Raw genomic sequence first — 72089 nt, forward strand, 5'->3', positions numbered from 1 at the left:
ATATTTAGTAGAACCTCCTTTAGCAGAAATAACAGCCTCTAGACACTTTCTATAGCCTGTAATGAGTGTCTGGATTCTGGATGAAGGTATTTTGGACTATTCCTCCTTGCAAAACATCTCCAGTTCAGTTAGGTTTGATGCTTGCCGAGCATGGACAACCCGCTTCAAATCACCCCACAGATTTTCAATAACATTCAGGTCTGGGGACTGGGATTACCATTCCAGAACATTGTACTTATTCCTCTGCACATATGCCAGAGTAGATTTTGAGCAGTGTTTTGGGTCATTGTCTGGTTGAAATATCGAGCCCCGGCGTAACTTCAACTTTGTCTCCGATTCCTCAACAGTATCTGCTGGTATTGAGTGGAATCCATGCGACCCTCAACTTGAACAAGATTCACAGTACCGGCACTGGCCACATAGCCCCACAGCATGATGGAACATCCACCAAATTTTACTGTGGGTAGCAAGTGTTTGTCTTGGAATGCTGTGTTATTTTGCCGCAATGCATAACGCCCCTTGTTATGACCAAATATCTCAATCTTTGTTTCATCAGTCCACAGCACCTTCTTCCAAAATGAAGCTGGCTTGTCCAAATGTGCGTTTGCAAACCTCAAGCGACTCTGTTTGTGGTGTGTGTGCAGAAAAAGCTTCTTCCGCATCACTCTCCAAAACAGCTTCTTCTTGTGCAAAGTGCGCTGAATCGTTGAACGATGCACAGTGACACCATCTGCAGCAAGATGATGTTGTAGGTCTTTGGAGGTGGTCTGTGGGCTGTTTTTGACCGTTCTCACCATTCTTTGCCTCTCCGATATTTTACTTGGCCTGCCACTTCTGGCCTTAACAAGAACTGTGCCTGTGGTCTTCCATTTCCTCACTTTGTTCCTCACAGTGGACACTGACAACTTAAATCTCTGTGATAGCTTTTTGTAGCCTTCCGCTAAACCATAATGTTGAACAATCTTTGTTTTCAGGTCATTTGAGAGTTGTTTTGAGGCCCCCATGTTGCCACTCTTTAAAGGAGAGTCAAAGAGAACAACAACTTGCAATTGGCCACCTTAAATACTTTTTCTCATGATTGGATGCACCTGTCTATGAAGTTCAAGGCTTAATGGGCTCACCAAACCAATTGTGTGTTCCCTTTAATCAGTGCTAGGTAGTTACAGGTATTTAAATCAACAAAATGACATGGGTGTCCAAATTTATGCACCTGTCTAATTTCATTTTGATGCATATTGCACATTTCTTTCATGTAATTGGCAAGAGTCCATGAGCTAGTGACATATGGGATATACAATCCTACCAGGAGGGGCAAAGTTTCCCAAACCTCAAAATGCCTATACATACACCCCTCACCACACCCACAATTCAGTTTTACAAACTTTGCCTCCTATGGAGGTGGTGAAGTAAGTTTGTGCTAAGATTTCTACGTTGACATGCGCTTCTCAGCATTTTGAAGCCCGATTCCTCTCAGAGTACAGTGAATGTCAGAGGGATGTGAAGGTAGTATCTATCACCTATTGAATACAATGGTCATCCTAACGGGGTTCTATTTCATAGGTTCTCTGTTATCGGTCGTAGAGATTCATCTCCTACCTACCTTTTAAGATCGATATACTCTTATATACCATTACCTCTACTGATTCTCGTTTCAGTACTGGTTTGGCTATCTGCTATTTGTGGATGAGTGTCTTTTGGTAAGTATGTTTCATTTATTTAAGACACTCTCAGCTATGGTTTGGCACTTTGTATATAAAGTTTTAAATATATGTTTATACTTATATTTGCCATGATTCAGGTTTATCAGTATATTTCCTTTTTTGCAGACTGTCAGTTTCATATTTGGGAAATGCATAAAAAAAAAAAAAATACCTGAGGTTTTCAAATTGATTCTTTTTTTTAAATTGCGAGCTGTATTAGATTCGCGTGAGCGCAAAATGCTATAATTTATTGTGTCATTCTTGGCGCGAGACTTTTTTGGCACGAGAATTACGTTTACGCAAATTCGTCATTTGCAGTGTCTTAGTTGACGTCGAGTCTTTTCACGAAGTTGTGTCATCTATGATGCTCATGTTTGTTGCGGACGTTTATGGCGCCAAAAAATATTTTCAGTTGTGGGCGTCATACTTGGTGCCAAACTGTTTGTTATTATTTAAGACTTCATTTCTTTTTGCCTCTGGTCCTTTTTTTCTTTGTCAGAGGCCTATTCTGTTTGCATTTTTTTCCCATTCCTGAAACGGTCATATAAGGAAATAGATAATTTTGCTTTATATGTTGTTTTTTCTCTTACATATTGCAAGATGTCTCAATCTGATCCTGTTTCAGAATCTACTACTGGAATCCTGCTGCCTGATATCGGTTCTACCAAAGCTTAATTGCATTTGTTGTAAACTTGTAGTAACTGTTCCTCCGGCTGTAGTTTGTAATAGTTGTCATGATAAACTTTTACATGCAGAGAATATTTCCATCAGTAGTGTTGCATTACCTGTTGCTGGTCCATCAACATCTAATGTTCAGGATATTCCTGTCAATTTGAGAGAATTTATTTCTGATTCCATTCAGAAGGCTTTGTCTGCCATTCCGCCTTCTAATAAACTTAAAAGGTTTTAAAACTTCTCATACAGTTGATGAATTTTCAAATGACCGACAACATACTGATTTATCTATCTCTGATGAGGATCCGTCTGATTCAGAGGATCCTGCCTCAGATATTGACACTGACAAATCTTCATATTTATTTAAAATGGAGTATATTCATTCTTTATTGAAGGAAGTGTTGATTGCATTAGATATAGAGGAGTCTAGTCCTCTTGATACTAAAACTAGTAAACGTTTAAATTCGGTTTATAAACCTCATGTTGTTATACCAGAGGTTTTTACAGTTCCTGATGCTATTTCAGATATGATTTCAAAGGAATGGAATAGACTGGGTACTTCTTTTACTCCTTCTTCAAGGTTTAAAAAATTGTATCCGTTGCTTCCTGATAGATTGGAGTTTTGGGAAAAGATCCCCGAAGTTGATGGGGCCATCTCTACTCTTGCTAAGCGTACTACTATTCCTACGGAAGACAGTACTTCTTTTAAAGATCCTTTAGATAGGAAACTTGAATCCTATCTAAGGAAGGCTTATTTATGTTCAGATCATCTTCTTAGGCCTGCTATTTCTTTGGCTGATGTTGCAGCTGCTTCAACTTTTTGGTTGGAAACTTTAGCGCAACAAGTATCAGACCATAATATGTATAGCATTGTTAAGTTAATTCAACATGCTAATAATTTTGTTTGTGATGCCATTTTTGATATCATCAGAATTGATGTTAGATATATATCTTTACCTATTTTAGCTAGAAGAGCTTTATGGCTTAAATCTTGGAATGCTGATATGACTTCTAAATCGATGTTGCTATCTCTTTCTTTCCAAGGTAATAAATTATTTGGTTCTCAGTTGGATTCTATAATTTCAACTGTTACTGGGGGGAAGGGTTTTTTTTTTACCTCAGGATAAAAAAATCTAAGGGCAAATTTAAAGCTTCTAACCGTTTTCGTTCCTTTCTACAGAATAAGGAACAGAAACCTAATCCTTCCCCTAAGGAATCTGTTTCCAAATGGAAGCCTTCCTCAGTCTGGAATAAATCCAAGCCATTTAAGAGATCTAAACCAGCCCCCAAGTCTGCATGAAGGTGCGGCCCTCATTCCAGCTCAGCTGGTAGGGGGCAGACTTAAATTTTACAAGGATGTTTGGATAAATAAAGTCCAAAATCATTGGATTCAGAACATTGTCTCTCATGGGTACAGAATAGGTTTCAGAGTAAGACCGCCCGTGAGACGTTTCTTTCTCTCACGCAGTGCAGTGAACCCAGAGAAAGCACAGGCTTTCCTGAAGTGTGTTTCAGACCTGGAGTCTTCTGGGGTAATCATGCCGGTTCCTTTTCAGGAACAGGGTCTGGGGTTTCATTCAAATCTGTTCATTGTCCCAAAGAAAGAAAATTCATTCAGACCAGTTCTGGATCTAAAAATCTTGAATCGTTATATAAGGACTACTCTGCCTTTTGTTCAGCAAGGGCATTATATATCCACAATAGACTTACAGGATGCATATCTTCATATTCCGATTCATCCAGATTACTATCAGTTCCTGAGATTCTCTTTTCTAGACAAGCATTACCAATTTGTTGCTCTTCCTTTTGGCCTAGCAACAGCTCCAAGGATCTTTTAAAAGGTTCTCGGTGCCCTTCTCTCTGTAATCAGAGAGCGGGGTATTGTGGTGTTTCCTTATTTGGACGATATCTTGGTACTTGCTCAGTCTTTACGTTCTGCAGAATCTCACACGAATCAACTAGTGTTGTTTCTTCAAAGACATGGTTGGGGGATCAATTTACCAAAAAGTTCTTTGATTCCTCAGACAAGGGTAACCTTTTTAGGTTTCCAGATAGATTCAGTATCCATGACGTTGTCTCTAACAGACAAGAGACGTTTGAAGTTGGTTGCAGTCTGTCGGAACCTTCAGTCTCAGTCATTCCCTTCAGTAGCTATGTGCATGAAGGTTTTAGGTCTCATGACTGCAGCATCGGACGCGATCCCCTTTGCTCGTTTTCACATGAGACCTCTTCAGCTTTGTATGCTGAACCAATGGTGCAGGGATTATACAAGGATATCACAATTAATATCCTTAAATCCCAATGTTCGACTATCTCTGACTTGGTGGTTAGATCACCATCGTATAGTTCAAGGGGCCTCTTTTGTTCGTCCAACCTGGACCGTGATCACAACAGATGCAAGTCTTTCAGGTTGGAGAGCTGTCTGGGGATCTCTGACAGTACAAGGGGTTTGGAAATCTCAAGAGGCGAGATTACCAATCAATATTTTGGAACTCCGTGTGATTTTCAGGGCTCTTCAGATTTGGCCTCTCTTGAAGAGAGAACCGTTCATTTGTTTTCAGACAGACAATATCACAACTGTGGCATATGTCAATCATCAGGGTAGGACTCACAGTCCCCAAGCTATGAAAGAAGTATCACGGATACTTGCCTGGGCGGAATCCAGCTCCTGTCTAATTTCTGCGGGCCATATCCCAGGTATAGACAATTGGGAAGCGGATTATCTCAGTCGTCAGACTTTACATCCGGGAGAGTGGTCTCTTCACCCAGATGTGTTTTTTTCAAATTGTTCAGATGTGGGGGCTTCCAGAAATAGATCTGATGGCATCTCATCTAAACAAGAAACTTCCCAGGTACCTGTCCAGGTCCAGGGATCCTCAGGCGGAGGCAGTGGATGCATTGACACTTCCTTGGAGTTATCAACCTGCCTATATTTTTCCGCCTCTAGTTCTCCCAAGAGTGATTTCCAAAATCATCATGGAGCAATCGTTTGTGCTGCTGGTGGCTCCAGCATGGCCACACAGGTTTTGGTATGAGGATCTTGTTCGGATGTCCAGTTGCCAACCTTGGCCACTTCCGTTAAGACCAGACCTTCTATCTCAAGGTCTGTTTTTCCATCAGGATCTCAAATCATTAAATTTGAAGGTATGGAAATTGAACGCTTAGTGCTTAGTCATAGAGGTTTCTCTGATTCAGTAATTAAAACTATGTTGCAGTCTCGTAAATCTGTTTCTAGAAAGATTTATTATCGAGTTTGGAAGACCTACATTTCATGGTGTTCTTCTCATAACTTCAATTGGCATTCTTTTAGAATTCCTAGAATTGTACAGTTTCTTCAGGATGGTTTGTCTGCAAGTTCTTTGAAAGGACAAATTTCTGCTCTTTCTGTCTTATTCCACAGAAAAATTGCTAAACTTCCTGATATTCATTGTTTTGTACAGGCGTTGGTTCGTATCAAGCCTGTCATTAAATCAATCTCTCCTCCCTGGAGTCTTAATTTGGTTTTAAAGGCTTTACAGGCTCCTCCGTTTGAGCCTATGGGGCATATGTATCAAGCTCCGAATGGATCTTGATGCCCCGTGTTTCTGGCGAGCCTGCAGCAGTCACAAAGACCGCTGCTCCATAACCTGTCCGCCTGCTCTGAGCAGGCGGACAGACATCGCCGGAAAATCAACCCGATTGAGTACGATCGGGTTGATTGAGACCCCCTGCTGGCGGCCTATTGGCCGCAAGTCTGCAGGGGGCGGCGTTGCACCAGCAGCTCTTGTGAGCTGCTGGTGCAATGCTAAATACGGCGAGCGTATTGCTTGCCGTATTCAGCGAGGTCTGGCGAATCTGTTCTGCAGTGTCGGATCAGGTCCACCAGACCTTGATAAATATGCCCCTATGCATTAGTTGGACATTAAATTGCTTTCTTGGAAAGTGTTGTTTCTTTTGGCCATCTCTTCTTCTAGAAGAGTTTCTGAATTATCGGCTTTTTCTTGTGAGTCTCCTTTTCTGATTTTTCATCAGGATAAGGAGGTTTTGCGGACTTCATTTAAATTCCTACCTAAAGTTGTGAATTCCAACAATATTAGTAGAGAAATTGTTGTCCCTTCCTTGTGTCCTAATCCTAAGAATTCTTTGGAAAAATCCTTACATTCTTTGGATGTGGTGAGAGCTTTGAAATATTATGTTGAAGCTACTAAAGATTTCAGGAAGACTTCTAGTCTATTTGTTATCTTTTCTGGTTCTAGGAAAGGTCAGAAGGCTTCTGCTGTTTCCTTGGCTTCGTGGTTAAAGTTTTTGATTCATAACGCTTATTTGGAGTAGGGTAAATCCCCGCCTCAGAGGATTACGGCTCATTCTACTAGGTCTGTTTCCACTTCCTGGGCTTTTAAGAATGAAGCTTCAGTTGATCAGATTTGCAAAGCAGCAACTTGGCTTCTTTGCATACATTTACTAAATTCTACCATTTTGATGTTTATTCTTCTTCAGAAGCAGTTTTTGGTAGAAAAGTTCTTCAGGCAGCTGTTTCAGTTTGATTCTTCTGCTTATAATTTCAGTTTTTTTCTTTTTCTTTATAAGATTAAAAATTATGATTTGGGTTGTGGATTAATTTTTTTCAGCGGAATTGGCTGTCTTTATTTTTATCCCTCCCTCTCTAGTGACTCTTGAGTGGAGTTCCACATCTTGGGTATTTGCTATCCCATATGTCACTAGCTCATGGACTCTTGACAATTACATGAAAGAAAACATAATTTATGTAAGAATTTACCTGATAAATTCATTTCTTTCATATTGGCAAGAGTCCATGAGGCCCACCCTTTTAAGGGTGGTTATCATTTTTTTTGTATAAAGCACAATTATTCCAATTCCTTTGTTGATGCTTTTTTACTCCTTTCTTTATCACCCCACTACTTGGCTATTCGTTAAACTGAATTGTGGATGTGGTGATGGGTGTATTTATAGGCATTTTGAGGTTTGGGAAACTTTGCCCCTCCTGGTAGGATTGTATATCCCATACGTCACTAGCTCATGGACTCTTGCCAATATGAAAGAAATGAATTTATCAGGTACATTTTTACATAAATTATGTTTTTCTGTTAATCCAATAAACCTCATTTCACTACTGAAATATTACTGTGTCCTTCAGTTATTTGATAGATCAAAATGAAATTACTGATCCAAAAACCCAATTATTTATAAATGAAAATCATGGAAATCATCAGGGGTGCCTAAACTTTTGCATACAACTGTATGTGTATATATATATATATATATATATATGGAAAAGTATAGAAGGAGACAGGCGCACAGGGGCACACTTCGTGTAATACGTTCACAAACAGTACATAAATAACAGTGGGGAAATTATCCGCGCTCACCTGATGTACCCTCAAGTAGTGAGGTACTAAAAATGCACTTCTATGGTTATACTCTGTTCCTTTGCTCCCTTCTCGTTTGTCCACGATCCTCCAGTGTTTGGTGTATCTCCAGTGGGTCACCGTTGTCCGTTCACCTATTTCCCATATCTGCCAAAAAAGGAAAGGCAAACAATAGTGCAGATGGCTTCTTAATGTGATCACTATTAAAATACTCCGGTTTTGGTCTCCACTGACCTTTCTCAAGACTATATATATATATATATATATATATATATATATATATATATATATATATATATATATATATATATATATATATATATATATATATAGAGAGAGAGAGAGAGAGAGAGAGAGAGAGAGAGAGAGAGAGAGAGAGAGAGAGAGAGAGAGAGAGAGAGAGAGAGAGAGAGAGAGAGAGAGAGAGAGAGAGAGAGAGAGAGAGAGAGAGAGAGAGAGAGAGAGAGAGAGAGAGAGAGAGAGAGAGAGTGAGAGTATGAGTATGTGTGGAGTGTATACACATAGAACGTGCAGGAAAAAGCAGATGTTTTAATTGTTATAATTGTGCCAGATAACTGCCATGTTCGTGGCAGACAGTCTTCCTACAAGTGTTGGCAAGAGGAAGCCAATGAAGGGATTGGCAGAGAGGTGCAGCAGATGAAGAGTGACGTGTAAGGAAGATGAGCCTGGCAGAGGCATTTATTATGGATTTTAAAGGAGCTAGGTGGCAGCTAAGGAGACCAGAGGAGGATGGAGTTGCAGTAGTCAAAGCGGAAAAGGATGAGAGAGTGGATTCAAATCTTACTTGTCTTGTGTAAGGAAATGTCTAATTTTAGAGATGTTTTTTTTATGGTGGAAGCAGCAGGCTTTAGCCAAGAACTGAATGTGAGGAGTGAAAGAAAGATCTGAGTCAAGTGTGACCCCAAGACATCGGGCATGTGGGGTAGGAGTAATTATGTAGTTATCGACAGTTATAGAGAAATGGGGGGGTGGAGATTTTGAAAGAAGGGGGGAAAATAAGGAGCTCAGTTTTGGAGAGATTTAGCTTGAGGTAGTGAGAGGGCATCCAAGATGAGATATTAGAAAGACAGTGACATGGGTTGGCAAGGAAAGATAGAGGTCTGGTGCAGATAGGCATACAAATGATATTGAAACCCGTGGGACTTTATTAAGGAACCAAATGATGACGTGTAGATTGAGAAGAGAAGGGGACCAAGGACAGAGCCTTGTGGTACCCCAACAGAGAGTGGTAACGAAACAGAGGATGCCCCAGAGAAGGCTACACTAAAGGTACAATTAGACTAATAGGCAGAGAACCACGACAGGGATGTGTGGCAAATGCCAATGAATTAGAGGGTTTGGAGCAAAAGAGAGTGATCAACAGTATCAAAGGCTGCAGACAGATCAAGGAGGATAAGCAGAGAGAAGTGGCCTTTAGATTTTGCTGTAAGTAGGTTGTTGGTAACCTTAACAATTGCTGTCTCTGTGGAGTGATGGGGGCAAAATCCAGATTGCAGTGGGTCATGGAGGGAGTTTAATGTAAGGAAATGGGATAGATGTGCATATACTAGCTTTTCAAGAAGCTTTGAGGCAAGAGGGAGAGGGGAAAAGAGCGGTAGTTGGATGGGGAGGTTGGATCAAGAAAAGGTTTTTTTTGAGGATAGGTGTGACCATTGTATGTTTAAGAGATGAGGGAACCATACCAGTGCTTAGGGAGAGGTTGAAGAGGTGTATGTGTATAGGGGTAAGGGTAGAAGAGAGGGAGAGGAGTAACTGTGAGGGGATAGGTTCGAGGGGACAGGTAGTGAGGTAAGAGGACAGTATAAGGGCAAAAACTTCTCTGTAACAGGGGCAAAAGAGCTACATTTATGGCTATGTGGGTTTTGGATGATTGTGAACTTTTAAGGGGGTGAGAGACCGGTAGTATGTTGAGGGCTGATTTAATTTCTGATGGAGTTCGATTTTGTTACTCAAGTAGCTGGCAAATTCTTGAGCTGAGAGAGAAGTTGTAGTTGGAGGTGGGGGTGGGTGTAGAAGAGCATTGAACGTGGAGAACAGATGTTTTGAGTTTGAAGAAAGAGTAGAGATAAGAGTATATGAGTAACGTTGCTTATATAGATTAAAGGCATTTCAGTAAGAGTTCAAGATGAACTTGTAGTGGAGAAAGTCAGCTGAACTCCTACATTTTCTCAAGTGTTGCTCAGCAGTACGGGAACATCTGCATAGATACCGTGTCAGAGGAGTATGCCAGGGCTGAGGATGAGTGTATGATTTCCGTGCTGTGGTAGGTGGGGCAAGATTGTCAAGGACCGATGTAAGGGTGGATTTATAGTGGCAGATAGATTCATCAGGTCAGGAAAAGGAGGGGATGGAAGAGAGGAGAGATTTGAGAGAGCTAGCAAGTTGTTGCTGGACTAATTACTTGATGCTTCTGTGAAGTTTGGTGTGAGGGGTAGAAGGAGAGAGAGTTGTAGGGAGGGATGTGTTGTTACAAGTGAAGAGATGATAGATAGAGGAAAAGGGAGTGACCTTCTTTGTGAGTGGGAGAGTTAGTCTATTGTGACAGGCCGAAATAGGAATGGAGTTGCAGAAGTTTTGCAGAGATGACAGTGGGGTTGTCAACAGGGAGGTTTAAGTCACTAAAAATGAGGGTAGGGGTATCTATAGAAAGGAAGTAAGGTAGCCAGGAGGCAAAGTGATCTAGAAATAGAGTTACAGAGCCAGGGGGGCGGTATATGACTGCAACGCATATAGAGAGGGGAGAGAATAAGTGAACCATATGTGTTTCGAATGAAGAAAATGTGAAGCAAGAGAAGGGCTGTATTTGTTGAAAGGTGCAACGAGAGGAAAGTAAAATAGCAACACCACCTCCTTGTCTATTATCAGACCTAGGAGTGTGGCTGAAGTACAGAAATAGAGATTAATTTACTCTAAAATAAGACAATATTTTAAAAGAAAAACAAATACATTTTAAAGCAGCAGAAGCAGGTAAACTAGTTGAGGATGGTAAGTGAAGTTGTAATTATGTGATAGTGTTTGTATAAAGTGTATGCAGGGATGCATTTTTGTCTAAAAATAATGTACATAAATTAATGCACTACAATGCTTTTATTTATATATATATATATATATATATATATATATATATATATATATATATATATATATATATATATATATATATATATATATATATATATATATATATATATATATAGGCTTACCAGAAGTCCCACTTTTACTGGGATTGTCCCGGTTTGGAGGCGCTGTCCCAGTGTCCCACCCAGTTGTTCATTGTGTCCCAGTAGGGTTGCCACCTTCAGGTTTCAAATCATGTGTCCGTGTTTCAGACCACCTGAAACCCAGACACATTATTCAAAATGACTGTACTGTGGCTCTCCAGCATAGTTGGATGCTGGTACTTTGTTACATACAGCCCTGCTTAGCTTAACGTCCGTGTCCTTCAAAGTTTACATTTAGTAATACAGTCTGAGTGAGCAGCACAGGGTTTTTTTATTTTGTAGTACTACTTGGTTTATTTTTCTAAGAATTTAACACCCCGACCCCTGGTGACATTGCCGGTAATACACCTTTAGGGGAATCATATGGGTATGACCAGGAAGTACAGACAGGAAGGATTTTTGGCCTGGATCTTGCTTTACTTCATGCAGGATAGTATTTTGGTTATAATCTTCCTGCATTATGGTATAGACTATATAGTAGCCTCTTAAACAGCTTTAGTGGGTACGTGTTTCTTTTTTACTTTCATTCAATATTGTATTTATGCCTTATAAGTATTTGGCTCTGTTCCTTAATTAGACACATAAAACACATATTACACTGCAGATATTAAATTGTGAAATTGATAATTATGAAAGTGATAATTATGCTTGATGTTTGGCATTATTTAGAATCTGAGATTTAGATTAATGATTTATTTGCCATGACAACGTAATGGTGCCTTTTTCACTAGGGGGTGGTGTTATGGTCTATTTAAACTGTGTGATTCACTTGTTTGACTGAGGAAGGGTAGTATATCCACAAAACATTACACACATAAAAGCTACTACTTTAAAAGGACCGGTAATTGCCACGCCCCCTTGACCACACCCCCACTGGCACCGCACCAGGTGGTCCCAGTTTCACCTCTAAAAATTATGGTAAGCCTATATATATATATATATATATATACTGTGTATATATATATATATATATATACTGTGTGTATGTATGTATATATATATATATATATATATATATATAAAAATATAAATCAATCAATCAAACCACTGCACTCCCTTGCTGTGCAAAATCACAGGTGCTCAGTCCATAGAAATAGATATGCTGTGAAGTAAACCAGGCACTCTTGTTTTTTTAAAACAAATAATTTCTTTATTATCCGGTACAATCCGGTATTCCCAATGTTTCAGTCCTTACATTGGACCTTTGTCAAGGGTATAAATCTGTCAAAATAGCATACAAATGATCAACATTAAATCTACTTACATATTTATAATGTCACACTTAGAAATACAGAGCACATAGTAAAACTGGAAGTGACATCATACCTGATCCGGGTCCGGCTATCATATTCTTCCCCAACATTTACCTCAGACTTTAAAGCTCCCAGGCCAAAAAATAAGCCAATCAAAAGAGCAGGGCGAAGCCATCACCCTGGTAACCAAACAGCAAGCAGAAAACAAAAAAGAAAAAAGTAAAAAAAAGGCATCACTACTTGCAGTAAACTAACACATAACAATATTGATCAAAAAATAATAACTATATGTATGCAGAGCCGGATCAGAGAGTAATTTACGGAGTACAAATTTATAATAAATTCTAAACCTCAAGATAGATAAGATGGTAATGGCAGAAATCCATTTAATCTAATATTATGCTCATGAGCATAAAAATAATATACTAACTATAATACAGCAGAGATATATTGCAGAAATAAATCTCTATCTTTCAGAGAGAAAACATGACAATTTTACTTGCTTATTTAACCCTCAAGGGGTCATCGTTTGTAAGCGATAGATCCACTCCACCTCCCTACAGAGTAACTGTTTTTTTAGTGTTGCCCCCTCTTGGGTGACGTTTGATCTGATCTATGGGCATACACCTCAGGTCTGCCACACCATGGTTTGCTTACAGAAAGTGTAAGGCAACCGAGTGGTCACTTTTCTTATTTTTTAATGCCTGTCTAATAGTAGATTTATTATTTGCAATTCTATCCTTTAGGGGGTGCTCCGTTTTACCAACATACATTAACCCACATGGGCATTTGATTATATAAACCACTATCTCAGATGAACGGGTTAACCTATGCTTTAAGCGCATTCAATTGATTTCTGCCATTGCCATCTTATCTATCTCGAGGTTTAGAATTTATTATATATTTGCACTCCGTAAGTGACTGTCACTCTCTGATCCGGCTCTGCATACATATAGTTATTTGATCAATATTGTTATATGTTAGTTTACTACAAGTAGTGATGCTTTTTTTACTTGCTGCTGTTTGGTTACCAGGGTGATGGATTCGCCCTGCTCTTTTGATTGGATTATTTTTTGGCCTGGGAGCTTTAAAGTCTGAGGTTAATGTTGGGGAAGTATGTGATAGCCGGACCGGATCAGGTATGATGTCACTTCCAGTTTTACGATGTGCTCTATATTTGTGACATTATAAATATGTAAATAGATTTGATTTTGATCATTTGTATGCTATTTTGACAAAGGTCCAATGTGAGGACCGAAACATTGGGAATACCGGATTGTACCGGATAATAAAGAAATTATTTGTTTGAAAAAAACAAGAGTGCCTGGTTTCCTTCATTGTGTGTATATATATATATATATATATATATATATATATATATATATATAAAAATATTTATATATATAGGTAAACAGTTTTTACAGCTATAAGGAGTTAAGTAAACATTATTTAGAAAAACTATATAGTCTCAAGAATAATAAACACTATGGCCTAGGATTACAAGTGGAGCACACACAATACATTGAAATGTAAATACACATTAAAAATATAATACTGTATCTTGTAAATATAGCCTATTTTGCATTTTTAAGTTTGTTTTTAGAAAATATATTAATTTTATTTGGATATGAAACAGATTTTTTTTTAAAGGGACATGAAAGATAGAGAATACAATTTTTAAAAAGTTTCCAATTTACTTCTATTATAAACTTACTTTGTTCTTATATTATTCATTGTTGAAGAGAGATTCTAGATAGGTAGCATGCACATGTCTGGATTGCTACATGACAGGAAATAGTGTTGCCATCTAGCGCTCTTGGTAATAAACAACTTTGTGGCAAAACTGCTGCAGACACGTGCACACTCCTTCCTGCTTTACAACAAAGGATAACAAGAAAACGGGGAAAAAATATTGATAATAGAAGTAAATTGGAAAGATGTTTAAAATTGTATGTTCTATCTGAATCATTAAAGAAAAATGTTATTTCTTTCATGTAATTAGCAAGAGTCCATAAGCTAGTGACGTATGGGATAAACATTCCTACCAGGAGGGGCAAAGTTTCCCAAACCTTAAAATTCCAATAAATACACCCCTCACCACACCCACAATTCAGTTTTACAAACTTTGCCTCCCATGGAGGTGGTGAAGTAAGTTTGTGCTAGATTCTACGTTGATATGCGCTTCGCAGCAGGCTGAAGCCCGGTTTTCCTCTCAGAGTGCAGTGAATGTCAGAGGGATGTGAAGAGAGTATTGCCTATTTGAATACCATGGTCTTCCTCTAGGGGATCTATTTCATAGGTTCTCTGTTACCGGTCATAGAGATTTCTTCTCCTACCTACCTTTTCAGATCGACGATATACTCTTATATACCATTACCTCTACTGATTCTCGTTTCAGTACTGGTTTGGCTATCTACTATATGTAGATGAGTGTCTTAGGGTAAGTAAGTCTTATTTCTATTTATGACACTCAAAGCTATGGTTGGGCACTTTATATGTAAAGTTCTAAATATATGTGTTTAAACTTATATTTGACATGATTCAGGATAATCAGTATTCCTTCATTCAGACTATCAGTTTCATTTTTTTGGGAAAATGCATATAAATTTTATTTTTCTTACCTTAAAATTTTCAATTGACTTTTTTTCAAAAATTGCGGGCTGTTAGGCTCGCGGGTGCAGAAAATGCTTCTATTTATTGCGTCATTCTTGGCGCGAGACTTTTTTGGCGCAATACACATACGTAAAAACTATGACGCCGGAAGTTTTCACGTAATTGCGTCATTTTTTACGTATGTGTATTGCAGACGTTTTTTTGGCGCCAAAAAATATGGGCGTCATTCTTGGCGCCAAATTATGTAGGCGTTATACTTGGCGCCAAAAATGTGGGCGTCATACTTGGCGCCAGTTTTTTTCACATTATTTCAGTCTCACTTTTTAGTTGCTTCTGGTTTTCTAGAGGCTTGTTTCATTTTGCATTTTTTCCCATTCCTGAAACTGTCATTTAAGGAATTTGATAATTTTGCTTTATATGTTGTTTTTTCTTTTACATATTGCAAGATGTCACTACCTGAACCTGGATCAGAATCTACTTCTGGAAAAGCGCTGCCTGATGTCGGTTCTACCAAAGCTAAGTGCATTTGTTGTAAACTTTTGGTAACTGTTCCTCCGGCTGTAGTTTGTGTTAGTTGTCATGATAAGCTATCAAATGCAGATAGCATTTACATTAGTAATAATCCATTACCTGTTGTTGTTCCTTCAACATCTAATGTTCAGGATGTTCCTGTTAATGTTAAAGAATTTGTTTCTAATTCTATTCGGAAGGCTCTGTCTGTTATTCCTCCTTCTAGTAAACGTAAGAGGTCTTTTAAAACTTCACATATTTCAGATTAATTTTTAAATGACCGCCATCATTCTGACTTATCTATTTCTGATGAGGATCTATCTGGTTCAGAATATTCTACCTCAGATATTGACACTGATAAATCTTCATATTTGTTTAAGATGGAGTTTTTTCGTTCTTTACTTAAAGAAGTGTTGATTGCATTAGATATGGAGGAGTCTAGTCCTCTTGATATTAAAACTACTAAGCGTTTAAATTCAGTTTTTAAACCTCATGTAGTTATTGCAGAAGTTTTTCCAGTTCCTGATGCTATTTCAGAAGTAATTTCTAGGGAATGGAATAGTCTGGGTACTTCATTTACTCCTTCTCCAAGGTTTAAGAAATTGTACCCTTTGCCATCTGATAGATTAGAGTTTTGGGAGAAAATCCCCAAAGTTGATGGGGCTATCTCTACTCTTGCTGAACGTACTACTATTCCCACGGCAGTTAGTACTTTGTTTAAGGATCCTTTAGATAGGAAGCTTGAATCCTTTCTAAGGAAGGCTTATTTATGTTCAGGTAATCTTCTTAGACCTGTTATTTCTTTGGCTGATGTTGCTGCAGCTTCAACTTTCTGGTTGGAGGCTTTAGCGCAACAAGTGTCAGACCTTAATGCTTATAGCATTGTTAAACTTCTTCAACATGCTAATAACTTTGTTTGTGATGCCATTTTCGATATCATTAGAATTGATGTCAGGTATATGTCTTTAGCTATTTTAGCCAGAAGAGCATTATGGCTTAAGTCTTGGATTGCAGATATGACTCCTAAGTCAACTTTGCTTTCTCTTTCTTTCCAAGGTAATAAATTATTTGGTTCTCAGTTAGACTCAATAATTTCAACTGTTACTGGGGAGAAGGGAGCCTTTTTACCTCAGGATAAAAAAATCTAAAGGTAAATATAGGGCTGCTAATCGTTTTCGTTCCTTTTGTCAGAATAAGGAACAAAAGCCTGACCCTTCCTCTAAAGGAACAGTTTCCGTTTGGAAACCTTCTCCAGTCTGGAATAAATCCAAGCCTTTTAGAAAATCAAAACCAGCTCCCAAATCCGCATGAAGGTGCGGCCCTCTTTCCAGCACAGCTGGTAGGGGGCAGGTTACTATTTTTTAAAGATGTTTGGATCAATTCGATTCAAAGTCTTTGGATTCAGAACATTGTTTCACAAGGGTACAGAATAGGTTTCAAGGTAAGACCGCCTGTGAGAAGATTCTTTCTTTCACACATTCCAGTAAACCCAGTAAAGGCTCAAGCGTTTCTGAAATTTGTTTCAGATCTGGAGTCAGCTGGGGTAATTGTGCCAGTTCAAGTTCTGGAACAGCGCCTGGGGTTTTATTCAAATCTGTTCATTGTTCCAAAGAAAGAGAATTCTTTCAGACCAGTTCTGGATCTAAAAATATTGAATCGTTATGTAAGGATACCAACATTCAAGATGGTGACTATAAGGACTATTCTGCCTTTTGTTCAGCAAGGGCATTATATGTCCACAATAGACTTACAGGATGCATATCTTCATATTCCAATTCATCCGGATCATTATCAGTTCATGAGATTCTCTTTTCTAGACAAGCGTTACCAGTTTGTTGCTCTTCCTTTTGGCCTAGCAACAGCTCCAAGGATCTTTTCGAAGAATCTCGGTGCCCTTCTTTCTGTAATCAGGGAGCAGGGTATTGCGGTATTTCCTTATTTGGACAATATCTTGGTACTTGCTCATTCTTTACATTCTGCAGAATCTCACACTAATAAACTTGTGTTGTTTCTTCAAAGACATGGTTGGAGGATCAATTTACCAAAGAGTTCCTTGATTCCTCAGACAAGGGTAACCTTTTTGGGTTTCCAAATAGATTCAGTGTCCATGACTTTGTCTGTAACAGAAAAGAGACGTCTGAAATTGGTTTCAGCTTGTCGAAACCTTCAGTCCCAATCTTTCCCTTCAGTAGCTTTGTGCATGGAAATTTTAGGTCTCATGACTGCTGCATCGGGCGCAATCCCTTTTGCTAGTTTTCACATGAGATCTCTCCAGCTTTGTATGCTGAACCAATGGTGCAGGGATTATACAAAGATATCACAATTAATATCCTTAAATCCCAATGTTCGTTCTTCTCTGACTTGGTGGTTAGATCACCATTGTTTAGTTCAAGGGGCCTCTTTTGTTCGTCCAACCTGGACTGTGATCTCAACAGATGCGAGTCTTTCAGGTTGGGGAGCTGTATGGGGATCTCTGACAGCGCAGGGGGTTTGGGAATCTCAGGAGGTGAGATTACCAATCAATATTTTGGAACTCCGTGCGATTTTCAGAGCTCTTCAGTTCTGGCCTCTTCTGAAGAGAGAATCGTTTATTTGTTTTCAGACAGACAATGTCACAACCGTCAATCATCAAGGGGGGACTCACAGTCCTCAGGCTATGAAAGAAGTATCTTGGATACTTGTATGGGCGGAATCCAGCTCCTGTCTAATTTCTGCGGTTCACATCCCAGGTATAGACAATTGGGAAGCGGATTATCTCAGTCGCATATAGTTATTTGATCAATATTGTTATATGTTAGTTTACTGCAAGTAGTGATGCTTTTTTTACTTTTTTGTTTTCTGCTTGCTGTTTGGTTACCAGGGTGATGGATTTGCCCTGCTCTTTTGATTGGATTATTTTTTGGCCTGGGAGCTTTAAAGTCTGAGGTAAATGTTGGGGAAGTATGTGATAGCCGGACCGGATCAGGTATGATGTCACTTCCAGTTTTACGATGTGCTCTATATTTGTGACATTATAAATATGTAAATAGATTTGATTTTGATCATTTGTATGCTATTTTGACAGAATTATACCCTTGACAAAGGTCCAATGTGAGGACCGAAACATTGGGAATACCGGATTGTACCGGATAATAAAGAAATTATTTGTTTGAAAAAAACAAGAGTGCCTGGTTTCCTTCATTGTGTGTGTATATATATATATATATATACCTGTTGTTGTTCCTTCAACATCTAATGTTCAGGATGTTCCTGTTAATGTTAAAGAATTTGTTTCTAATTCTATTCGGAAGGCTCTGTCTGTTATTCCTCCTTCTAGTAAACGTAAGAGGTCTTTTAAAACTTCACATATTTCAGATTAATTTTTAAATGACCGCCATCATTCTGACTTATCTATTTCTGATGAGGATCTATCTGGTTCAGAATATTCTACCTCAGATATTGACACTGATAAATCTTCATATTTGTTTAAGATGGAGTTTTTTCGTTCTTTACTTAAAGAAGTGTTGATTGCATTAGATATGGAGGAGTCTAGTCCTCTTGATATTAAAACTACTAAGCGTTTAAATTCAGTTTTTAAACCTCATGTAGTTATTGCAGAAGTTTTTCCAGTTCCTGATGCTATTTCAGAAGTAATTTCTAGGGAATGGAATAGTCTGGGTACTTCATTTACTCCTTCTCCAAGGTTTAAGAAATTGTACCTTTTGCCATCTGATAGATTAGAGTTTTGGGAGAAAATCCCCAAAGTTGATGGGGCTATCTCTACTCTTGCTAAACGTACTACTATTCCTACGGCAGATAGTACTTTGTTTAAGGATCCTTTAGATAGGAAGCTTGAATCCTTTCTAAGGAAGGCTTATTTATGTTCAGGTAATCTTCTTAGACCTGTTATTTCTTTGGCTGATGTTGCTGCAGCTTCAGCTTTCTGGTTGGAGGCTTTAGCGCAACAAGTGTCAGACCTTAATGTACACAAGGGGTTCTGTGTGTGTAGCGCTCGGTTCACTCCCAGCGTAATTGCTGCAGGGGGTGGAGAAACAAATCCTCCTGTCGGCTCAATGGAGAGTGGGTGCAAATATGGAAAGTCCTGTTATGCGGCCCCAAATTAAGTCTGCCAACTTAATAGTAAATACAAATAGATCCAGTAGAGAGGCGCACCACAGAGTCAATCACTCCAAAGTAAAAATAACTGTTAGTTTATTTCGGCACATCGATAAAAGCATATAACAGGGCACACAGGCCCAACAGGCTCACAGGTAAAAACACAACACAGGTGTGTCAGATAGTTACGCAGACATGTTTCGTGAGCATGCTCACTTGTTCACTGCATATGGGACTAATCTGACACACCTTTACTTAAACCACAGATTTAAAGACACAGTGTAGATATTAAAGTGGTACAAGTTAACATTGGACTTTAAATAGTATACTTTTATTTCTTAATACTTTAAATAAATGGAGAGATCAATAAATCAAAAAAAGTCTTGTAGCTGTCCTTTAACCATATAAATTGTTAAAGTTAAGACATATAGTGCTTAGGTTGCAATTGTTGCATTTTAACAATTATAAACAATTACAAGTATATAAGCATTTCATTTGTATTGTTTTAATACTATCGGATGTTAAAAATGCAGTATTTGCAACAAAATACAAATTTATAACTATAAAGCACTATATATGTCATTAAGACTATATTCACTTTGTTTCACTTAAGATAGTGCATATGGAAAAAACAACCTTCTTTTCCCCTTTTTTTTCCCCAATTTTTAATTTTTAACGCTTTAAGAAATTAGAAACAGATAGAAATAGAAGATATGCATATATCCTATAGATATGAAGGGAGGGCAAGTTTTTTGGCAAATATGTGATCACATGCAAAGAAGAAATGCAGTTGTTTAAGTAAACAAATCTAGGTCTCTTCTCATATTTAGACCTAGGGGGTTACTTGTCTTTAGTGAGAAGATCCAATAGACTTCTCGTTTGTTTAATTTGTCTTCCCTGTTGCCCCCTCTTCTCCAGTGGGGTACATGATCAATCCCTTGCAAGGTTAAACTTGACATATCAGAATCATGTAGATTTTTAAAGTGTCTGGAGATAGGAGTGTCAGATTTTTCATCTTTCCCAGACCGTAGGTGTTCTAAAAACCTATCTTTGATGGGACGCTTCGTTTTACCTACATATTGACAATTGCAAATTCTGCATGTCAAGAGATAGACCACGTGAGTGGTCTTGCAATTAATGAAAAAATTTATCTTATGTTCATTCTGTGTTGTACTGGAGTGAAACGTGTCACCCTCTTGTACGTGTTCACAAGTTGTGCAGTCTTTTCTTCTGCATTTGTAGAAACCTTTCTTTCCTTTTAACCAATTGGTATTGTTTTTGTTCATCATATCAGAAGGTGATAGATGATTGGCTAGGGTTTTGCCTCTCTTGGGTATGAAACTAATTCCCTGCTGTACTATTTCTTTCAGAATAGGGTCTGTGTACAAAATGGAAACACTTTCCCTTATTATATCACAGACTTTATGATAGTCAGTACTGTAGGTAGTTATGAATTTTGGTGTGGTAGACAAAGATTGCTTGTTTGCTTTCTCTCTATACTTTAGGAAATTGTCTCTGGGTATATCTTTTATACTCTCTTTGGCGGCATCTAGTATGTTATCAGTGTAGCCTCTCTGCTTTAATCTGTTAGTGATTATTGAGCTGTTTTCCTCATATTGTTCTTCATTTGTACAGTTCCTTTTAGCCCTAATGTACTCTCCCTTTGGGATGCCCCTTAGTACATGTGTAGGATGGCAAGATTTAAATGACAGAAGAGTATTGCCTGCAGTAGGCTTTCTGTAAAGGCTAGTTTCTATTTTATTCTCAATCACATTGGCAGAGATTTTTAAGTCTAGAAAGTTGATGGTTTCTGCATTATTCTCTCCTACAAATCTAATTCCATCAGCATTATGATTCATAAATTCACAAAAGCAAACTGCTTCCGATTCACTTCCTTCAAATATAAAAAACAGGTCATCAATGTACCTATAGAAATGTTTTATCTTATTTCTGAAAGGATTCCTTTCTCCAAAGATGTGGAACAGCTCCCACCACCCCATAAAGAGGTTGGCGTATGAAGGGGCAAACTTTGCCCCCATAGCTGTTCCACGTCTCTGGAGAAAGAACTCGTTGCCAAACATAAAAAAATTATGCGTAAGGAGATACTCTATAGCTCTTAAAATAAAGCTTTTAGTAGGTGAGTCATAATCACTGTATGTGTCAAGGAAAAATTCTATGGCAGTCATACCTTTATTGTTTTGTATACATGTGTATAGGGAGGTGACATCCACCACTAAAAATCTGAAATTGGGTTCCCATCTCACTTTGTCCAGTTTATTTAGAATAGATGTTGTATCTTGTATATAGGTTAAGAGTCCTCTAACTAGAGGTTGCAAAAAAGTGTCAATCAGATCACTTAGAGGTTCATTTAGGGAACCAATCCCTGCAATAATGGGACGTCCTGGTGGACATACAGGATCTTTGTGTATTTTTGGAAAATAATGGAAGATAGGGGCAACCGGATGAGAGGGTATGAGTGCATCTTTAGTTGAAGCACTAATTATATTATTGTGTTTAGCAAACAGAACAATACCCACTAATTAGTTTTTGTAAAACTTCGTGGGATTAGTCTGAAGTTTGCTGTATACCTCTTTATCATCCAGTTGCCTCTTGGCCTCCATTATGTAATCTGTTTTGTTGAGAATAACTACATTTCCTCCTTTATCCGAGGGTCTAATGAGGATTGAATCATTTTCAGATACATTTTTTAATGCCTGTTTTTCATTAGCTGTTAGATTGGACATATTTTTACTTTTCTTTGAGTTTTTTTCACTGAGCACTGTTAGTTTTTCCTCTATTGTTTTCTGAAAAATATCCAACGCTTTTGGACGGGCATGTACAGGGTAAAATGTGCTTTTCTTCTTTACATGATCACACCTGACCCCTGATTCTTTAGAAATATCATTATTATATGTATCACCCTCCCCAATCAGTTCATTTAAGTCATTTATGGTACACATTTCAGAAAAAGAAAAAAGATTATCAGAATTATCATGTTCTGTTACTTTTTTGGTCTCAGTTTTGTTTGACTCCTGCTCACTCATCCCATAAAAGTGTTTCTGTAGAGTGAGTTTACGCACATATCGGTTCACATCTAACACAGTTTCAAATAAGTTGAAATGTGCGGAGGGAACAAAATTGAGACCTTTGGATAAGAGAGAAATTTGAGTTTTACTTAAAGAAACAGTAGATAAATTTATGACATTTAAATTCAGGTCTGTTGTTTCTGTCCCTGTGATCTTGTCACATATTTCTTGTTGAAGGACTTGCCCCGGTATCCCTGGTTGCCCCGACCGGTCATATTGGGCTTTATTTTTGTTTTTCTTGTTGTTACTTTTGCCTCTTCTACCTCTGTGGGTTTTTTTCTTGCTGTTCCTGCAATGGTACCTTCCCCGTTTTTTGACTTCTCACTGGTACCTTCTTCTGGCTCTAGTTCTTGTAATGAATGAAATGTTTCTGTAGCACACTCTTCTGTGTTTTCATTATCTGATGAGTCTACCTCGTATTCAGTATCTGAGAATGTGACTGTTTTTTGTTTGCCAGATCCTTTCTTATTAAAGTTCCTTTTGTTTGATTTATGTGACCTGAATTTATTTCTTGAATATTCCTCATAGGACCATTTGTATACTTGGTTTAATTCATAGTCCTTTCTATCTCTTGACATTTTGTTTGATTTAAAGTGCCAAAGCTCCTGTCTGAAATTAATCATGGACTGTTCAAATTTTTTGTCATAATCTTTAAACTCTTTATCTTTTTGAAATTCTCGCAGTTGTATTTGCACTTCTTTTATCTCTTGCAACAAATCCTTCCTCTGCTTTCTTTTGAAATCTATCAATAGGTCAATTAGTGCAAAGGAGCATGTGTCTAAAATGTTATTCCATTTTCTAATGAACTCAGTATCATATGTAATGAATGATGGGAACTTTTTGACTCTCAATCCCCTTGGAATACGCTTGTCATTCTTATAGATCAAAAAGGATTTAATGTCCAGATCTAATTTTATATCTTTTTTGCGCAGAGAGTCAATTTCAAAGAATAAAGTGTCAATATTATGTGCAACCTCCTCATATGCATCATTGGACTCCTCATTAAAGTCCCTTAATACATAACAATCTGTTTCTTCATTATCCATTATAGCAAGGTTGTAAGATAATATAAAGTGAAACTGTATACCATGTGAAAATAAAAGTCCAATATCTGTGAGCCTAGGATTTAAAATAGCGTAAGTGCCTTAAGTGCAATTATAGCAAGTAGCAACCCACCTCGTCTTCAGCCCAAATTTCAAAAATGTAGAGAGTGTAATTCCCGGATTGGAACGGATGTCAGCATGCAGGTCTATCTATCAGCCTGTATGTTCATCAAATACGATATTGCTAGAGAAAAACAGCCTATACAAAATGGTGTGCTGTAAACTCTTACCCGCCTTCAGTTCTGCAGGTATTCCTCTGAATCCTTCCTCCGGACGGCTGCTGTCACACAGTTAAGCAGAAATCAGTTAAAGTACACAAGGGGTTCTGTGTGTGTAGCGCTCGGTTCACTCCCAGCGTAATTGCTGCAGGGGGTGGAGAAACAAATCCTCCTGTCGGCTCAATGGAGAGTGGGTGCAAATATGGAAAGTCTTGTTATGCGGCCCCAAATTAAGTCTGCCAACTTAATAGTAAATACAAATAGATCCAGTAGAGAGGCGCACCACAGAGTCAATCACTCCAAAGTAAAAATAACTGTTAGTTTATTTCGGCACATTGATAAAAGCATATAACAGGGCACACAGGCCCAACAGGCTCACAGGTAAAAACACAACACAGGTGTGTCAGATAGTTACGCAGACATGTTTCGTGAGCATGCTCACTTGTTCACTGCATATGGGACTAATCTGACACACCTTTACTTAAACCACAGATTTAAAGACACAGTGTAGATATTAAAGTGGTACAAGTTAACATTGGACTTTAAATAGTATACTTTTATTTCTTAATACTTTAAATAAATGGAGAGATCAATAAATCAAAAAAAGTCTTGTAGCTGTCCTTTAACCATATAAATTGTTAAAGTTAAGACATATAGTGCTTAGGTTGCAATTGTTGCATTTTAACAATTATAAACAATTACAAGTATATAAGCATTTCATTTGTATTGTAGAAGAGTGTGCTACAGAAACATTTCATTCATTACAAGAACTAGAGCCAGAAGAAGGTACCAGTGAGAAGTCAAAAAACGGGGAAGGTACCATTGCAGGAACAGCAAGAAAAAAACCCACAGAGGTAGAAGAGGCAAAAGTAACAACAAGAAAAACAAAAATAAAGCCCAATATGACCGGTCGGGGCAACCAGGGATACCGGGGCAAGTCCTTCAACAAGAAATATGTGACAAGATCACAGGGACAGAAACAACAGACCTGAATTTAAATGTCATAAATTTATCTACTGTTTCTTTAAGTAAAACTCAAATTTCTCTCTTATCCAAAGGTCTCAATTTTGTTCCCTCCGCACATTTCAACTTATTTGAAACTGTGTTAGATGTGAACCGATATGTGCGTAAACTCACTCTACAGAAACACTTTTATGGGATGAGTGAGCAGGAGTCAAACAAAACTGAGACCAAAAAAGTAACAGAACATGATAATTCTGATAATCTTTTTTCTTTTTCTGAAATGTGTACCATAAATGACTTAAATGAACTGATTGGGGAGGGTGATACATATAATAATGATATTTCTAAAGAATCAGGGGTCAGGTGTGATCATGTAAAGAAGAAAAGCACATTTTACCCTGTACATGCCCGTCCAAAAGCGTTGGATATTTTTCAGAAAACAATAGAGGAAAAACTAACAGTGCTCAGTGAAAAAAACTCAAAGAAAAGTAAAAATATGTCCAATCTAACAGCTAATGAAAAACAGGCATTAAAAAATTTATCTGAAAATGATTCAATCCTCATTAGACCCTCGGATAAAGGAGGAAATGTAGTTATTCTCAACAAAACAGATTACATAATGGAGGCCAAGAGGCAACTGGATGATAAAGAGGTATACAGCAAACTTCAGACTAATCCCACGAAGTTTTACAAAAACAAATTAGTGGGTATTGTTCTGTTTGCTAAACACAATAATATAATTAGTGCTTCAACTAAAGATGCACTCATACCCTCTCATCCGGTTGCCCCTATCTTCCATTATTTTCCAAAAATACACAAAGATCCTGTATGTCCACCAGGACGTCCCATTATTGCAGGGATTGGTTCCCTAAATGAACCTCTAAGTGATCTGATTGACACTTTTTTGCAACCTCTAGTTAGAGGACTCTTAACCTATATACAAGATACAACATCTATTCTAAATAAACTGGACAAAGTGAGATGGGAACCCAATTTCAGATTTTTAGTGGTGGATGTCACCTCCCTATACACATGTATACAAAACAATAAAGGTATGACTGCCATAGAATTTTTCCTTGACACATACAGTGATTATGACTCACCTACTAAAAGCTTTATTTTAAGAGCTATAGAGTATCTCCTTACGCATAATTTTTTTATGTTTGGCAACGAGTTCTTTCTCCAGAGACGTGGAACAGCTATGGGGGCAAAGTTTGCCCCTTCATACGCCAACCTCTTTATGGGGTGGTGGGAGCTGTTCCACATCTTTGGAGAAAGGAATCCTTTCAGAAATAAGATAAAACATTTCTATAGGTACATTGATGACCTGTTTTTTATATTTGAAGGAAGTGAATCGGAAGCAGTTTCCTTTTGTGAATTTATGAATCATAATGCTGATGGAATTAGATTTGTAGGAGAGAATAATGCAGAAACCATCAACTTTCTAGACTTAAAAATCTCTGCCAATGTGATTGAGAATAAAATAGAAACTAGCCTTTACAGAAAGCCTACTGCAGGCAATACTCTTCTGTCATTTAAATCTTGCCATCCTACACATGTACTAAGGGGCATCCCAAAGGGAGAGTACATTAGGGCTAAAAGGAACTGTACAAATGAAGAACAATATGAGGAAAACAGCTCAATAATCACTAACAGATTAAAGCAGAGAGGCTACACTGATAACATACTAGATGCCGCCAAAGAGAGTATAAAAGATATACCCAGAGACAATTTCCTAAAGTATAGAGAGAAAGCAAACAAGCAATCTTTGTCTACCACACCAAAATTCATAACTACCTACAGTACTGACTATCATAAAGTCTGTGATATAATAAGGGAAAGTGTTCCCATTTTGTACACAGACCCTATTCTGAAAGAAATAGTACAGCAGGGAATTAGTTTCATACCCAAGAGAGGCAAAACCCTAGCCAATCATCTATCACCTTCTGATATGATGAACAAAAACAATACCAATTGGTTAAAAGGAAAGAAAGGTTTCTACAAATGCAGAAGAAAAGACTGCACAACTTGTGAACACGTACAAGAGGGTGACACGTTTCACTCCAGTACAACACAGAATGAACATAAGATAAATTTTTTCATTAATTGCAAGACCACTCACGTGGTCTATCTCTTGACATGCAGAATTTGCAATTGTCAATATGTAGGTAAAACGAAGCGTCCCATCAAAGATAGGTTTTTAGAACACCTACGGTCTGGGAAAGATGAAAAATCTGACACTCCTATCTCCAGACACTTTAAAAATCTACATGATTCTGATATGTCAAGTTTAACCTTGCAAGGGATTGATCATGTACCCCACTGGAGAAGAGGGGGCAACAGGGAAGACAAATTAAACAAACGAGAAGTCTATTGGATCTTCTCACTAAAGACAAGTAACCCCCTAGGTCTAAATATGAGAAGAGACCTAGATTTGTTTACTTAAACAACTGCATTTCTTCTTTGCATGTGATCACATATTTGCCAAAAAACTTGCCCTCCCTTCATATCTATAGGATATATGCATATCTTCTATTTCTATCTGTTTCTAATTTCTTAAAGCGTTAAAAATTAAAAATTGGGGAAAAAAAAGGGGAAAAGAAGGTTGTTTTTTCCATATGCACTATCTTAAGTGAAACAAAGTGAATATAGTCTTAATGACATATATAGTGCTTTATAGTTATAAATTTGTATTTTGTTGCAAATACTGCATTTTTAACATCCGATAGTATTAAAACAATACAAATGAAATGCTTATATACTTGTAATTGTTTATAATTGTTAAAATGCAACAATTGCAACCTAAGCACTATATGTCTTAACTTTAACAATTTATATGGTTAAAGGACAGCTACAAGACTTTTTTTGATTTATTGATCTCTCCATTTATTTAAAGTATTAAGAAATAAAAGTATACTATTTAAAGTCCAATGTTAACTTGTACCACTTTAATATCTACACTGTGTCTTTAAATCTGTGGTTTAAGTAAAGGTGTGTCAGATTAGTCCCATATGCAGTGAACAAGTGAGCATGCTCACGAAACATGTCTGCGTAACTATCTGACACACCTGTGTTGTGTTTTTACCTGTGAGCCTGTTGGGCCTGTGTGCCCTGTTATATGCTTTTATCGATGTGCCGAAATAAACTAACAGTTATTTTTACTTTGGAGTGATTGACTCTGTGGTGCGCCTCTCTACTGGATCTGTCAGACCTTAATGCTTATAGCATTGTTAAACTTCTTCAACATGCTAATAACTTTGTTTGTGATGCCATTTTCGATATCATTAGAATTGATGTCAGGTATATGTCTTTAGCTATTTTAGCCAGAAGAGCATTATGGCTTAAGTCTTGGAATGCAGATATGACTTCTAAGTCAACTTTGCTTTCTCTTTCTTTCCAAGGTAATAAATTATTTGGTTCTCAGTTAGACTCAATAATTTCAACTGCTACTGGGGGGAAGGGAGCCTTTTTACCTCAGGATAAAAAAGTCTAAAGGTAAATATAGGGCTGCTAATCGTTTTCGTTCCTTTCGTCAGAATAAGGAACAAAAGCCTGACCCTTCCTCTAAAGGAACAGTTTCCGTTTGGAAACCTTCTCCAGTCTGGAATAAATCCAAGCCTTTTAGAAAATCAAAACCAGCTCCCAAATCCGCATGAAGGTGCGGCCCTCTTTCCAGCACAGCTGGTAGGGGGCAGGTTACGATTTTTTAAAGATGTTTGGATCAATTCGATTCAAAGTCTTTGGATTCAGAACATTGTTTCACAAGGGTACAGAATAGGTTTCAAGGTAAGACCGCCTGTGAGAAGATTCTTTCTTTCACACATTCCAGTAAACCCAGTAAAGGCTCAAGCGTTTCTGAAATTTGTTTCAGATCTGGAGTCAGCTGGGGTAATTGTGCCAGTTCAAGTTCTGGAACAGGGCCTGGGGTTTTATTCAAATCTGTTCATTGTTCCAAAGAAAGAGAATTCTTTCAGACCAGTTCTGGATCTAAAAATATTGAATCGTTATGTAAGGATACCAACATTCAAGATGGTGACTATAAGGACTATTCTGCCTTTTGTTCAGCAAGGGCATTATATGTCCACAATAGACTTACAGGATGCATATCTTCATATTCCAATTCATCCGGATCATTATCAGTTCCTGAGATTCTCTTTTCTAGACAAGCGTTACCAGTTTGTTGCTCTTCCTTTTGGCCTAGCAACAGCTCCAAGGATCTTTTCGAAGAATCTCGGTGCCCTTCTTTCTGTAATCAGGGAGCAGGGTATTGCGGTATTTCCTTATTTGGATGATATCTTGGTACTTGCTCATTCTTTACATTCTGCAGAATCTCACACTAATAAACTTGTGTTGTTTCTTCAAATACATGGTTGGAGGATCAATTTACCAAAGAGTTCCTTGATTCCTCAGACAAGGGTAACCTTTTTGGGTTTCCAAATAGATTCAGTGTCCATGACTTTGTCTGTAACAGAAAAGAGACGTCTGAAATTGGTTTCAGCTTGTCGAAACCTTCAGTCCCAATCTTTCCCTTCGGTAGCTTTGTGCATGGAAATTTTAGGTCTCATGACTGCTTTATCGGACGCAATCCCTTTTGCTAGTTTTCACATGAGATCTCTCCAGCTTTGTATGCTGAACCAATGGTGCAGGGATTATACAAAGATATCACAATTAATATCCTTAAATCCCAATGTTCGTTCTTCTCTGACTTGGTGGTTAGATCACCATTGTTTAGTTCAAGGGGCCTCTTTTGTTCGTCCAACCTGGGCTGTGATCTCAACAGATGCGAGTCTTTCAGGTTGGGGAGCTGTATGGGGATCTCTGACAGCGCAGGGGGTTTGGGAATCTCAGGAGGTGAGATTACCAATCAATATTTTGGAACTCCGTGCGATTTTCAGAGCTCTTCAGTTCTGGCCTCTTCTGAAGAGAGAATCGTTTATTTGTTTTCAGACAGACAATGTCACAACCGTCAATCATCAAGGGGGGACTCACAGTCCTCAGGCTATGAAAGAAGTATCTTGGATACTTGTATGGGCGGAATCCAGCTCCTGTCTAATTTCTGCGGTTCACATCCCAGGTATAGACAATTGGGAAGCGGATTATCTCAGTCGCATATAGTTATTTGATCAATATTGTTATATGTTTGTTTACTGCAAGTAGTGATGCTTTTTTTACTTTTTTGTTTTCTGCTTGCTGTTTGGTTACCAGGGTGATGGATTTGCCCTGCTCTTTTGATTGGATTATTTTTTGGCCTGGGAGCTTTAAAGTCTGAGGTAAATGTTGGGGAAGTATGTGATAGCCGGACCGGATCAGGTATGATGTCACTTCCAGTTTTACGATGTGCTCTATATTTGTGACATTATAAATATGTAAATAGATTTGATTTTGATCATTTGTATGCTATTTTGACAGAATTATACCCTTGACAAAGGTCCAATGTGAGGACCGAAACATTGGGAATACCGGATTGTACCGGATAATAAAGAAATTATTTGTTTGAAAAAAACAAGAGTGCCTGGTTTCCTTCATTGTGTGTGTATATATATATATATATATACCTGTTGTTGTTCCTTCAACATCTAATGTTCAGGATGTTCCTGTTAATGTTAAAGAATTTGTTTCTAATTCTATTCGGAAGGCTCTGTCTGTTATTCCTCCTTCTAGTAAACGTAAGAGGTCTTTTAAAACTTCACATATTTCAGATTAATTTTTAAATGACCGCCATCATTCTGACTTATCTATTTCTGATGAGGGTCTATCTGGTTCAGAATATTCTACCTCAGATATTGACACTGATAAATCTTCATATTTGTTTAAGATGGAGTTTTTTCGTTCTTTACTTAAAGAAGTGTTGATTGCATTAGATATGGAGGAGTCTAGTCCTCTTGATATTAAAACTACTAAGCGTTTAAATTCAGTTTTTAAACCTCATGTAGTTATTGCAGAAGTTTTTCCAGTTCCTGGTGCTATTTCAGAAGTAATTTCTAGGGAATGGAATAGTCTGGGTACTTCATTTACTCCTTCTCCAAGGTTTAAGAAATTGTACCTTTTGCCATCTGATAGATTAGAGTTTTGGGAGAAAATCCCCAAAGTTGATGGGGCTATCTCTACTCTTGCTAAACGTACTACTATTCCTACGGCAGATAATACTTTGTTTAAGGATCCTTTAGATAGGAAGCTTGAATCCTTTCTAAGGAAGGCTTATTTATGTTCAGGTAATCTTCTTAGACCTGTTATTTCTTTGGCTGATGTTGCTGCAGCTTCAGCTTTCTGGTTGGAGGCTTTAGCGCAACAAGTGTCAGACCTTAATGCTTATAGCATTGTTAAACTTCTTCAACATGCTAATAACTTTGTTTGTGATGCCATTTTCGATATCATTAGAATTGATGTCAGGTATATGTCTTTAGCTATTTTAGCCAGAAGAGCATTATGGCTTAAGTCTTGGAATGCAGATATGACTTCTAAGTCAACTTTGCTTTCTCTTTCTTTCCAAGGTAATAAATTATTTGGTTCTCAGTTAGACTCAATAATTTCAACTGCTACTGGGGGGAAGGGAGCCTTTTTACCTCAGGATAAAAAAGTCTAAAGGTAAATATAGGGCTGCTAATCGTTTTCGTTCCTTTCGTCAGAATAAGGAACAAAAGCCTGACCCTTCCTCTAAAGGAACAGTTTCCGTTTGGAAACCTTCTCCAGTCTGGAATAAATCCAAGCCTTTTAGAAAATCAAAACCAGCTCCCAAATCCGCATGAAGGTGCGGCCCTCTTTCCAGCACAGCTGGTAGGGGGCAGGTTACGATTTTTTAAAGATGTTTGGATCAATTCGATTCAAAGTCTTTGGATTCAGAACATTGTTTCACAAGGGTACAGAATAGGTTTCAAGGTAAGACCGCCTGTGAGAAGATTCTTTCTTTCACACATTCCAGTAAACCCAGTAAAGGCTCAAGCGTTTCTGAAATTTGTTTCAGATCTGGAGTCAGCTGGGGTAATTGTGCCAGTTCAAGTTCTGGAACAGGGCCTGGGGTTTTATTCAAATCTGTTCATTGTTCCAAAGAAAGACAATTCTTTCAGACCAGTTCTGGATCTAAAAATATTGAATCGTTATGTAAGGATACCAACATTCAAGATGGTGACTATAAGGACTATTCTGCCTTTTGTTCAGCAAGGACATTATATGTCCACAATAGACTTACAGGATGCATATCTTCATATTCCAATTCATCCGGATCATTATCAGTTCCTGAGATTCTCTTTTCTAGACAAGCGTTACCAGTTTGTTGCTCTTCCTTTTGGCCTAGCAACAGCTCCAAGGATCTTTTCGAAGAATCTCGGTGCCCTTCTTTCTGTAATCAGGGAGCAGGGTATTGCGGTATTTCCTTATTTGGACGATATCTTGGTACTTGCTCATTCTTTACATTCTGCAGAATCTCACACTAATAAACTTGTGTTGTTTCTTCAAAGACATGGTTGGAGGATCAATTTACCAAAGAGTTCCTTGATTCCTCAGACAAGGGTAACCTTTTTGGGTTTCCAAATAGATTCAGTGTCCATGACTTTGTCTGTAACAGAAAAGAGACGTCTGAAATTGGTTTCAGCTTGTCGAAACCTTCAGTCCCAATCTTTCCCTTCGGTAGCTTTGTGCATGGAAATTTTAGGTCTCATGACTGCTTTATCGGACGCAATCCCTTTTGCTAGTTTTCACATGAGATCTCTCCAGCTTTGTATGCTGAACCAATGGTGCAGGGATTATACAAAGATATCACAATTAATATCCTTAAATCCCAATGTTCGTTCTTCTCTGACTTGGTGGTTAGATCACCATTGTTTAGTTCAAGGGGCCTCTTTTGTTCGTCCAACCTGGACTGTGATCTCAACAGATGCGAGTCTTTCAGGTTGGGGAGCTGTATGGGGATCTCTGACAGCGCAGGGGGTTTGGGAATCTCAGGAGGTGAGATTACCAATCAACATTTTGGAACTCCGTGCGATTTTTAGAGCTCTTCAGTTCTGGCCTCTACTGAAGAGAGAATCGTTTATTTGTTTTCAGACAGACAATGTCACAACCGTCAATCATCAAGGGGGGACTCACAGTCCTCAGGCTATGAAAGAAGTATCTCGGATACTTGTATGGGCGGAATACAGCTCCTGTCTAATTTCTGCGGTTCACATCCCAGGTATAGACAATTGGGAAGCGGATTATCTCAGTCGCCAGACGTTACATCCGGGCGAATCGTCTCTTCACCCAGAGGTATTTCTTCAGATTGTTCAAATCTGGGGGCTTCCAGAAATAGATCTGATGGCCTCTCATCTAAACAAGAAACTTCCCAGGTATCTGTCCAGATCCAGGGATCCTCAGGCGGAAGTGGTGGATGCGTTGTCACTTCCTTGGAATTATCAACCTGCTTATATCTTTCCGCCTCTAGTTCTTCTTCCAAGAGTGATTTCCAAAATCCTAATGGAGCGTTCCTTTTTGTATTGCTGGTGGCTCCAGCATGGCCACACAGGTTTTGGTATGCAGATCTCATTCGGATGGCAAGTTGCCAACCTTGGACACTTCCGTTAAGGCCAGACCTTCTGTCTCAAGGCCCATTTTTCCATCAGGATCTCAAATCATTAAATTTGAAGGTATGGAAATTGAACGCTTAATACTTAGTCATAGAGGTTTCTCTGACTCAGTGATTAATACTATGTTACAGGCTCATAAATCTGTGTCTAGAAAGATCTATTACCGAGTCTGGAAGACTTACATTTCTTGGTGTTCTTCACATAAATTCTCTTGGCATTCTTTTAGAATTCCTAGAATTTTACAATTTCTTCAAGATGGTTTGGATAAGGGTTTGTCTGCAAGTTCCTTGAAAGGACAAATCTCTGCTCTTTCTGTTCTTTTTCACAGAAAGATTGCTAATCATCCTGATATTCATTGTTTTGTACAGGCTTTGGTTCATATCAAGCCTGTCATTAAGTCAATCTCTCCTCCTTGGAGTCTCAATTTAGTTCTGAGGGCTTTACAGGCTCCTCCGTTTGAACCTATGCATTCTCTGGATATTAAATTACTTTCCTGGAAAGTTTTGTTCCTTTTGGCCATCTCTTCTGCTAGAAGAGTTTCTGAGTTATCTGCTCTTTCTTGTGAATCTCCTTTTCTGATTTTTCATCAGGATAAGGCAGTGTTGCGGACTTCATTTAATTTTTTACCTAAAGTTGTGAATTCTAACAACATTAGTAGAGAAATTGTTGTCCCTTCATTGTGTCCTAATCCTAAGAATTCTCTGGAAAGATCTTTTAAGAGCTTTGAAATATTATGTTGAAGCTACTAAAGATTTCAGAAAGACTTATAGTCTATTTGTTATCTTTTCTGGTTCTAGGAAAGGTCAGAAGGCTTCTGCCATTTCTTTGGCGTCTTAGTTAAAGTCTTTGATTCATCATGCTTATGTAGAGTCGGGTAAATCCCCGCCTCAAAGGATTACGGCTCATTCTACTAGGTCAGTTTCTACTTCCTGGGCTTTTAGGAATGAAGCTTCTGTTGATCAGATTTGCAAAGCAGCAACTTGGTCTTCTTTGCATACTTTTACTAAATTCTACCATTTTGATGTTTTCTCTTCTTCTGAAGCAGTTTTTGGTAGAAAAGTACTTCAGGCAGCTGTTTCAGTTTGATTCTTCTCCTTATAATTTCAGTTTTTTTCATTATAAGATTAAAACTTTTTGATTTGCGTTGTGGATTATTTTTTCAGCGGAATTGGCGGTCTTTATTTTATCCCTCCCTCTCTAGTGACTCTTGCGTGGAAGTTCCACATCTTGGGTATCTGCTATCCCATACGTCACTAGATCATGGACTCTTGCTAATTACATGAAAGAAAACATAATTTATGTAAGAACTTACCTGATAAATTCATTTCTTTCATATTAGCAAGAGTCCATGAGGCCCACCCTTTTTGTGGTGGTTATGATTTTTTTGTATAAAGCACAATTATTCCAATTCCTTATTTTTTTATGCTTTCGCTCCTTTCTTATCACCCCACTTCTTGGCTATTCATTAAACTGAATTGTGGGTGTGGTGAGGGGTGTATTTATAGGCATTTTGAGGTTTGGGAAACTTTGCCCCTCCTGGTAGGAATGTATATACCATACGTCACTAGCTCATGGACTCTTGCTAATATGAAAGAAATGAATTTTTCAGGTAAGTTCTTACATAAATTATGTTGTTTATGCAACTTTAAGGTTATTCATTACCATTAGATTGCTTTGAATAGAAAAAAAAATACCTTTTAGTTATGAATAATGTAGACTTGTTAAAGATGTTAGCTCATGTGTGATTGTAAGGTAAGAGATTTGTACAATTTTTCATTTTTATTTTGCAGTGCTATTTCAACAATCTACAGTGTTACATTGAAAATAAACTGCTTTTAAGGTTCAATTATCTGAAGGTCTCTGGGCTTGCAATATTCTTTAATAAATCTCATTGGTACTACTGTATGAAGCTTCTGTTTCAGATATTTAAAAGGCAGTGTTTACCATGAGAACCATGTGTCTTATAAAGTGGCTTCTCTGCATTTAAGGAGATACAAACAATCAGAATTTTAAAATTGTATGAAACAAATAGAGGCAGTAAACATTGCAAAAATTGTATTTTTATGGAAAAATGGTAAACTTGGATGAAATTAAACAGGAAACCTATTTAATGTACACAGTAGAAATCATAATAAAACTACACAGCACATGTAAAAAAAAAACTCCATCAAATTTTCACTTATAATTACTAAACTCAAAGCATATAGTTTACCTTATTGGGCGTAGCTAAAATATCTCTGCCAGATTTCAGCATATTTTTTTAAAACATGTTTCCACTTCCGGTTTCCCTGTTTTATCTGGCAACTGAAAGGTGGTGAGAATGTGTCAAAATATGCAAAACACTTATGACTCTAATAGAAAATAGAGGCAATTGTAAGATTACTATATGCTGAAAAGAGGGTCATCTAATTTGTTTTATCTAAAGTATTTACTTTTTTAAGTATTTCTCTTGCTCACTGCTAACTTCACTCTTCCCAGCTAAGTTCCGCTTCTTACAGAGAAATTCCTGCGTATATACAAGTTCTGGCAAAGCTTTTCATATCCTGTCTGGGGAATTTTAGATAATCTGGCCTCTAGTGTGGTCATAGAATGTCTTGGAAGTCCTTTATTTGTTGTGGTACATGGGTGCTTTATCTCCACTTAAAAAACAGCAATTATAACACATTTTTGTTGTAAACAAATACTTGTTATATCTAGATTGTTTTGCTTACCAGTAGCCATATAGCGATATTAGCGATCTACTGAGTAATATCAGTGCACGCTAATGTAATACCAGCGCCCGCTAAGATACATTGCGCTCACAAGAGTGTGCTTTCATAAACTTCAATGGGAGCCTTGTTATGATGCCACCAGAGACAGCATCTCAACCTAAGTGCAGCAAAGGGGGTAAGTAGCACAGTGATTGCAGCATTTTTAAATATAGATGTATATGCCGATATACATATTTATTTGTTAATATATGTATATACACATATTAACACATAAAATATATGTATATAAGCATATGCTCTACAAATAACCGATAATAATAATACATATATATTAACTGGGAACACACAGTTCCTATAGACCGCAATGTACAGGCACTCACTTGTCAGTGTTGGGGTTTTTCTAACACCCACATCTGCCAACTTTAAAGCCCTAAAACTGCCTATTTTGAGGGCATGTGGGGCACTTTTAGAAAATTAACCAGAGATCTAATAACCAGCCACTTGGGAGCACACAATAATTTAGTGCTCCACTTGTAATCTAGCCCTTAATGTATTATTGGTCACATTTAGCCTTCTTTGTGGCAATTCTGATATTTATCTACTATATAGTAACTTTAGAGTCTTTAGAACTATCAGATAGTTTTGATGATTATATACCTGTACCTAGTACTAAGTATTTGTGTTTCGTAGGTCAGGGGTTCTCAAACTTTTTTGCGCCAGGGACCCTTTACAGGGGAGAACATTTTCCAAGGACCCCCTTGTAATATTACTAAGTAAGCATATGCTTGTTACAATTTTTAGTCTTAATTGCCATTGGAAGTATTTTAATTCTTAAAAATTTGAACCTAAACAATTCAGACCTGTTTCACCGTTATAAACAGAAACACATTTCAATTTACACTTCAGAGTAGTTTTATTCAAAGTGCATTTGGACTCAACTTGACAGCATTTACTTTGTCATTTTTATTAACAACTTTCAAAAAACCAACAGTAGCAAGCCTGGCATTTAAAATGACCAGTCTAAAGATGAGTTTAACTTTAAGTAAGTATTTCAACTTTAAAATAATAAACTAATTGAAGTTTTCAAGAGACAGTTACAGCAAACATCATAGTAATTAAACATTACTTTTATAACATCCTTAATGAGATGGGTGAGCCTGTCTCTCACTACACAGTTTATCCACTCTTGGAGGCATAGATGACAAGCAGACTCTCAGATCATTCTCCACATGCAAGCAAGCTCTGTACTTAGTCTTCATTGCAGTCAAAGTTGAGAATGATGACTCACAGAGGTATGTGGTAGGACAGGGTAGCAATATTCTCATTGCCTCAGCAGTGAGTTCAGGATACTCTTGTGAGAGGTAGGGCCAGAATTCAGCAAAAGACACCTGCTGGAATCGGGCCTTCAATGTCCTATCATAGGATAAGTCCAAAAGCTCCTCTTCTGCCTTACTGGTAAGGCCACTTGTTGCTGCAGTTGGGGAAAAGTGATCCCGCACCCAGTCCCAGGCATCGGTGATCACATCGGAGAAGTAAGAGTTAAAGTGCTTGCTTAGTGCATTGAGGTGAGAGATGGCTACTTCGCTCACTATAGCCACAGACAGGTTGTTTTGGTGCAGAAATTCTGTAATTTGGGGAAACATATCTGTTACTCTGTCTCATATCCTTTTTCTCTATAGCTCCGTTTTCTTCATGAATGAGGTGATTTTGTCACTGACTTCCAGGATAGATGCATGCAGGCTGTTGAGCAAGTTGAATATGTCAGCAAGATATGCCAATTTGGCTACAAAATCTGGATCAGAAAAAAACTCTGCGAAATCGGGTTTGTGCTCTCTGATAAACTCCGCCATCTACGTAGCTCGAACACCCGCTGCAAGACTTTACCATGAGAAAGCCATCGCACTTCACAGCCTCCATCTCCCTACAAAGTTGTCCAAACAAAAGTGTCTGCAGTGCCCTTGACTTCACAAAATGCACTCCTGCCACAGCTGTGTTTAGAACAATGTAAAGGTTAGGTTCCATGTCTTTTGATGCAGCATACAGTGCGTAGCCATAACCTTCGGGTTGACATCCTTTATCCATGCAACAACCCCACTTTTTCTGCCTGTCATCGCCGCTGCACCATCCGTACAGCCACACATATTCAAGAGAGCATTCAAGAGTCTGAATATTTCTTCACCCATTGTCCTCCCAGACACCTCTTCGCAGAACAGAAAGTCCTCCAAAATGTTCCCTTCCCATGGATAGCGAACCAAAACCATCAACTGAGCCGCACCAGCAATGTCTGTAGATTCGTCCAACTGAATAGAAAATGTCTCACAGGTACGCAGTCTATCCAGTAGCTGTGACTAAATGTCATCTGCAAGTTCTTAAATTCTCCTCCTTACGGTGTCATTTGAGAGAGGTACTGCTTTCAGCTTATTAGCTGCTTCTGTCCCGAGCATAACATCACAGATTTCAACCGCCGCTGATAGTATGAGTTCTTGTCCAATTGTGTGTGTCTTTTTACTTCTAGCAATCCGTTGAACTACCAAATACGAAGCCTTCTGTGCTTTCGCGGAAGTTGTGGCCAGGGTCACCATCTGTTTTTTCTGGCGGGTGTATTCCTCGCTCTTTCTATGGAAAAAGTATTTTGTTTTGCCCTGATATTCACTGTGCTTTATGATTAAATGTCGCTGTAGCTTGGCTGGCTTCATGGCTTCATTAGCTAGCTCCTTAAGGTCATATGACACATTTTCGTCTCCCGTCTCTATTCTTAATAAAACCAAATTGAATATAGCTGTCATCATATTTTCTCAATTTGGCTAGTTTGGGCCTACCATCACTTGACGAGGTTGACTGCCTAAGATATTTCTCCATGGTCGCTTCAGTAACACGGTCATAAGCCAAGCTAAGCAGCAACAACAATGGTTTGTTGCCGCTTGAGTGAAATTATTAATTCATGGCAGATTGACTTGATGTGTCACAGTTATAAATAAACTAAGATTCTATTGGTCTAAAGCTAACATCGGTGGGAGTAATGGACGCAGTAAAATATTTCAACACTCACACAGCAAATCAAAAGGAGTATAGACAAAGTTATGGCTCCGGGTTAATGAAGACCTGTCTATTTCCCACAAATATGAACATACGTTAGTTCAGATTCCACACATTGCTGAAACAGTTTCTATGGAGGCTCACTTTTCAGGTTCAGTTTAGTAGCCACAGCATTAGTAACATCAGTGTGATATTGCTCTCCAAAACTAAACAGATAAGATCCGGACAATATGCAAGTGAAAAAAGGGTATTTACCTTTATTCTTCTGGTGAATGTCACCTTCTTATCATGGAGTTATCCCAGTCACCGGTAAGCAAACAATTCAGACTGGTCCCACAGTGCGCAAGCGGGCAATGCGTCCTGACCTGGACCTTCCTAGGTTTGTTTGTATTGATCCGGATCAGCCTATGAGGAATGAACAGGTAGGGGGAGGAGTAGTAGGTCAAATTGCAACCTCCCAAACAGCGTTTCCCAGATACTGTCAAATTAGAAGCACAAAAGTTCAATAAAAGAGAAGTTGCAGGCAGTAAAAAAAATAAGATAGTTAAAATAGCCAATTTTTCTATTTTTTTGCGGACCCCCAAGCTATGGGTTACGGACCCACTGGGGTGCAGGGACCCAACTTTGAGAACCACTGTCTTAGGTTACATATAATTCTACAGTCACAAATAGAGGGGCCACTAACAGCAGTCAATGCCAAACACCTACTGATGAAATGATGAAGCGCAGAAATTTGTGAATAAACATTTGGCCATTTAAAATTTAAACCTATTATTTGATTGATTTTTCGGGGGGAAATGTATTAAATATCTGCCCAACAACGCAAAATGCTGACAGCATACGCTATCGGCATTATCATTGCACAAACATTTCTGGTGAAATACTTGTACAATGCCCCCCCTGCACATTCGCTGCCAATTGGTCGCTAGCTAGGGGGTTTCAATCATCCCGATCGTATCTGATCAGGATTATTGCAGTCCGTCACCTCAGAAGTGGCCTATGACTTAAGGAGCAGCAGTCTTATGGCCGCTGCTTCTTAATTTAAGTTTCAAGTGAGACACTATACTGTATTGCCTATTTGTTTTGTTTCTTACATAGCACAGAGTTTGTATTATTATTCATTTGTATAGCGTTGCAAAATTCTGTAGCACTGGATTGATACACAGATTAATCATTTGGGTTTGAATACATAACTTGCAATGATAAACATTTATGGAAGACATTTTTAAGTCCTCTATCCATTGAATTTGTATTTGTTTTTAAGTTATTGCATTTATCATTTTTTTATGTTAATTTTTGTAATGAAAACTTTTAAACAATTATTGTTAATATTATTATTTTTATTATTATACTTTATTTATGAAGCGCCATCATATTCCGCAACGCTGTCCATGGATACAGATCATTTAAATAAAACAATAGTATAAAACTTCTAAGACTAAGAGACAGGACAGAATTTACAAACACATACAGGAGAAATCGGGGGCAATCAGTCAGGTGATTCAATCAATGAGTGGAGCAGAGTTCTAAAAAGTATCATAAATATTAAAGGGAAATTATAGCAGTGAGTGAAATTTTTGTAAATGATTTATGCAAAATTGTATTCTACTCTTTTGTCTGTCTTATCTTGGACTAGTAACACAATATCTACGTTTGTGTGTGTATATATATATATATATATATATATATATACACACACACACACATATAAGTATATATATATATATATATATATATATATATATATATATATATATATTAAAGATCTGAAACAATATTCTGTGGTTTTATAGGTGTCATACAAATAGTTATTTCCCCCCATCTACTAGTAACTGTAACACCTGTGAGCATAAACATGTCAAGGCCGGATGTACTTGCTTATTATTAGATCTTTGCAACCACCAGATGTAGGCTACTAAAACTGTAAAAAATACAAAAAACAAACATTACTTTCATATAACAGGAAGCAAAGAATGTTGTAAAGTAATTAAAATATATGAAACAATTCTTATGTTCATAAACTAAAATGTTACATTTTCCATTGCAGACTTCAATAGTTTGATTTCCAGCTGTTTTTTAAAATTTGTAACAAAACTTTTAATTTTGAAACAATGTGACAATATAGTGACTAAAATTGAAATATATAGACAAATGACAACATTGTGGCTGTTTTAAAGGAGGAGTTTGCAAACAAATAATTTACACTATAAGCTGTGGTTTGCTATTACAAATGCTTTTTAACTCACACTCTCTTAAAGAGAATTTGGACCGAAGAACTTGCATTTATGATATTTAATTAATGAAATTGCGAAAGTGCACATTTTGCTTAATGATACACGTATAAGAAAGTAATAGAATCCATTTAAATGGCTGCTTTTAGGGTCAGACAAACCAGTCAGCTGCCCAGGGCGCTAGCCACACATAGGGGCATATGTATCAATGTGCGAGCGGACATGATACGAAGTGGCATACGCTGTCGGCATTTATCATTGCACCAGCAGTTCTTGTGAACTGCTGGTGCAATGCTGCCCCCTGCAGATTTGCGGCCAATCAGCCGATAGCACGGGGTGTCAATCAACCCGATCGTATTCGATCTGGTTATTTTCTGTCCGCCGCCTCAGAGCAGGCAGACAAGTTATGGAGCAGAAAAGAGAGGGGGAGAGAGAGAGCAAGCTCCAGACAGAGTTTGATAAATATGCCCCATAATCTTTCAACTGCCCACTAACACCTTATCTATTGGGAACACTACGGTTTTCACAGAAGCACCGCTCTAAGAAACAGTTCCCAGGCAGCTAGGTGACATCAGTGATGTGCATGTCTAGTCTTTATGTGGGACATCTGGTAGGTGGTGGTGACAGGAGGGAGCTCAGCCTTGGCCTAAGCATAAATAATCATGGTTTATGAAGGCCCAGCTCCAGTGTCAAGGTGCAGGTATTGCAAAGCCTGGAGGGGATATTATTATTATTAATTTGTATTTATAAAGCACCAACAGATTCCGCAACACTGTCCATGAGTACAGAGATAAAAGTACAACTGTGAGACATTACAATATAAGACAAAATATAACAAACAAATACAGGGGGTTTGAGGGCCCTATTCGTGTGGGAACTTACAATCTAGGTGGGTAGGAGGATGAGAAACAGGAGGTAGGGACTGTAAAGGTGAGAATGATGCTAATGCGGAGTTAGATGAGGGTAACTATTAGGTAAGTGGAATCCATTTGTTATTGATTTGGGTGATAAGCTTCCCTAAACAAAAATGTCTTTAGGGAGCGTTTAAAAGAGGACAGGTTAGGGGAGAGTCTGACAGCTTGAGGAAGTGTGCTCCAGAGGTTTGGCGACGCACAAGAGAAGTCCTGCAGTCTAGCATGGGAGGAGGAGGAGATGGTAGAAGATGCAAAGAGCAGGTCATTGTCGGATCTTCGGGGGCCGGCTGGAGTATATTTGTTAATGAGTGAAGACAGGTAGGGGGGGCAGCATTGGTGAGGGCTTTGTCAGGGTTCGAATTTTGAATTTAATTCTGCTGTAACCTTGCAGAAAGGTGCAGCAGATACAGAGCGTTTGGATAGGTGGATTAGCCTGGCAGAGGCATTTAGAATGGATTGAAGGGGGTAGAGGCGGGGGAGAGGGAGGCCAGTTAGTGTAGGTTATTACAGTAGTCAAGTTGGGAAATTACCAGGGAGTGGATTAGCGGTTTAGTAGGGATATATATATATATATATATATATATATATATATATATATATATATATATATATATATATATATATATATATATATATATATATATATATACACACACACACACAGTGGTATGCAAAAGTTTAGGCACCCCTGAAAATTTCCATGATTTTCATTTATAAATAAATTGGGTGTTTGGATCAGCAATTTAATTTTGATCTATCAAATAACCGAAGGACACAGTAATATTTCAGTAGTGAAATGAGGTTTATTGTATTAACAGAAAATGTGCAATATGCATCAAAACGAAATTAGACAGGTCCATCCATTTGGGCACCCCAACAGAAATATTGCATCAATATTTAGTAGAGCTTCCTTTAGCAGAAATAACAGCCTCTAGATGCTTCCTATAGCCTGCAATGAGTGTCTGGATTCTGGACCATTCCTCCTTGCAAAACATCTCCAGTTCAGTTAGGTTTGATGGATGCCGAGCATGGACAGCTCGCTTCAAATCACCCCACAGATTTTCAATGATATTCAGGTCTGGGGACTGGGATAGCCATTCCAGAACATTGTACTTGTTCCTCTGCATAAATGCCAGAGTAGATTTTGAGCAGTGTTTTGGGTCGTTGTCTTGTTGAAATATCCAGCTCCGGCGTAACTTCAACTTTGTGATTGATTCCTCAGCATTATTCTCAAGTATCTTCTGATATTGAGTGGAATCCATGCGACCCTCAACTTTAACAAGATTCCCAGTACTGGCACTGGCCACACCGCCCCACAGCATGATGGAACATCCACCAATTATTATTTTTTAATTTTTATTGAGGTGAAGAATAAAACAGTACAAGATAATCACTTACATAGGCCCTCAACCCGTAAGGGCAAATAGTAATAATATACAGTACCGTACATAAACCAAGCATTACCACAATATTATCAAGCAGAAATGGAAGCTTACAGTTCAATACCTAAAGTCAGATAAAATGCTAGTATTGAAGCTCTGCCTATATGGTTAGTAAAACCGTAAAGGTAACCTCAAATTTTTCAAATTAAAATATAGTACCACGTTTAAGCCCTTGAGTCTATAATTGACCATATATATCATATATGTAAAACTTTCAAGTAAATAGCATATAGGGCCATATTTGAGCCTTTATATAAAGCAATCTCCTTAAACTAAAGAGGCCACACTCGGGTCTCTAATCACTAGAAGATATATATTAAAAAAAGGAGAAGAGCAAAACTATCCTTTTTTAATATTGGAGTGGAAATATTACTAGCTGCTACATTATATCAGACATATATTAAATAACAGGAAGATTTTACCTGTTAAACAAAGACTAAGGGAAGACCCTTAGGGGGGAATTGGAGCCGACCAACTTATAATATAATACTAGTCAAATGGAACTATAAGGGAAGGAGGTTCACAGCCTACAAATGTAACATAGCTAACTAATGCATGGGTATAAACAGTTGAGGGCTATCCTTAATGCTGTACAGAAATATATATTCATACAATTAGCTTTGAGAGGCTTACACATGCACTAAATGGGAAAGAATATGGGGTACACAGAAAATCACATGAAATAAGCAATATCCACAGTAAACCATATAATGCCCCAAACAACAAACAAAGACATAGTAATGGGATCCTGCCTGCTAGACCATAGTACTCTAATTCAAACATTACAGATGATATCATCCATACAGTTTCCATAGCCAATATACTATGGCATATTAAACTATACTCGCTTGGGTGATCTGGACTCGCGACTGCGCCACCGAATCAGATGACTATATAAATTTACTTTCCCAGGAAACACAACCCAATGACATCCACTGGTTCATGTATGCATAAATTGTGACAAATGTAAAATATGTCCTTGAATTTAAAAGTATTATTTTGCAATAGCAAAATATAACATTGCACCCAACATACAGGTAGACCAGCAGGATATATACTAGAATAATACTAACTTGTACCCATTAACATGTAACAATGATTCTTAGCTAGGGAATATGTCATGTCACATAGTCAATAGCAACATGATAGTATACCCAGTCCCTTTAAGTACACATGGAATTTCTTTATAAGTCAATAATATATATAGACCTGTCTCGGATGGTATATAAAAAAAAACAGTCAGTGCAGAGATGAGCCAAAAATAACCTAACAAACTGTAAAACTAATGAACATAAAATTAACTGTATTTGTAAAGGAAAGTCTCATAAACAGGAGTGTAGGAGACTATGCCCCTATGATAAAAATTGCGCAGATAGATAAAGTCTCCAAACACTTTAACATCAGTCCGCGTTTGGCCTCTGTCAGGGTACCTATCCCACACCAACTGACCACAATGTCCAATCACCTGGGTACGGGCATTCTTTTACGGCCACAGAGAGATTCATCTCCCGTAGTATTTCGTTTCCATCTCTTGGCAATGTTGCGATCAAAAAAACTAAAGGATCCCACTCGATAGATACTTTTCCGATGAACAACTGCAGGGTCATAGGAACTCTGCTTGAGCTATACTCCGTTGCTGGTTGCATCTTTAAGACTCCTTCCCATAATAGCGACATCTGGGCTCCCCTCTGTGTTCCATCTCCCATGCTGCGGAGTCAGCATACCTGGCATCCGTCCAAGGCTCCAATAGCTGGGGTGGAAGCGGGTGCATATCCTCTGCAAAATGTCAGCCACCTCTCTTGTATAATGTATTACTAGCGGTCTATAATGAGCAGCCAGTCTCTTATCTTGAGGCAAATGTATCTCACATTTCCACGTGGTCGCCTTCTCAGGATCTGTAGGGGCCCGATTTAAAACTCTAATCAGTACATTTTCAGTGTCCCATAGAAAAGTCTGTATTGCTACAGCAATATCACCCATGGTGACGACTATCAATCTCTGAGAATTGAAGCGGCTGTACCCAATGTCTTGATGAGGAAAGCAGTGCGGCAATCTCTGCTGCTATAGCTGTAGGAAGCGACCACGCGGCCGGTCCATAGAACTTTCGTCAGGATGTAGGCACGTTTTAGGCTTAAACCTCTTTTAAATGAGATATAGAATGGTACTGCTTATATGAGGTATATGGAAAGTCTCAAACATTGACCAAAATAGCTCAGAAGCCTCCAAAAAAAAAAATATTAACAGGAGCTCCTGACACACACGTCCTGCCGATTCTGCAGTTGGCTCCGCCCCCCCATTTACCAAATTTTACTGTGGCTAGCAAGTGTTTGTCTTGGAAAGTTGTGTTCTTTTGCCGCCATGCATAACGCCCCTTGTTATGACCAAATATCTCAATCTGTGTTTCATCAGTCCACAGCACCTTCTTCCAAAATGATACTGGCTTGTCCAAAAGTGCGTTTGCATGCCTCAAGCGACTCTGTTTGTGGCGTGTGTGCAGAAAAGGTTTCTTCCACATCACTCTCCCTGACACTGAATTGTTCAATGGTGCACAGTGACACTATCTACAGCAAGATGAAGTTGTAGGTCTTTGGAGGTGGTCTGTGGGCAGTTTTTGACCGTTCTCACCATCATTTGCCTTTTCCTCACTATGTTCCTCACAGTGGACACTGGCAGCTTAAATCTCTGTGATAGCTTTTTGTAGCCTTCCCCTAAACCATAATGTTGAAGAATCTTTGTTTTCAGGTCATTTAAGAGTTGTTTTGAGGCCCCCATATTGCCACTCTTCAGAGGAGAGTCAAAGAGAACAACAACTTGCAATTGGCCACCTTAAAAACCTTTTCTTATTATTGGATGCACCTGTCTATGAAGTTCAAGGCTTAATGGGCTCACCAAACCAATTGTGTGTTCCAATTAATCAGTGCTACGTAGTTACAGGTATTCAAATCAAATTTATGCACCTGTCTAATTTCGTTTTTATGCATATTGCACATTTTCTGTTAATCCAATAAACCTCATTTCACTAATGAAATATTACTGTGTCCTTCAGTTATTTGATAGATCAAAATGAAATTGCTGATCCAAACACCCAATTATTTATAAATGAAAATCATGGAAATTGTCAGGGGTGCCTAAACTTTTGCATCATATATATATATATATATATATATAAAATGCTGCAGCTCAATTGTGTGGCTATGTTGCCAAAAAATGTAGTAATTATGCAAATATATGAACTGCAATTCCTATGGCTAATAGGTGTTAGTACCATCCTCCCCTTTCAGACCACAGTGGTTTAGACAAGAGTTTATATTCCCCTGTCACTCGTCATCTGCTTATTGTAGTGAAAGGTAACAGCTCTGTGGTGAGTGGAAATTATCTGCTTGTGAATCGACATGTCAGACAAAGAAAAAGAGCTTTGGAATGGTCCAGAGCACCTTTCTTTAAAGGGACATGAAACCCAAAATGTTTCTTTCATGATTGAGGTAGAACATACAATTTAAAAAAAAAAAAATCAGTTTACTTCTATTATCAAATTTGTTTCATTCTCTTGGTGTCATTTGTTTAAGGAGCAGCAATGCACTACTGGTTTCTAACTGAACACATGGGTGAGCCAATGACAATCGGTATATATATATATGCAGCAACCAATTAGCAACTAGAACCTAGGTTCTTTGCTGCTCCTGAACTTACCTAGATAAACCTTTCAGCAAAGGTTAACACGAGAAGGAAGCAAATTAAATAATAGAAGTAAATTGGAAAGTTGGTTAAGATTGTGTGTTCTGTCTAAATCATGTCCCTTTAATATGGCCTGTAAAAGCAATTCTGCCTTGAGACCCCCGGGTGGATGAGGGGCTCTGTGCTGTAGCTGCTTGTTTCCTCTTTGTGTCTGTGGCTAAAGTTCATGCAGGAGCAATACTCCCTCTCTGGCTCCAACAAATCCCTAATTCTGGCTTCTAGCAAGAAGCCTTTTTCCTCAGAGCGATATATTATTGTCAGCATTTTGTTAGTCATACCTCTAACCTTTACAACATTAGTATTAGTAATATCTGCTGTCACTGAGTAAGGGGAGCAGGGATAGGCACAAACCAAGGCCGTGGCGGACATTTTCTAAAGTAAAGACCTTAGTGAAGGACACCAAGGTACATTTTAAATTAAAAACATTATTTTATAGTGCTTGGTGTTAATATACTGATGCAGATACCACTGATCCCATAACCAGCCCTCCTCACTACTGTGTCATTATATAGCGCTTGGTGTTATTATACTGATGCAGATACTACTGATCCCATAACCAGCCCTCCTCACTACTGTGTCATTATATAGCGCTTGGTGTTATTATACTGATGCAGATACCACTGACCCTATAACCAACCCTTGTCTGGCTATATGCATGTGCCAGTGTCACTAATGTGTCATTATATAGTGCTTGGTGTTATTATACTGATGCAGATACCACTGATTCTATAACCAGCCCTCCTCTAGCTATACCCATGTGCCAGTGTCACTACTGTGTCATTATATAGTGCTTGGTATTTTTATACTGATGCAGATACCACTGATTCTATAACCAGCCCTCCTCTGGCTATACCCATGTGCCAGTCTCACTACTGTGTCATTATATAGTGCTGGGTGCTATTAAGCTGATGCAGATACCACTGATTCTATACCCAGCCCTCCTCTGGCTATACCCATGTGTCAGTCTCACTACTGTGTCATTATATAGTGCTGGGTGTTATTATACTGATGCAGATACCACTGACCCTATAACCAGCCCTCCTCTGGCTATACCCATGTGCCAGTCTCACTACTGTGTCATTATATAGTGCTGGGTGTTATTATACTGATGAAGATACCACTGATCCTATAACCAGCCCTCCTCTGGCTATACCTATGAGCCAGTCTCACTACTGTGTCATTATATAGTGCTTGGTGTTATAATACTGATGCAGATACCACTGATCCTATAACCAGCCCTTGTCTGGCTATACCCATGTGTCAGTGTCACTACTGTGTCATTATATAGTGCTGGGTGTTATTATACTGATGCAGATACCACTGATCCTATAACCAGCATCCCTCTGGCTATACCCATGAGCCAGTGTCACTACTGTGTCATTATATACCGCTGGGTGTTATTATACTGATGCAGATACCACTAATCCTATAACCAGCCCTCCTCTGGCTATACCCATGTGCCAGTGTCACTACTGTGTCATTATATAGTGCTTGGTGTTTTAAACTGATGCAGATGCCACTGATCCTATAACCAGCCCTCCTCTGGCTATACCCATGTGCCAGTGTCACTACTGTGTCATTATATAGTGCTGTGTGTTATTATACTGATGCAGATACCTCTGATTCTATAACTAGCCCTTGTCTGGCTATACCCATGTGCCAGTGTCACTACTGTGTCATTATATAGTGCTGGGTGTTTTTATACTGATGCAGATACCACTGACCCTATAACCAGCCCTCATCTGGCTATACCCATGTACCAGTCTCACTACTGTGTCATTATATAGCGCTGGGTGTTATTATACTGATGCAGATACCACTGATCCTATAACCAGCCCTCCTCTGGCTATACCCATGTGCCAGTGTCACTACTGTGTCATTATATACCGCTGGGTGTTATTATACTGATGCAGATACCACTGATCCTATAACCAGCCCTCATCTGGCTATACCCATGTGCCAGTCTCACTACTGTGTCATTATATAGCGCTGGGTGTTATTATACTGATGCAGATACCACTGATCCTATAACCAGCCCTCCTCTGGCTATACCCATGTGCCAGTCTCACTACTGTGTCATTATATAGCGCTGGGTGTTATTATACTGATGCAGATACCACTGGCCCTATAGCCAGCCCTTATCTGGCTATACCCATGTGCCAGTGTCACTACTGTGTCATTATATAGTGCTTGGTGTTATTATACTGATGCAGATACCACTGATCCTATAACCAGCATCCCTCTGGTTATACCCATGTGCCAGTGTCACTACTGTGTCATTATATAGTGCTGGGTGTTATTATACTGATGCAGATACCACTGATCCTATAACCAGCCCTCATCTGGCTATACCCATGTGCCAGTCTCACTACTGTGTCATTATATAGCGCTGGGTGTTATTATACTGATGCAGATACCACTGATCCTATAACCAGCATCCCTCTGGCTATACCCATGTGTCAGTGTCACTACTGTGTCATTATATAGTGCTTGGTGTTTTAAACTGATGCAGATGCCACTGATCCTATAACCAGCCCTCCTCTGGCTATACCCATGTGCCAGTGTCACTACTGTGTCATTATATAGTGCTGTGTGTTATTATACTGATGCAGATACCTCTGATCCTATAACCAGCCCTTGTCTGGCTATACCCATGTGCTAGTCTCACTACTGTGTCATTGTATAGTGCTTGGTGTTATTATACTGATGCAGATACCACTGATCCTATAACCAGCCCTCCTCTGGCTATACCCATGTGCCAGTCTCACTACTGTGTCATTATATAGTGCTGGGTGTTTTTATACTGATGCAGATACCACTGATCCTATAACCAGCCCTCCTCTGGCTATACCCATGAGCCAGTGTCACTACTGTGTAATTATATAGTGCTGGTGTTATTATACTGATGCAGATACCACTGATCCTATAACCAGCCCTTGTCTGGCTATACCCATGTGCCAGTGTCACTACTGTGTCTTTGTATAGTGCTGAGTATTATTATACTGATGCAGATACCACTGATCCTATAACCAGCCCTCCTCTGGCTATACCCATGTGCCAGTGTCACTACTGTGTCATTATATAGTGCTGGGTGTTATTATACAGATGCAGATACCACTGACCCTATAATCAGCCCTCCTCTGGCTATACCCATGTGCCAGTCTCACTACTGTGTCATTATATAGTGTTGGGTGTTATTATACTGATGCAGATACCACTGATCCTATAACCAGCCCTCCTCTGGCTATACCCATGTGCCAGTGTCACTACTGTGTCATTATATAGTGCTGGGTGTTATTATACTGATGCAGATACCACTGATCCTATAACCAGCCCTCCTCTGGCTATACCCATGTGCCAGTGTCACTACTGTGTCTTTGTATAGTGCTGGGTGTTATTATACAGATGCAGATACCACTGACCCTATAATCAGCCCTCCTATGGCTATACCCATGTGCCAGTCTCACTACTGTGTCATTATATAGTGCTGGGTGTTATTATACTGATGCAGATACCTCTGATTCTATAACCAGCCCTTGTCTGGCTATACGCATGTGCCAGTGTCACTACTGTGTCTTTGTATAGTGCTGGGTGTTATTATACAGATGCAGATACCACTGACCCTATAATCAGCCCTCCTATGGCTATACCCATGTGCCAGTCTCACTACTGTGTCATTATATAGTGCTGGGTGTTATTATACTGATGCAGATACCTCTGATTCTATAACCAGCCCTTGTCTGGCTATACGCATGTGCCAGTGTCACTACTGTGTCTTTGTATAGAGCTGGGTGTTATTATACAGATGCAGATACACATCCAGTATTTCACTCAGGTTTTATTTATTCCAAAACTTATCACCCAATATCGCTAGCAGTCTCTTTATTCACACTACATATTCTCCCTTTCCTATTATTTAATCAGAAAGAAAAGATATACTAAGGTTGTGAATCACAACCTTAGTATATCTTTTCTTTCTAATTAAATACTACTAATAATAAACCTTCATATAAAGCTCCAGGGACACAGTGGCAGCTTGCTTCTTGAATCTCTCAGTCACTCAGAGTCATTTTCCCGGTACTAAGCGGCATCACAAGGGAGTGGCCACAACCCTGCGAAACCTGGAGCCGCATGTGTCAAGGAGGAGTCAGGATCAGCATTCATCTGTCCTACTCCTCCATCCCCGCAGCAAAATGGGTGGCGGACACTGCAAGGGCCAGTCACGGACACCAGTGTCCGTGTACGGACACCTTGCCTATCCCTGAAGGGGAGTGACTGCTACATCATTTTTGGATTGCTTTAAATCTCATTATATGTTGCTCATGAACCTTATATCTTTTCTCCCTATTATTATTTTCCCTAGAACAGTGCAAGGAAAGATTTTTTTTGCCAAAATCTAGAAAAATTTAAAGGAATAGTCTAGTCAAAATTAAACTTTCATGATTCAGATAAAGCAGGCAATTTATAGAAACTAATTTTCTCATATTAGCAATTTTTCTTTGTTCTCTTTATTTGAAAAAGCAACAATGTAAGCATAGGAGTTTACATTCAAATAAAGATACCAACAGAGCAAATATAAATTGATAATAGGAGCCAATTAGAAAGTTGCTTAAATTGCCTGCTTTATCCGAATCATGAAAATTTAACATTTAAATTTAACACTATTCCATTACAATAATCTTAAAATCTATCTATCCACACACACATACAATATTTGACTAACTAGAAATTGCATGAATAGTTCTTAAAGGGATGTTAAACAAAACATTTTTTTTTTTCTTTTATGATTCATTTAGAGCATGCAATTTTAAGCAACTTTCTAATTTACTCCAAATATCAATTTTTCTTTGTTCTCTTGGTATCTTTATTTGAACAGGAACAGGGCCGCCACTAGAAATTTTGGGGCCCCAGACTTAACCATTGACCAAGCCCCCTCCCTTTGACATGTGCAATTTTTGACCAAGTGACTAAAACGTATATGCACTTTATTCTTAAGTGTCTATTTAAACTTGGAAATGTTGTAAAGGTAGTAACATACACTGAAACACACACTCACACATAAGGATTCACATATAGACACTCTAGCAGAAACGCAAAGAAACACACTCAGACACCAACGCCCAAACAGACACTCAGCACTTGTTTATATTGACCTGACAAGTAATGAGGTAGACTACAGTTTTGTAAAAAAAGGAGATTTAGAAAACAAAATATGGAGTTCTGATTATCTTTTTGTAAAGGAAGATGCCAACTAAATGATGCCAACAGCATGCAGTGGCTGAAAGGAAGGGCCCTGAACTGCCTAAACAATAATTTAAAGGTTAAATGGTAAATTAGGTGACTTCCGGAAAGGTCTCATTAGTCTCAAAGTCTGTAGAAAGATGTGAATAATCAGTAGTAAGGTCAAAATGTCCTAAAAAGGAACAGACAATGGACACACACACACACAAACTCAAACTTGCACATACACCCAAGGAAACACAGACAGAGACAGCCTCAGAAAACACACAAAGACATACACACACACACACACACACACACAGAGACACCCACAGAAAACACTGACACAAAGACATACACACACAGAGAGACAACCACATAAAACACAGAAAGACATACATACACACACCCTCACTGAGACATCCACAGAAAACACACAAAGACAAACACACACCCTCACAGAGACATCCACAGAAAACACAGACATACACACCCACCCTCACAGAAGCATCCAGAGAAAATACACAAAGACAAACATACACACACCCTCACAGAGACACCCATAGAAAAAGCTCAAAGACATATGCACACACCCTCACAGAGAGACCCACAGAAAAAAAATGCATACACACTCATAGATGCACAAACCAAAGCACAAAGACATAAACACAAACACCCACAGAAACACTCACATGAGGAGGAAACATTTATGCAGCTTGCATCCCCTAAATCAACAGTGTGTGACATGCATGATAAAAAAAATGCAGAAATTAAGAGATCACTTTTTAAAGAGTAATATTTGTAAATGTGCAAACAAAAATAATTCTTTGAATTCAAAATTGTACATTAATGATCTGGGTAGATGGCTAGATGAAGAAAAGTACTTTTAAAAGGTTGACATATGTTTCTTTGTTTTTTCCCCATTTTCCCCAACTAACAGCACCACTTCAAATATAGTGTACAAATGTTCCCATCTGTCAGATGTACTTATAGATTTTGAAAATGCTCTACTCAATATGGTCTTGGTGGAACCATAAGCTGTGGTACTCATACCATTAGATCTGGTTAAATGCAGGATTTAGGCTTGTTGGTATGTATTTCAAAATTAAGTCAGCTGTAGTGTAAACTGAACAGTTTTAAGTTAACCTGTCTCATTTCAAACACTGAGAAATCTTAGTATGAGAGTATAACATTTTATGCAGATGTAAAAATCTTAAATAAAATGCCTCCTTGTATCTGGAAAGTCATTGCACAAAGGGGCAGTAAACTGGAATGTAATATATATATATATATATATATATATATACCCCTTCTCATTACAGAGATGCACATCACCTAATATGCTTAATTGGTAGTAGGCTTTCGAGCCTATACAGCTTGGAGTAAGACAACATGCATAAAGAGGATGATGTGGTCAAAATACTAATTTGCCTAATAATTCTGCACTCCCATATATATATATATATATATATATATATATATATATATATATATATATATATATATATATATATATATATATATATATATATATAAAATGCATATCTGCCAAAAGGACAGCTAGCATTTGTGTATTGAGGAGGAAACATTTCTGCATGGTTTTAAATATAGAATTTCTACAGCATTGTCAAATAATCATAAATACACTGCTGCTAAAAAAAAATAAAATTGTTTTTATGGACCCCTGACCCCACCATACAACTACTACCATGCTGAAGTTACAACCCGAAATGGCACAAAGAAATAAAAAACATTTGCTAAGTAAGTTTTACCTCCTCTGCAAATTAAAGTGATCTGCCATCTGACTCAGGCACACACTGTACAAACAAAGTTCCAAGTCTGTCTCACACTGTGCATAGTGGTTTAGTGAAATATGTATACTCTCCAGCACCTTTGTATCAAACGGGTGACCACGCTATCCAGGACTCCACACCAAAAAGTCCCAAATAAAATGTTGAAAAAAGAGGCAGATGGCAGCACTCCAGAATAAAAGATGTATATTTATTTACATCTACTCCAAACAAACATAGAACAACGACGTTTCGGATGTTATCCCTTAATCATGATTAAGGGATCATGATTAAGGGATAACACCCGAAACGACGTTGTTCTATGTTTGTTTGGAGTAGATGTAATTAAATATACATCTTTTATTCTGGAGTGCTGCCATCTGCCTCTATTTTTCTACATAGTGGTTTAGTGCACACTCAGAAACAAATGCTAATACTTTACACCTTGTAATAACATTTCCCATGCTCAATTAGCACTCTGCTGTAGTACCCACTGGTGGCTGCCAAATTTTTTTTTTAGTTCTTGACTCATGGGGCCCCCCTGGCCCATTGGGCCCCTGACAGGAGTCACCCCTGACACCCCATGATGGCGGCCCTGAACAGGAATGTAGTCTTAGGAGCTGGTCCATTTTCAGTTCAGAACCCCGGGTAGCGCTTGCTGATTGGTGGCTTTATTTAGCCACCAATCAGCAAGAGCTACTTAGATGCTGCTTTTAAAAAAAGAGATATTGACATGAATGTATATACAATGAATGCATGTGTGTATATATATATTAAAAAAAGAGATGTGTATGTATATAAAGTACATTTATTTTGCATGTATAGTATTTTTTTTCTCTTCCACTTGAGATATTTAATGCCCTTGGAAAAAAATGGGGACTGAGTTACCAGTCTGGTGCCTATACATTAATGTAAATGTGCAATTAAATGGGAATGCAGGAAAATTCTTAATTGATGATTTATACTGAGACTAGTCCTAAAGCCCATGTACACGGGCCAAAATCCCCATCCACTTGGATCCCCTCTCTCCCCCCTTTTTTCTGTAGTGTAGTGGTCCCCCCCCCCCCCCCCTCCAGCGATCGCCATTTATCCCCCCCACACTCCCAAACTCTTTTTCTGTAGTGTAGCAGCCCCATCCCTGCCTGTTCCTTTAAAAAATATCCACCAATCGCGCTCCGGCTCCATGTAACAAAACAGCTTAGAGTGCTGGAGCTTCCTGAATCTGTCTCGCTGCGGTTAAAGGCCAGATATGTTTGTCCTTGTGCAGTCTCTACTGCGCATGGCAGCTTCGGACAAACATACTTGGCCTTTTATAATAAAGGATGAGGAGATTAAATACATTTTACTAAAATATAAGTGTTTTGTGGGCGGAGAGGGCAGATTTGGGCTCTTGGGAGTTGTTACTATCCAGGAAGAGAGAGTGTCAGGAGGGTTAATTTTCACTGCCCCCTTGGTTGAACAAGCACATTCATACAAAAGGGACATAGACAAAATTTTTGGGGTAATTTTGCACCCCCCAATCACTTCTGCAGAAATGTCTATGAAACGGGCTTCTCTTCTGTGACAGATCTGCTGTTTCCATGTTACTATTTACCTCTTTCTGATTATTGGTACTTTAATTCTATATTCTAATAATAAATATGGTATTTTTTACACAGCAATATTCTTCCCACCAAAAGACACTGAAAGAATTTCATACACAGGCCCTGACTATTAACCAATAATAAAAATGTATAAAAAGGATATATTACCCTAATTAATTTTCACCATCAGGTCACACCTTTAGGATTTGAACATTCATTAACAGTATTATACTGTAACATTGGAATCCAGTTTATAATGTATTGTCAGCTGTGCTGTTTGTAATGTACGTTTATCAAAAAGCAATTATTTAAACAATAAACAATTCAGTTAATTACACTGTGCATAGTCTGAGAGTTAATAATTAATGCCACAAGACTTTTGTTGAATTATATTTTCACATAAATGATTTATAAAACAATAAGACACAACAGCAAAATAATATAAATGAATAACTTGCAATATGTTTATTTTTGTAAGTCCTAGTAATCTCTGTCATTAAAGAAAGTACAATCGTCAATTACGAGTTTTGCGTTATGAGCGGCTCGGTAATAACTTGCAAGTTATTTCCACCGCTCACCTTTAATAGCGCTGCTATTACAGGTTTTCCAAAAACCTGCGTTTGCGGGAAATATGGCAGCGTTGAGCTCCATACCGCACACAAATACCAGCACTGCTTTGAGCTGGTTTTATGTGCTCGTGCATGATTTCCCCATAGTCATCAATGGGGAGAGCCGGCTAAAAAAAAGCCAAACACCTGCAATAAAGGAGCGTAAAGCTCCGTAACGCAGCCCCATTGATTCCTATGGGGAAAGAAAATTTATGTTTAAACCTAACACCCTAACATAAAGCCAGAGTCTAAACACCCCTAATCTGCTGCCCCTGACATCGCCACCACCTACATTACACTTATTAACCCCTAATCTGCCGCCCCCAACATCGCCGCCACCTACCTACACTTATTAACCCATAATCTGCCGCCGCCAACGTCGCCGACACTATACTAAATGTATTAACCCCTAAACCTCTGGCCTCCCACATCACTAACACTAAATAAATATATTAACCACTAAACCTAACCCTAAGTCTAACCCTAACTTTAATATAATTAAAATACATCTAAATAAAACTTACTATCATTACCTAACTAATTCCTATTTAAAACTAAATACTTACCTGTAAAATAAACCCTAAGCTAGATACAAAATAACTAATAGTTACATTGTAGCTATCGTAGGTTTAATTTTTATTTTACAGCTAAGTTTGTATTTATTTTAACTAGGTAGACTCGTTAGTAAATAGTTATTAACTATTTACTAACTATCTAGTTAAAAAAAAAATGTACCTGTAAAATAAAACCTAACCTGAGTTACACCTAACATTACACTCAAATTAAATAAATTACATTAATTAAATACAATTAACTAAATTACAAAAAACAACTAAATTACACAAAATAAAATAAATTATCAAATATTTAAACTAATTACACCTAATCTAATAGCCCCCCAAAATACCCCCCCCCCCCAAAATAAAAAAACCCTAGCCTACACTAAACTGCCAATAGCCCTTAAAGGGCCTTTTGCGGGGCAATGTCCCAAAGAAATCAGCTCTTTTACCTGTAAAAAAAAAATACAAACAACCCCCCAACAGAAAAACCCACCACCCACACAACCAAACCCCAGAAAAAAAATCCTATCTAAAAAACCTAAGCTCCCATTGCCCTGAAAAGGGCATTTGGATAGGCTTTGCCCTTAAAAGGGCATTTAGCTCTTTTACATTGCCCAAAACCCTAATCTAAAAATAAAACCCACCCAATAAACCCTTAAAAAAACCTAACACTAACCCCGAAGATCCACTTACAGTTTTTGAAGACCGGACATCCATCCTCATCAAGCCGGGAGAAGTCTTCATCCAAGCGGGCAGAAGTCCTCAACGAAGCCGGGAGAAGTCTTCATCCAAGCAGCAAGAAGTCGTCCTCCAGGCGGACAGAAGTCTTCATCCAGACGGCATCTTCTATCTTCATCCTTCCGATGCGGAGCGGCTCCATCTTCAAGACATCCGGCGCGGTGCATCCTCTTCTTTCGCTGGATCCAAGATGGCATCCTTTGAATTCCGATTGGCTGATAGAATTCTATCAGTCAATCGGAATTAAAGGGTAAAAAATCCTATTGGCTGATGCAATCAGCCAATAGGATTGAGCTTCAATCCTATTGGCTGATCCAAAGCGGCAGATTAGGGGTTAATAAATTTATTTTAGTGTTTGCGATGCGGGAAGGCCTCGGTTTAGGGGTTAATAGGTAGTTTATGGGTGTTAGTGTACTTTGTGACACTTTAGTTATGAGTTTTATGCTACAGCTCTGTAACGTAAAACCCATAACTACGGGCTTTCAGTTTACAGTATGGATCTTGTAGTTATAGGCTGTACCACTCACTTTTTGGCCGGACAGGCAAACTCATAATAACGGCGCTATGGAAGTCCCATTGAAAAAGGACTTTTTAAAAGGTGCGGTAGTTACGTTGCGTGACAGCCAAAAAAGTGTGCGGTACACCTATACCGACAGGACTCGTAATAGCAGCGGTACTGAAAAAGCAGTGTTATGAGGCTTTTTCACTCATAACGCAAAACTCGTACTCTAGCCGAATATTAGCCAAGTTTCTCTTTAAGACTAAGGAATTGTGATGATTGTCCAGCTATGGAAAAAGTAAGGCCTAGATTTGGAGTTTGGCGGTAGCCGTGAAAACCAGCGTTAGAGGCTCCTAACGCTGGTTTTAGGCTACCTCCGGTATTTTGAGTCAATCAAAAAAGGGTCTAACGCTCACTTTTCAGCCGCGACTTTTCCATACCGCAGATGCCCTTACGTCAATTCCGTATCCTATCTTTTCAATGGGATTTTTCTAACTCCGGTATTTAGAGTCGTGTCTGAAGTGAGCGTTAGAATTCTAACGACAAAACTCCAGCCGCAGAAAAAAGTCAGTAGTTAAGAGCTTTCTGGGCTAACGCCGGTTCATAAAGCTCTTAACTACTGTGCTCTAAAGTACACTAACACCCATAAACTACTTATGTACCCCTAAACCGAGGCCCCCCCACATCGCTGCCACTCGATTAAATTTTTTTAACCCCTAATCTGCCGACCACCACCTACGTTATCCTTATGTACCCCTAATCTGCTGCCCCTAACACCGCCGACCCCTATATTATATTTATTAACCCCTAATCTGCCCCCCTCAACGTCGCTTCCACCTGCCTACACTTATTAACCCCTAATCTACCGAGCAGACCGCACCGCTACTATAATAAAGTTATTAACCCCTAATCCGCCTCACTAACCCTATAATAAATAGTATTAACCCCTAATCTGCCCTCCCTAACATCGCCGACACCTAACTTCAATTATTAACCCCTAATCTGCCGACCGGAGCTCACCGCTATTCTAATAAATGTATTAACCCCTAAAGCTAAGTCTAACCCTAACACTAACACCCCCCTAACTTAAATATAATTTAAATCTAACGAAATTATTCCTATTTAAAGCTAAATACTTACCTGTAAAATAAATCCTAATATAGCTACAATATAAATTATAATTATATTATAGCTATTTTAGGATTAATATTTATTTTACAGGTAACTTTGTATTTATTTTAACCAGGTACAATAGCTATTAAATAGTTAAGAACTATTTAATAGCTAAAATAGTTAAAATAATTACAAAATTACCTGTAAAATAAATCCTAACCTAAGTTACAATTAAACTTAACACTATACTATCATTAAATTAATTAAATAAAATACCTACAATTACCTACAATTAAACCTAACACTACACTATCAATACATTAATTAAATACAATACCTACAAATAACTACAATGAAATAAACTAACTAAAGTACAAAAAATAAAAAAGAACTAAGTTACAAAAAATAAAAAAATATTTACAAACATAAGAAAAATATTACAACAATTTTAAACTAATTACACCTACTCTAAGCCCCCTAATAAAATAACAAAGACCCCCAAAATAAAAAATGCCCTACCCTATTCTAAATTACTAAAGTTCAAAGCTCTTTTACCTTACCAGCCCTGAACAGGGCCCTATGCGGGGCATGCCCCAAGAAGTTCAGCTCTTTTGCCTGTAAAAAAAAACATACAATACCCCCCCCAACATTACAACCCACCACCCACATACCCCTAATCTAACCCAAACCCCCCTTAAATAAACCTAAGACTAAGCCCCTGAAGATCATCCTACCTTGTCTTCACCTCACCGGGTATCACCGATCGGTCCTGGCTCCAAAATCTTCATCCAACCCAAGCGGGGGCTGGCGATCCATCATCCGGTGGCTGAAGAGGTCCAGAAGAGGCTCCAAAGTCTTCATCCTATCCGGGAAGAAGAGTAGATCCGGACCGGCAACCATCATCTTCCAAGCGGCATCTTCTATCTTCATCCGATGAGGACCGGCTCCATCCTGAAGACCTCCACCGCGGACCCATCTTCATCCGGCGACGTCCAACTGAAGAATGACGGTTCCTTTAAGGGACGTCATCCAAGATGGCGGCCCTCGAATTCCGATTGGCTGATAGGATTCTATCAGCCAATTGGAATTAAGGTAGGAATATTCTGATTGGCTGATGGAATCAGCCAATCAGAATCAAGTTCAATCCGATTGGATGATTGGATAAATTATATTTAATTTAGGGGGGTGTTAGTGTTAGGTTTAGACTTAGCTTTAGGGGTTAATACATTTATTAGAATAGCGGTGAGCTCCGGTTAGCAGATTAGGGGTTAATAATTGAAGTTAGGTGTCAGCGATGTTAGGGAGGGCAGATTAGGGGTTAATACTATTTATTATAGGGTTAGTGAGGCGGATTAGGGGTTAATAACTTTATTATGATAGCGGTCCGCTCGGCAGATTAGGGGTTAATAAGTGTAGGCAGGTGGAAGCGACGTTGTGGGGGGCAGATTAGGGGTTAATAAATATAATATAGGGGTCGGCGGTGTTAGGGGCAGCAGATTAGGGGTACATAAGGATAATGTAAGTAGCGGCGGGTTACGGAGCGACAGATTAGGGGTTAAAAATAATATGCAGGGGTCAGCGATAGCGGCAGATTAGGGGTTAATAAGTGTAAGGCTAGGGGTGTTTAGACTCGGGGTACATATTAGAGTGTTAGGTGCAGACGTAGGAAGTGTTTCCCCATAGCAAACAATGGGGCTGCGTTAGGAGCTGAACGCGGCTTTTTTGCAGGTGTTAGGTTTTTTTTCAGCTCAAACAGCCCCATTGTTTCCTATGGGGGAATCGTGCACGAGCACGTTTTTTAGGCTGGCCGCTTGCGTAAGCAACTCTGGTATCGAGAGTTGAAGCTGCGTTAAATATGCTCTACGCTCCTTTTTTGGATCCTAACGCAGCCTTTATGTGGACTCTCACTACCAGAGTTATTTTTATGGTGCGGCCAGAAAAAAGCCGGCGTTAGCTACGCGGGTCCTTACCGACAAAACTCTAAATCTAGCCGTAAGAGACCACTGCAAAATGACCAGTTTCTCTGTTTTTACTATTTATAGGTACGTGTTTGAGCAAAATGAACATTTTTGTTTTATTCTATAAACTACTGACATTTCTCCCAAATAAAAATATTGTCGTTTAGAGCATTTATTTGCAGAAAATAACAACTGGTCAAAATAACAAAAAGGATGCAGTGTTTTCAGAGCTCGAATAATGCAATATTCATTTTCAAACAACACAATAGTGACAATACTAATGTTTTAACTTAGCAAGAGTTCACAAATCAGTATTTGGTGGAATAACCCTGATTTTCAAACACAGCTCTCATGCTTCTTAGCATGCTCTCCTGCAATCTTTCACATTGCTCTTGTGTGATTTTATGCCACTCCTGGTGAAAAAATTCAAGCAGCTCGGCATTGTTTGATGGCTTTTGACCATCCAGCTTCCTCTTGATCACTTTCCAGAGATTTTGAATTGGGTTTGGGTCTGGAGATTGGGTTTGCCATGACAGGGTCTTGATCTGTTGGTTCTCCAGCCACACATTGACTGACCTGGCTGTGTGACATGGAGCATTGTCCTGCTGGAAAAAAACAATCTTCAGAGTTGGGGAACATTAATGGAAGGGACATTACACACTTAATAAATCATTGCTTAAAGGGACATAATACTCATATGCTAAATCACTTGAAACCGATGCAGTATAACTGTAAAAAGCTGACAGGAAAATATCACCTGAGCATCTCTATGTAAAAAAGGAAGATATTTTACCTCACAATTTCCTCAGCTCACCAGAGTAAGTTCTGTGTAAAAAGTTATACTCAGCTGCTCCCAGCTGCAGGTAAAAAAATTGAAAAAATGAAGAAATGAACAGCAGCCAATCAGCATCAGCAGTGCTGAGGTCATGAACTCTTACTGTGATCTCATGAGATTTGACTTAACTCACATGAGATTTCATAGTAAGCTTCCTTTACCTGATTGGTGAAATAATATGAGAGCGCACGAAGCTCATCCTTTCAGTTGTCCCGGGACAGACATACTAATATGCTGCTTAGAAATCCTTTACAATGGGAGGTGGCTACTGAGGAACTTTTGAGGTAAAATATCTTTCTTTTTTACATAGAGATGTTCAGGTGATATTTTCTAATCAGCTTTTTACAGCTATGCTGCATCACTTGTTTAAACATTTGGGTATTATGGCCCTTTAAATGTTATTTTCAAAGCAAAAATTAGCTTGAGAATTTGTACATTTATTTTTTTTTTTAAATATATTAGTTGTTTAAATATTTTTAAAAAAATAAGGATAACATTGTAACGTCCATAAAGCAGTGGGCACCACCATATTGTAACTCATAATGAGGCCAATTAGGAATGGTTATAAATGGCTTACTAGAGAGTGCAACCAATGACTGTGTGGAATATAGCTGTGTCTGCACTTTCATGTTTAACATGAATTGGAAGCCCACAATATTCAGAATTAAATTACAAGAAAGGAGAACAAAATAAATAATCTAAGTATATTGCAAAGTTGTTTTACATGTAATTAAACAATTAATATTAATATATTGAGGTGTTTAATGCCCCTTTAATGATGTGTGATCTTAATTTCAGCCTAATATCTTATATGTGGTTGTTCCAAGAATAAAACAGTAATCTGTGTATTGAATCAGTGTAATTTTATTGAATAAACTAATTTATAAATTGAAAGAAAATGGATTCTTGTTTTTTTTTTTGGAATTAACTTTATTTTGCAAAATATGTTTTACAAATGTTGGAGACGCAGCTCCAGAAGCAATACAATATAGCATCTTATAAGTAAACTGTAAGGCTAATTCATTTTTAGATAAATTAACTTCGGACTGAAACAACCATTGCAAACATAAATAAAACTTATTTCGGACTGGAGTGTGTACCTCTTTATATTAGACTTGAATCTCTCTAGTGATTTCAATCGTTTAGGCATATTAATATGTTATAAAGATATTTGGTGTAGTTGGTTCTACCCCGAGAGACTAGAGTTCAAAGATATGGTTTAATTTATCTGTTTTTGAGGTAAGATTCCCATGTTGTTAGTATGTCTGACTATATATCCATTCTTTCTTGATTTAAATAAAATAGTTATTCTAAGTGAATCGATTCTAAGACTTTTTGGATCCACATATCTATTGTAGGTGGTTCTTTAGTTTTCCAAGTTTTGGCTATTAAAAATTTCACACTGTTAGACATTATAAAAAATAATTTAAGAGATGGATTATGTTTTATTTTAGGGGCTTTATTTAGTAGCCAAATTAGGGGGTCCAGGGGGAGTTGAATTTCTAGGATATTTCAGATATAATGGATCTCCATAGGTTTTGAATGGATGTACACAACCACCACATGTGGGTCATGCCACTGTTCACATGGCCACAACACCAGCAGGTATTTTTAGCTTTATGATATAGTTGGTGTAGTTTTTGAGGTGTGCAGTACAATCTATGTAGGATCTTTAAGTTAATTTCTAAGGCAGCGGATGATATGGAGATTTTAAGTGTTGTACGGATGATCTTTGAACATATTTGCTGCGGGATGATAACTTCTATATCTTTATCCCAGCTTTCTAAATACATGAGGGAGTATCCTGGAAATGGGGTAATTAGTATTTTGTATATAAGTGATACCGTATGATGTATCGGAGGTTCCCTGACACATAGTTGTTCATATTTAGTTAGGGGTCTAGTCATATTTCTAGCTTGTGGGTGTGTCATAATAAAATTGTGTACTCGTCTATATGTGAACCATTTAGCAAAACAAGTGAATCCTTGTTGAGTCAGGTTCTCTTGTGTCTTTATGTGTTCATTATTTATGAGCCAGAATATCGGGAAGTTATTTAAATGAGTGGTATATTGATGAGATTCTATTTGGGGGCTTAAATCTAGTTTGTCATTGTGGGGAGGGTCTAGAGGAAAGGTATGGGAAGTGGATCAATTTTTTTATCCCACAGTTTAAGAGTTTCTGATATAATAGGGTTATGTAGAGGGGTTTGAGGTTTTTGTTTTTTGATAGTCCAGCAGAACCTACTGATATTTGTTGTTTGGGTGATCTTATGTTCCATGGTTACCCATCGCTTGTATTGTTTATGTATGTTCCAATAAGTTATTCTTTGTAGAAATATTGCGTATCTGTAGTAGGTCAGGTTGGGGAGACCCAACCCTCCTTGTGTCTTGGGTAAAGACATACGTTTTTTATTAAAAAAGAGAAGAAGGCACCACCATAGTGCACAATCAATGATGCGGGTAAAAGCCAGCGCACAATTGCATGTACTTACAGGATTATAGGCACTTGAGAAGTGCTACATGGGCTTCCTGGGCTCTTAAAGTCGTCCAGACAACTTTCCCCATGTTCTCCAGGCCACTCGAACCTCTAGTCGGCTGCCCAAAACGGGATTCAGAAAGGATGTTGTTGAAAAACTGCAGTTACCAACTTGTACCTTGTAACTTTCCCAGCTTCGTAAAAGCCTCTACAGACTACGTGTGGTATTCACAAATTATGCTGGTTTAAAATAAACTTAAAACGATGCTCGTGGAAATAGTCTAATATAGAATAAAAAGACTTTAATCTTAAAAACACAACGTTTCACGATCTAACATGACCATTTCATCAGGTGTAAATACATGATTAAAATTTCCACGGCTTTAAATAATCTGTTCTGCATCTAAGGACTTTAATGCGCTTGCGTGAAGGTTTCACGCGCGTGTTGTTAAAATCACTCACACAGCATGTTAACCCAATAGGTCTACTACTATCCAATCGGGGTCCCGGTTTTCTAACCAACAAATCTATTCATTCTATGGACTAATACCAATGGCTGGTAGACATTTTTCGTGTTCCAATTGGACACACGATAACATAACACACCCACCTTTTAAGTTGTACAGATTCCCTATATTGATATTCTAACAATGAAACCTTCACACAAGATATAGTGTCAAATACCCATAACAATACGACCCCTACATAATAATATTCATCAAAAATACTTTCTCATAAAGTAATCATACCCATAAAATGTAATACATCCTATTTTTCTCGTAGTCTAATGGCACCTAAAAGATTGGTCCCTCTAAACTATATTGTATATTTCATATTCATATTTTGATCTAGATATATGGTTGTAGACGGTATTGAATCTATTGTATCGTAACTTGTGATATAATGCGGATTCTTTGCATTGAAATATACAATATAGTTTAGAGGGACCACCCATACGTTGGATAAGTGCATTTGAACTTTAATCACCACATGTCTTTGCACTGGTTTTCAGCACCATTTGATATATTATATTACGATACGTTGTGATATATATATATATTTTTATTTTTTGCTCTCTGAAACACATTGATATTTTGTTCTCTGATACACATAAAGTATTATTGAGAAGGTTGTAACATTTACAACCATATCACTTAATATTTGATATTTATTATATTTGAGTGTTTTAGTAGTTAGTTCACCATATTGGGAATATTTTTATATTGGGTGCATACAATTTTCATTATATATTTATATTTTTCATATGTTTTTTTTATTAATTCTTGGGTGTTTTTTATGCCAGGTGAAGTCGCTAAGTGCCTTTTGTAGTGTATCTAGGTATTTTTCTGGGACCGGGATTGGTAGGGTTTGAAGGATATACAGTATTCTGGGGAATATATTCATTTTTATTAGATTTATATGGCCTAACCAAGATAGCCTTTTAGATCTCCAGTTCGATAAGTATCTTATTTCTTTTTTTATCTTCTCAAAATGAAGTTGAAATAGTGTGTCTACAGAAGTGGTAAGGTAGACATTTAAAAAGGTGTCAATTTTTTCCTGCCACTATCTTTTTGTCTGGATCAAGTGTGATGTTAAGTATTTCTGATTTGGGGATATTGACTAGTAAGTTTGAATGGAGGTGAAATTATTAAATTCCTTAACCAATAGGAGGCAAAGATATTTCAGGGTTTGTTAATGTGAATAAGATGTTGTCTGCAAATAAAGATATGGTATATTTCTGGTCTCCTATTGTGACTCCTTCAATGTCAGGGTGAGATCTAATTTTTACGGCTAGTGCTTCAAAAACACATGCAAATAATAGTGGGGACAATGGGCATCCTTGTCTTGTCCCATTAGATATCGTGAATTAATTAGATAGGGTTCCGTTTATTAAAAATTTTACACTCAGATGGGAATATAAAAAAATATTTTTTTATATCACTCCTTGACCAAATCCCATGGTTTCTAATGTGGTTTTAAGGAAATCCCATGCCAAATGGTCAAAGGCCTTTTCAGCATCAGTAGATAATGTGATTAATGGTATTTTGTGTTCTTGTGCATAGAATATTATATTTAATGCCCTGACCGTGTTGTCTTTTGCTTCTCTCCATAGTGGGAATCCCACTTTGGTCAGGGTGAATGAGTTCAGTTAGTAGAAGGTGTCAAGGTATTTGAAATATTATTAGATGATATACACAGGTATAATTATTATTATTCAATGGATCTGTGGCTGTGTACATCAAATAATTAATTTAGTTTCTAAAAGATGCAAATGGGCACTGTATAGAAACCAGCCCCCTCCCTCACTCATCAAATGGATTGCTTGTAGAACAAAGACATGTTTTCAAAGTAATCTTAGAGAAAACATTTGGTGTACTTAATTTAAACAACCATTCCAGAGAAAAAACTGATTACCTCAAAGATAATCATCTGTATATTCTATATATTCCACATCTGAAAACAGAGGACTGTTTCCAAAGGATGTCCCACTGAGGCGTGAATTTAAAATCCCTATCAGATGATCGCTGACCCCTATTTCTGCTCGGAAGCCATCTATATTGCGTCTCATAAATTTTGGAGACAACAGTTCTATTCTACTATAAAACAAACCCCCCTTGCCAAATAGTTTTAGCTGGGTGAAGACATGTTTATCCTAATTAAAAGATAAGGATAGTATTTAAGTTACAGGAAACCCCTTGGTTATTTGGAGTCAATAGTCTGTGTTTTGAATGGAAAATATTGCTAAGAAGCCCTCTGACATAATCTTTGCGACTTGAAAAGAAACAACTGCTAACAGACACATGTGATAACAACACAATGGCTCACTGAATCTCTGACACTTGAATTTACGTACTGAAGACATACGGCTGGGGGGAAGGTAACACACAGTGAAAGCACATGGCTTGCAGTATAATTTCAAATTTCACTGATTAAAATAACTTGCACTTAGATTCCAAACAAAAAAAAAGCATAAAATGTCTTAACCTCTGTGTTTTTAAGCATATGAATGTAGATAATGGTGGACCAAGAAGTAGTGACAGATAGCATTAATATTAGATAAATATTTGCTGAGATTGATAAACATTGCAAATAGACATATGAATGCTTAAACATTCCTAACAATTATTTTTTTTTGATTACAGACAAGTGGTCATGGGCATCAATTTATATATTCAGGAAGAAATACACTGAATGTGAAACATGCTGTGTTTATATATGAATGGCAGGATACTGGCGACATTCTTAAATGGATTTAAAGTTAACAAGTTAGCAGTAGAAATTACTTTAATGTAATATGATATTAAAGATATATGATGTTTCATATTAAAATAATCAGGAAAATGATATGATATTACCCAATCTATAATTAATACTGTAAGTGATTGATGCAAGAAGTTATGGTCTGATGAATAATCACTGTATAGAAATATTGAATTGTTAAAAATGTTGGATGGTGAGATGTGTTTGTTGGTTGTATGCTGCCCCCTAGGGGATTGGAATGGTGTAACAGCCAAATAGATTTCCTATTAGGACAATACATACAGAGCCAATGGGGGAGCGTTCCCCAAAGTATCCAATGAGAAGGAAAAAGCACCGTGGGCGTGAACGAAAAAGATTATCAATGATTATATAAAGGATAGCTAAATGCAAACAAGGAAGAGTTTTTTTTGTGACTTGCTTAGACTGGTGAGGATTGATAACTGGCAGCCATTCTCTTTGGGACACAATCCTTTTAAGCAAGAAACTGAAAACTTACCTTGATCTATGCGATAACTTTCCTTCAAACGAGATGATCTAAAGACAACTACAAATTGGTGAAGTATAATTGTTCTAATTTTTAATATTTGAAACAAAGGTTATTGGTAAGAACATAGTCAATTTGTATTTAATATATTTAAAGGAGCACTCAGTATTTTAACTGTGTTCATAGTCCTGTATAAGGTTAAGTTTGTCTCTTGTATGCTAAGTAATTCATCTGTGCAAAATATAGAATATATATATATATATATATATATATATATATCTTAGAATTGATTTTAATTATAAGTAACTAAGAATTGGTTCCAGTTTAAATAAATAGACATTTAAAGTAACTGTTTACACTAAGAATATATGTATTTTTAGTATCCTAATTAGAATTGTATTAGAATCAATTGTAGCTGAATAGCTGAGTATATATATATTATCCTATTGTTTAACTAAGCACTGTTAAAATTGTATCAGTCTGAATGTTCAATGGTTTATCCTTTCGTCTCATTGTATTAATTGAATGAAAGGCTATTGTGAGTAAGGTTAATTTTTAGGGTAAATTTTTATGAATTTTGCATAGCATATTTTTATAGTTTTTAAACGTGTATAGTATTGATTCATATTCTGGTTCCTACAAATATATTTCAATGTGTTCATAGATATTTACTAATAATAAAGAATTCAGGAATTTATATTAATTTTATGGTTTCTAGTATATGCATATTTTGGGTCTAGTTTAAAGGATAATTATTGAATATATTGTGTTATAACCCTGCCATATACTGACATATTTTCAAAGAGAGAACTGCTAAGATTCTTATAAATATACTGATAAGAGTGCTTATTCTATTAGATAATAGTGTGGAATTAATTTTTATGTCAGAGTTTAGGAGTGAGATTGGACGATAGTTTGCGGGGATTCTGTAGATTTATTTGCTTTTAGCAGGACAGTAATATAGGCCTCTTGGGCTGAGCTTGGAAAGGGATGTAAAAAATATTTTGTGTTAAAGTATGTTAGAAGATGTAGTGAGAGTTGTTCTGCAAATAATGAGTAATATTTATAAGTGAATCTGTTTGAACCTGGTGATTTGTTAGTAGGAAGATTTTTAATCACTTTGTGCAATTCTTCTAAGAAGAAAGGTTCGTCTAGTGATTCTCTTTGAGATTGGGTCAATTTGGGAAGTAGATTTGACAGGTATTCTGTGATGGTTTGTTTACGTGTATTAGTGGGATTGTATTTATCAGGGGCTGATTGTGGTATATTATATAGATTGTAATAGTATTTCCTAAATGTTTCTGCTATTGCTTGTGTTGATTGTGATTTTCTGTTGTTATTTTTAATGTGTAGTATGTAGGTGGATTTTGATTTTTTCTTTATGTATCTAGCTAATGTGCATCCTGATTTGTTAAGATCCATATATGAGTGTTGTTTGAGAAGAAATGATCTTCTGTTCTGTTCTTTATTTAGAATTGATGCTAATTTAAATCATTTGGTTTGTAGAAGGTGGAGGTTGTCCTCATCATTCAGATCTTGTTTATGTAGTGCTTCAAGCTGTGTTATTTGGTTTATAAGATTAGTGGTTATTTCTCTTTTTAGTTTATTAAGGTGGGCTTTGTAAGCTATTAGTTCCCCTCTTATTGTACATTTGTAAACTTCCCAATTGGTTTGGAGAGATGTATCTATGTGTTTATTATGTTGAAAAAACTCTTCTAGTTTGGTGTGCAATTTTAATTTAATATTAGGGTCAGTTAGTAAACTGTCGTCAAGTTTCCATATGTAATCTCTTAGAGGTTTGGAAGGCCATATAAGGGAACATTGCACCCCCGCATGGTCCGACCAAGTTATAGGGGATATATTCGCTAAGCGGATCAAACCCATGCTGGTGATATCTGTGAAAATGTAGTCAATTTGTTTATATACTTTGTGTGGAAATGAGTAAAAAATAAAGTCTTTAGACTCTGGGTGTAAAGTTCTCCGGACATCCATACATTTAAGTTGGTTTAAGATTTGTTGATGCTTATTTTACTATTAGATGATTTGTGTGAGGAACTATCTAGTGTTGGGTTTAGCGTTACATTTAAGTCTCCTCCCATCTTTAGGGTAACTTTTTGATTTTCTATAATAATATTTGATACATGTTTTAAGAATGTATGTTGTTTTGTGTGAGGTGCATATAATGACATTATTGTGTTTGGACGACCATAAAGGAGGCCTGTTATCAGGATATATCCCCCTTCCCTATCTCTAAGCACTGTTATTTCTTGAAAGGGGATACATGCTTTGATTAGTATTCCTACTCGCTGTTTTTTTTTTTCCTGAGGGTGAGACGCATAGTAGCTTTTACCAAATTTATAATGAAAAGTTTACGGTTCTTTATCTTTAAGAAATGGCTGTAGTTCTTTTACTAGGAGAGTTAAGGCCTTTAGAATTAATAGTTATGATATTCATATAACCATCATTGTTATTTTTAGGAAATTGTGAAGACATGTGAGAAGTGTGGAGCATTTTTAATTTTTGTTCTGAGGTTTTCAGTAAGGTATTGTTTAAAGGGACAGTCAAGTCCAAAAAAACTTTCATATTTCAAATAGGGCATGTCATTTTAAACAACTTTCCAATTTACTGATATCACCAATTTTGCTTTGTTCTCTTAGTATTCTTAGATGAACGCTAAACCTAGGAGGTTCATATGCTAATTTCTTAGGCCTTGAAGGCCGCCTCTAATCTAAATGCATTTAGTTTTTCACCACTAGAGGGCATTAGTTCATGTGTTTCATATAGATAACAGTGAGCTCATGCATGTGAATTTACCATGGAGACAGCTCTGATTGGGTAAAATGCAAGTCTGTCAAAAGAACTGAAATAAGGGGGCAGTCTGCTGAGGCTTAGATACGAGGTAATTACAAAGGTAAAACGTGTATAATTATAACTGTGTTGGTTATGCAAAACTGGGGAATTGGTAATAAAGGGATTATCTATCTTTTAAAACAACAAAAATTCTGGTGTTGACTGTCCCTTTAAGCTTTCTAAATGAGAGATATAATGTATGGTGTGTGGTTGTCCAGTCCAATAACAACATAATAAACAGTGAATCAAATAATAACAATAAATAAAGTGCAAAACTTAAAAAAAAAGATAAAAAAAAATCCATCTCCTTCTCAGGGGAAATGGAGGTGAGGAGGAATTGCCTCTCTTTTCCCCCACCAGTACCCAGGAATAGTCACTTGGGTCTAGTTTAGGCTTTTTATGAACCCAACTTTAAAACAGGATTTCTATAACTATTCTATATGCCTTAAATAACAGCAAAATACATTTGTATTGTTTCTATACTATACATGTTCTAGTACATCATCTAGAGATAGTCAAACAGCGCTATTATTGTAAAATTTCAATACCATACTATTTTTTTTTATATACCAACTAGTAATCATTAGACATTGCTATTTAAGAACAGAGCCACTCATAGGTCTGTTTATCCTGTGAATAAACAAGTTTTATATTCAATTTTCATAGA

The sequence above is a fragment of the Bombina bombina genome, chromosome 2 (genome assembly GCF_027579735.1).
Source record: "Bombina bombina isolate aBomBom1 chromosome 2, aBomBom1.pri, whole genome shotgun sequence".
In the NCBI taxonomy this organism is placed as follows: Eukaryota; Metazoa; Chordata; class Amphibia; order Anura; family Bombinatoridae; genus Bombina; species Bombina bombina.